The sequence below is a fragment of the Poeciliopsis prolifica genome, unplaced genomic scaffold, assembly GCF_027474105.1.
Source record: "Poeciliopsis prolifica strain line A6 unplaced genomic scaffold, Auburn_PproV2 SCAFFOLD061, whole genome shotgun sequence".
In the NCBI taxonomy this organism is placed as follows: Eukaryota; Metazoa; Chordata; class Actinopteri; order Cyprinodontiformes; family Poeciliidae; genus Poeciliopsis; species Poeciliopsis prolifica.
The window spans coordinates 2,005,400-2,074,720 of record NW_026562436.1 but is presented as its reverse complement, the minus strand read 5'-3'; the positions used below and the strand labels follow the sequence as shown (position 1 = coordinate 2,074,720).

General features: G+C 41.0%; 6 protein-coding genes across 10 annotated transcripts in view; 3 read left to right on the top strand and 3 right to left on the bottom strand.

Annotated features, from left to right (window-relative positions):
- The window catches only part of LOC129379742 (metal transporter CNNM4), an 18,670-nt gene extending 7,343 nt beyond the window's left edge, over nucleotides 1-11,327 (top strand). Inside the window, exons 3-8 of one of the 2 annotated variants that reach the window (XM_055060574.1) lie at nucleotides 22-156; nucleotides 575-744; nucleotides 2,858-2,954; nucleotides 5,831-5,920; nucleotides 8,805-8,980; nucleotides 9,310-11,327. In XM_055060574.1, coding sequence (XP_054916549.1) covers nucleotides 22-156; nucleotides 575-744; nucleotides 2,858-2,954; nucleotides 5,831-5,920; nucleotides 8,805-8,980; nucleotides 9,310-9,846 — 1,205 coding nt within the window. In that variant the 3' untranslated portion in view covers nucleotides 9,847-11,327. The remainder of the gene's footprint in view (nucleotides 1-21; nucleotides 157-574; nucleotides 745-2,857; nucleotides 2,955-5,830; nucleotides 5,921-8,804; nucleotides 8,981-9,309) is intronic. The other variant, XM_055060575.1, reaches the window with a different exon arrangement.
- A 6,190-nt stretch (nucleotides 11,328-17,517) lies between these two features.
- Nucleotides 17,518-21,411, bottom strand: LOC129379812 (sialidase-4-like). Of its 2 annotated transcripts, none has more exons than XM_055060699.1 (3): nucleotides 21,354-21,411; nucleotides 19,861-20,095; nucleotides 17,518-19,367 (listed from the first exon to the last, which is right to left on the bottom strand). In XM_055060699.1, exons 2-3 carry the CDS (start codon nucleotides 20,083-20,085, stop codon nucleotides 18,423-18,425), a joined length of 1,170 nt encoding a protein of 389 aa, XP_054916674.1. In that variant the 5' UTR covers nucleotides 20,086-20,095; nucleotides 21,354-21,411; the 3' UTR covers nucleotides 17,518-18,422. The 2 variants fall into 2 exon arrangements, with proteins under 2 accessions (XP_054916674.1, XP_054916673.1); XM_055060698.1 differs by lacking the exon at nucleotides 21,354-21,411 and adding an exon at nucleotides 20,560-20,926.
- A 3,872-nt stretch (nucleotides 21,412-25,283) lies between these two features.
- On the top strand, nucleotides 25,284-41,111 carry LOC129379808 (metal transporter CNNM3). Of its 2 annotated transcripts, none has more exons than XM_055060689.1 (11): nucleotides 25,284-26,060; nucleotides 26,564-26,898; nucleotides 29,256-29,432; nucleotides 30,913-31,070; nucleotides 33,351-33,494; nucleotides 33,571-33,729; nucleotides 34,167-34,336; nucleotides 35,193-35,289; nucleotides 35,996-36,126; nucleotides 36,324-36,450; nucleotides 36,674-41,111. In XM_055060689.1, exons 1-11 carry the CDS (start codon nucleotides 25,314-25,316, stop codon nucleotides 36,721-36,723), a joined length of 2,295 nt encoding a protein of 764 aa, XP_054916664.1. In that variant the 5' UTR covers nucleotides 25,284-25,313; the 3' UTR covers nucleotides 36,724-41,111. The 2 variants fall into 2 exon arrangements, with proteins under 2 accessions (XP_054916664.1, XP_054916663.1); XM_055060688.1 differs by having other exon boundaries at nucleotides 25,302-26,060; nucleotides 37,555-41,111.
- Nucleotides 41,112-44,488: 3,377 nt separating this feature from the next.
- On the top strand, nucleotides 44,489-48,336 carry il1b (interleukin 1, beta). Of its 2 annotated transcripts, none has more exons than XM_055060735.1 (6): nucleotides 44,489-44,564; nucleotides 45,337-45,373; nucleotides 45,750-45,936; nucleotides 46,673-46,855; nucleotides 47,119-47,246; nucleotides 47,768-48,336. In XM_055060735.1, the coding sequence occupies exons 1-6, from the start codon at nucleotides 44,530-44,532 to the stop codon at nucleotides 47,996-47,998; spliced, it is 801 nt and encodes a 266-aa protein (XP_054916710.1). In that variant the 5' UTR covers nucleotides 44,489-44,529; the 3' UTR covers nucleotides 47,999-48,336. The 2 variants fall into 2 exon arrangements, with proteins under 2 accessions (XP_054916710.1, XP_054916709.1); XM_055060734.1 differs by having other exon boundaries at nucleotides 45,747-45,936.
- A 10,257-nt stretch (nucleotides 48,337-58,593) lies between these two features.
- Nucleotides 58,594-60,841, bottom strand: purbb (purine-rich element binding protein Bb). The gene has a single exon (XM_055060754.1). The coding sequence runs from the start codon at nucleotides 60,813-60,815 to the stop codon at nucleotides 59,907-59,909; it is 909 nt and encodes a 302-aa protein (XP_054916729.1). The 5' UTR covers nucleotides 60,816-60,841; the 3' UTR covers nucleotides 58,594-59,906.
- A 92-nt stretch (nucleotides 60,842-60,933) lies between these two features.
- On the bottom strand, nucleotides 60,934-67,745 carry ved (ventrally expressed dharma/bozozok antagonist). The gene is made up of 4 exons (XM_055060755.1): nucleotides 67,588-67,745; nucleotides 65,451-66,123; nucleotides 64,218-64,480; nucleotides 60,934-63,330 (listed from the first exon to the last, which is right to left on the bottom strand). Exons 2-4 carry the CDS (start codon nucleotides 65,662-65,664, stop codon nucleotides 62,971-62,973), a joined length of 837 nt encoding a protein of 278 aa, XP_054916730.1. The 5' UTR covers nucleotides 65,665-66,123; nucleotides 67,588-67,745; the 3' UTR covers nucleotides 60,934-62,970.
- Nucleotides 67,746-69,321: the final 1,576 nt, after the last annotated feature.

The window sequence follows — 69,321 nt, the reverse complement described above, 5'->3', positions numbered from 1 at the left end:
TCCTTCTTACTTTACTCTCAGCTGACAACAGGAACAAGAAGAAGGTGGATCCTCACAAGAACAAGCCGGACTTCTCTGCCTTCAAGCAGGATGGCGACAGCAAAGTGAAGATCACTCCCCAGCTCATGCTGGCTGCTCATCGTTTCTTAGCCACAGGTGATTCAAACTTTTCACTTTTCCTCTGAAATGGCCAGGCTGCAGAGCTGTTTTAGGTTTGAGATCTAAAATGGTTTACACGTCCCCTTTCTCACTAAAACAAGATTACTTTATCTGTCACTGAAATAGCAAATGTGTAGTTGAGCGGGTCCATAAAATAAATTAATAAAGATTCAGAACTTGTTTTCTTTTGCATTTTTAATTAAAAAACAAATAGTAAACACACATCAGACATTTTATGTTTCAACTTTATATGTACAGAATGTAAAGATGTGTTGACTCAACTGACACTCTTTATGAAAGTTGAGTAAAATGATAGCTTCCATACCTTTGTTCTCATTGATCCTAAATAAATAAGCTCATTAACCTGCATTTGTCTCATTATGACAACGTTGTTTTTTTGTTGTGGTTCTCTCAGAGGTGAACTTGTTCAGCCCGTTCCAGGTCACAGAGCGGGTCCTGCTGAGGATCCTCAGGCACCCAGAAGTCATCCAGGAGCTCAAGTTCAACGAAAACGACAAGCGGTCGCCTCTGCACTTCCTCTACCAGAAGGGAAAACCTGTTGACTACTTTGTACTCATCCTGCAGGTGAACACACACACGCACGCGCAAAAACTGGAGAAACATTTACAGCTGGCTGGTGTGAACGGACGTTAAAAAAGTAGTTTGATGGAAACACATTTTTCTGAGATGTGCGGTCCATGCTAGCTTCCAGGTTCTACTTCCTGTTCATGACAGCCACGTGCAGCGTCAACATGTGACAAAATTGAAATTTGCCGATGGCTAATTTCACATTTTAAAGTTTGCTCAAAATTTGTATGACAGTTTGATAAAACTCCTCGTAACCTTTTATAGATTGAAACCTCTGGACGAAGAGACGAACGGCAGAAAGGAATAATATCCTGAAAACCTCTGCAGCATTTTAGTGAACTTTAATAAAAACATTTCCAAATCTATATATTATAATAGTACAGTGTTAATAATAGATTTTATTTTATATTAGTTGTTTTTTTCTTGATAAATAATTTAGATTATGTTAGACATTTATATGAGAAAGAATGTGAATCTTTTATTCATTTTTTTTTCACATACACAGTGAGAATCTTACACCAGCCCTAGATTGTGATACTATCTGATTTGACCTACTTGTATTTCAGGGGGTAAAGGTCAACAGAAAGAAAGTCATTCAGAAGAACAGAGGTGGAAAAATAAGTTTGATTCACAAAAACCTGTTCAGAATTATTGTCCTAAAAGCGACTTGAAGCAGAACAATATTTTATATAAAGGATCAAACCATAAATATTGTCTAAATGCTCTGACTGAGATGGAGGTGTGTGTGCCTGTGTGTGATTCAAAGGCTTGGTTGTTGACACCTAAGGTGTGGATAAAGTGGCTGTAGACACTGACTGTGCAATCTGAGCATACCTGTTCCTGTTTCACCAATCTGGTAAATGTGTGTGTGTGTGTGTGTGTGTGTGTGTGTGTCTGTGTGTGTGTGTGTGTGTGCGTGCGTACGTGTGTGTGTGTGTGCGTGCGTGTGTGTGCAGATTTATTTCCATCTTTGTGAGACTGAGTTGAAGCTCCAGGTCTTGGAATGTGAGAATTTTTTTAGTTTTTGCTCAGATTAAAATGGATGTTAAGGTCAGAAATGTAGTATTGATGTCCAATAGGTGAAATGACAACATGATGTTAGTTGACCTGACTAAGATGGCAGCATACATGTTGGAGGTAAATAGACACTGCAGCGGAGAACCTGTGCTGGGATGTAATATTTATAAGTGTCTGTGTTACATGGCACAGGACTCGACTCTGGGATTTTACATGAAAGAGCCACTGAGTTGGGTCTGCTACTCAAGCACTCTGTTGGGTAACAATAGGAAGGATAAAAAACAGCTTTATTTTTGTTTTTAGATATCACTGGATGGTTAAAGAAAAAATTTCCAGAAAAGACCCTGAAAAAGTGAAATACATAACTTGTTCAATTTGACTGTTTTTTTTGCTTTTTTTTTTTTTTTTTTGCTACGTTGATCACAGCTCTTAGATGTTGTCGTGCCAGAACTATTTCATCTTGTACATTCTGTTGAGTTCTTTTCATGTCAGGCGACAGTTTGAGTCGTGTGCAGACGTCTTCATTATGTTCTGTAACTCGAAGCTGTCGCTAACTAGCTGCTAATATACCCGTGCTAGCAAGCTAACTAGCTTTTCCCATATATTGTGGGTAAATGCAAATTTGTCCCTAGTTGTCTGGACGACATTTGGCTGACTTCTGTTCTGTATTTAGCAAGTTTTCAGACAAAGATATAGATCTTGGCCAAGATCGACGATCAGTCAAAAAACTACAATCGGTGCACTCCTGTTTATGTTCCTTTTTAGGATTACTTTACAGTATTTGTTGCATGTTATCTAAGCCACACTGGTTCAAAATTATACATACGGGCTCAGTTAAAGAGCCGCTGCGTTCTAGCAACAGAACCCAGCAAAGTGTTCATAAAACACCAAAAGCCTTTAGCTTGGTCACAACAAACTAGGTCAGATAGGTCATAAAGACAGACTGGACAGTCACAGAACAGGACAAATGTGTGTACCTAAAGGGTTTCCGTGACAACGACGAAGGTCTCATCATTGCGTTTAATTGTCTTAGAGAATAATGTCTCCGATAAATGAATTAAAACCATTAAATCAGATTTTGTGTGTTCATCAGGGACGGGTGGAGGTGGAAGCTGGAAACGAGAACATGAAGTTTGAAACCGGCCCGTTCTCTTACTATGGAGTCATGGCTCTGAGCACACCATCACTGGGTGAGACCACACACACACCCACACACACCACACACACACACACACACACACACACACACACACACACACACACACACACACACACACACACACACACACACACACTCATAAATATGCGCCCGGAGACACATGCATGACATTGATGTAATATGTCTTCTGTCCGTTAGGCTTGTTTGGCCTAACGGACAGAAGAATTGTTCTTTTTTTATATGCAGAGTTTCTGTTTTCTTCACAAAAATCTGAACTAAAAGGTGTGTGTTGGGCCTTGGTCACATTTTTACTGACCGCACAGTCACACAGAAAAGCACTTCATGTTTGAAACAAACCAAAATCTATAAAGTATGATGTTCAGTGAACTTTCTATGGGCATTGTTTTGTTTAGCACTTTATTTTAATGGTGAAAAAAGAGCAGAGGGGAAGGAAGATTAAAAAATTAACACTTATTCCTGAAGACTGGGGGGTGAAAACTGTCTTTGAACCATTTGGTCTCACATTTAACACCAACTGACAGCAAGAGTGTGAAAACAAGGTGATAAATCCTGTAAATGCCTTGCTGAGATAAGGAAGGCAGATCCCAGTTTGAAAGTACATTTGTTAACATAAAATATAAATCATAAACTGCATAGCTGTCATAATATTTTCATAAAGCACTTGAAAAACCTACGGTGAATCTTTATGTATGTCATCAAATATAAGTATATGCACAAAAACAGAACAAATCTGCAGGTTGTGAAAAGAGGGAATGTGTTTGCTCCATGTTGGAAAAGTCTCATGGGGAAAACGCATGAAAGTCGAGCTGAGTTCTCCTTCACTCGCTGATGCTCTTTGATAAAGTGCAGCGTCATTGAGCTGACAGTGAAGCCATCTGTTTGTACAGAGTGGAAGGAAAGCCAATAGGCTTAGTCCTAATAGGGAAGCACTTAGTTTGTGTCCTTGTTCAAGTCGACAGGCGACCCAAACAAAACTGACCTCAGACTGAACAGATATTGACTGGTTTGTTTTCCTCCCAGACATCAAAAAGAACCTTTTAATGGATCCGGGGCCTTTTGTTGATGGGACAAAGAGCCAAATGGAGCACTGATGTCTCAGCATGGACATCTATTTATGCGTTTACCAGTAAGATCATTCAAAGTGATCAAGCTGGACAGAGACATTTTTATTGTGTTTGTTTCTGAGCGGTTTGGTTTTGGTTAGCTGACAGACTTCTGCGTCAGAGTTCAGATAGTTTCCAGTGGGGGTGGCGGGGTTGCAGATTAGCTGACTGTTTCCCCTTAGATGGCCTGCCAGGTTCTTGAGAGGATTTGAGACTGTAGCATTAGCCGCACCCGACCCGTTACTCACCGTGCCCCAGAACCACGAAGAAGAGTCTTTGGACCAGGAAGTTGGACTTTACTAGAACAAACCAGCACTTTGTCATCAACGTCGCACTGCACCCAAATGAAAGGTGATGGGCAAAAAGAAACTGACGTGTGAGGGGATTTTTTTTTTTAATTGGTGCTGTCGCCAAGTCTCTGGCTGAACAGTGGGAACATTTTCTTTAGAACGTGTTAAGAATGCAACAATAAATCAATCCAGATTTCTTTAATTTTAAGTGATCAGCCGATAATTAGATGAGAAACTGATCTTATCAGCCTTGCAAAGGAAACATATATGTTGGAGGAAAATCAGCGACTGTCTTCTTTTGCTCTGCCATAAGAGAGGTCTGACTGACAGGCCCCGCCCACAAGGTCACGTGATAACGTGCACATTTAACAATAGTCGCCTCACTGTTGCCAACTTAGTGACGTATTTGTTGTGTTTTGCAACTTTTCAGACAAAATGATTGTAATCGGCCAAAATCAGAATCGGCAGATGGGACTGGCTAGAAAACGGCAATTGGTGCCCCTCTAGGATGTGTCTTTGTCCCACTCGATTGTTTCGAATGATCAAGCTAATTTAAAAGTTGAGGAAATAAAAAATTGCTATTTTTGAAGCATTATTTTATCTATTAACGGGAAAAAATATTTATGTCATACTAGCCTTGTGTAGAAAACTAATCATTTCCTAAACCCAACAATGATCATTATGGATTTACAATAACAGGTGGACAAATTTGGGCCCACTGTTCCTTGCAGAAGTGTTTTAATCCAACCAAAATTTAAATTTGATAGTTTTTTTTTAGCATGAAGACCAAGGGACATCTAATCTACGTCGGGACTTTGACTAACAAAAACCTATTTAGAACTGGATCTGTCTCTCTCTCTCTCTCTGTTGAGGAGTAACTACACGTGGATACACACACACACACACACACACACACACACACACACACACACACACACACACACACACACACACACACACACACACACACACACGGTAGAGGTCAGTGGGTGTCATAGCTGGTTTTAAGCTGAAGTTCAGCGTGTCATAATGCAGCTCAAGCCTGCCCCCTTCTGGTTCGCCGTTGCACTGCTCATGAAATCTGAGCTGTGCTACTCCAAACTGAGGCTGGGTCTCTCCCTCTGTTTTGTGAGCGATCTTTACTTCTGCCAAATGTCTGGAGACGCAATAACATGAAGAGTCATTGCCATTTTCTCCCGGTTAAACGTGAATGAAAACACAGACCTGATGGGAACTTGAGTGTTCTTCTCTTCTTCCTGTCGCTCGCTTTTCTCTCTGCTGTTTGCTCTTCTCGTGAACATTATGCAGCTCTATCAGCGCTTGTCTTAAAGCAAATTTAAATACATGTGATTTTTATAAACAGGTCGGCTCAGCTCCTGTCTTTTCCAATAAAAAGAAAACAAACAAATCAACCATATCAATTCTCTTTCTGTGCCTCTTTCCTCCCTTCCTCCCTCTCTTTCTGTCTCTCTCTCTCCCCCTCTGTCTCTCAGCTGTCACCCCTCCTGTCTCCCCATCAGTGGCGTCCCCCCCTCCACGACGCCTCTCTCTTAAGAGGTTTTCTGTGTTCTCTCGTTTCCCAGGTAAACATTTGCATGGGACGGAGGGGAGGGGTCTTTGTTTATGAACACACTTTTTCTTCACGAGTCTCATTGATTGTTTTTAAGTCATCTTTAGAGTCCACATCCAGCCGGTTTTATGACGATGCAGAATATAAGTATTTTCAACAAAGAATGCTTCTTGATGTTTCTTTTTCTTGAACGGCTGAAAAGACAAAAATCGTTTCTTGAAGAGCAACAGTTGGAAAGATGATCGTTTGAAACTGTTTAAAACCTCCAGATTCATAAAGCCATCTAAGACAGCTGACAGCCAACCAACATTGTTGATATTTAACAAAGAAAAACTTAAATTTCGCTTCCAGTCTTTTCCTGAGAATTTCACATTCTCTTTTTAAACATTTTTAGAAAAGAACAAGGACTTAATTAAACTTCAGTCAGTAAGAAAAGTTCAGAGTGCATGTCATTTTGAGAGACCAGAGCAAAAGGCGGAAAAATCCGACAAAATTTAGAAGGTGTTCTTAAATAAATGTGTTTATTGTTCAGAACATTATCACTTCTTGTCAGTTTTCCCTTTGTGGAGTAAAGCTGTCGACTCTGGTCATGTTTCTATCAGCATGTCTTTGACACATCGCATTAGAAAAGGTTGACAGGACTGGCAAAAGTTATAAAAACTCATTTTCTGGTTAGGTTCCGGCTCAGCAAACGCTCCCACCCACTAGTGGGTCTGTGTCGTTCGAGAGGCACAAAACTCTCACATGGAGCAACTTTGGCTCCATGTGACATGTGTGGTCCATTGCAACCTCTACTTCCTGTTTGTTTCAGCCCTTTGTTTCGCCAACATCTGACAAAACCTGGTTGATTTGCTGGGCTATTTGTTAGCATGAGATCATCTCTTGTCAAATTTTTAACAGGACATGCATTGGCTATCTAAATGAAAACACAAATATGGTTCTTTGAAACTACAAAATGCTTGCAGGTTTCCACACAGCAAAGGTTCCTGTGTGAATGGCAGCTGTCAGTGGATGTATTTTCAAATAATCACAGGTCTCCTAGGCAAGAAAGAGACGTAAACATGTTCTGAATTGTCACTAAAGTGCAGTTTAGTCGTAATGGATGACTTGCTGGATGGGACTCTAGATGATGCACCCTCTAACTTCCTACCCTAACAAAACCAACACCTTGTTTAACCACTTGGTCCTGGTCAGACGTTCTCCGTCACTCCTTCTGCACAGAAGGGGGTGGTGAATCTGACTGCAGAGCTCTGGTTAATTCAAAAGTTTCACACTTTAACAAATTTGTTTATTTGCTCTCTGTGCCTGAGAATTTATGGACAAGATATTTTTTGAGAAACTCCCTACCTCAATGAGGATATATATTAGCAGAGCGTAATATTTATGATACCAAAATACTTTCTATTTTAAGGTAAAGTGTGAAGTAACCAAAGCTGCTGTGTTGTTTGTTCTGGTTGGCCTGTTGGGCTACACGTGTAGTGGTTGTAATCTTTGCCATCTGGTCTAGACCAATCAAAGCCAACCACTGAATAATAAAACTCTAACCATGAAAACACCTAAACCAGGTCCAGAAGCAGAGTTCTGGTTGTGTTTTTCCCCAGAAAACCATCAGCTAAAGGGCTTAAAGTGAGGTTTTATCTTTGGTGTCTCACTTTGTATGCAGGACATTTTCAACTTTAACAAGACCTCAGGAGTAAACATTGCTTCATATTTCATAAATTTGCTTGCTGTTGCTGGAAGGGTTCCATTTTGACCTTCTGTTCAGTAATAAGATTCAAAACCATCTCTGTCTGGTGCTTGATCAGATTTTTTCTTTTTTAACATTTGGCAAATTATTTGACAGTTAGCTCATTCACAGACACCGTTCCTTACAAAAGTATTCATATCCCATAAACCTTTTTATATTTTCTCATATTACAACCACAAGCTTCAGTGTATTTATTGGGGCTTATACAAAGTAGTGAATAATCTGGAAGTAGAAAGAAAAGGACGGAATAAAACTTTTGAAGGTTGTATGGCTGCATGTTTGTTGCAGAGCAGTAAAAAAAAAAAAAGTTTTGCATGTAGCCTAAAAGATTTTGCCTTCGTCCACGTTTGCAGTGGTTCCTCAGTGGCTTGTTGCTAAATTCAAATAGGACTTGAGACCCGTAGACTGCTCGTTTTATTTATAATCTTTCTGCCGAATATGTCAGACCGTCTTTACAAATAAATAAGGAAAGTCTTTTATGTATTTGCAACTCCTTTATGCAGTGATTTGTGTTGGCCTGTCCAATAAAACTCCTATAAAATATATTGACCGATGTGGTTATGAAAAGGTTCAAGGTGTGAATACTTTTCCGACTGCTTCCTGTCTGTCACAGGCTAAGCTACCGTTATCATTAGCATACAAAAGCATATATTCTTATTAAGGTGAACTATTCCTTTAAGCCCAGACGTTTCCCTGAACCTCCCCACATCATGTCTACACTCTCAAACTCAACTCTTATCATTACATTTGCTGTTTAGTCACTGAGCCCAGAGCAGCCTCTCCATCACTTGGACCATGAACCAGCCAGTGAGAGAAGTCCGTCCACACGGACAGACCGTCCTGTTGCGGCCATGCAGACTTCAATCTGGGCACTTTCTCTCATCGCATGGCATGTTTGTTGCATTCTCTGCAAAACAAACAGTCTCATCTCTGCATCAGTTGCTCATCGACAATGCTTTGGATGTTTTTTGTGATGTGTTACTTTGTGTTCATCACTTCTCTCTGCATTCCGTATGTTTCACTTTTTCCTGTTTCGTTTGAGTCATCCGTTCAAATTGTGTTTTTTCACCATGCTGTCTCGCATCTCCGCTCATTTCCGTTTGTTTTCTTGCGGTGCCACCGATGACCTCTCCTTTGTGTTCGTCCCCAGAGTTTCGTTCTCCGTCGCATGCGGGCCACCTGAACCGCTCGGCCTCTCTGAGCTGCACTGAGCGTGCTCACGAGGGCGGCTCCATCGGCGGAAGCAACACTCAGATCCCAGGAACCCCTTTCCAGTACATCCCAGACTTCAGCGTTCGAGCTCTGGCCGATCTTCAGTACGTCAAGGTAAGGCAGACTCACAAACACGCAATGCTGCCACATAAGCAGAAAACAAAGAGTCTTCAGATGGACACAGGCATCTTAAAAGGTTTTGCACACCTGATTGTCTGGTAGACTCATTTGTTACCTTCTTAGTTGGTGTGGTTCACGTTCATGTCTGTGTCAAGCACTGTGTCAAACAAACAGAACTCTTTTATCAGCACCTCAAATTATTATTGAAGTCACTGTATTGATCCTGTAAGAAATATATACTCTCATAGAAAAGGTTGAATGTGGAGATGAACTGGTAGTAAAGCTGAAGTAAAAATAGTTTAGCATTCCTTTATCCTCCTCAGGTCACCCGCGCTCAATACCAGAACGCTCTGCTGGCATCCCACTTGGACAGCACGCCTCAATCTCCGGAGGGCAGCCACGCCCGCTTGGACATCTCCATCTCTCTGCCGCCGCTGACGCCTCCGGAAACCAAAACGCCGCTAGCGTTGGCCACGCCTCCTGTGAAACACCTGCCGTCCAACACTCAACCCGCTTCCCAGAGCGCTCGCACCACCTTCAACATAGGCTCTGCCGGCCGCCGGCCCAGCCAGGTGTTACCCCAGGCCACGCCCCCACCCAGTAACCACGCCCCACTCTCCCAAACCCCTCCCTCTTGTGTGAGCACGGTGCCATGTGCTCTGAATCCTGCAACGAGCTTGTCACTTTTCTCCAAAGCGCAGCACCCGCCGCCCTCCGACGGCCTGGACAACGGGCCCGGAGAGACCACCACTCTGCTCAGTGAGCAGCCAAACTGCGTGGGCCCCCGCCGGCCCAGTTACACCCAGCCCTCCCAGCATATTCACACCATCAGTCACGCACACACTGAAAGCACCATTTAACTCCAGTCCTCTTAGAGAGCCGTCGGTTCAACCTCCTTGCACTACTTCCTTCTCCTGTTGGTTGTTTCGGTCCTAAGCAACATTGTTTCTATGGGAACCAACAAAGGATCAGCACATCTCTACTCGCTGCCATCTCCTGCTGCATGTTCCTATCCCAACACTGAACCCTTTACAGAGTGGGAACCAGAGGATGGACCAGTCCTACCAAAAAAACAAAAAAAGAAATCTACCTTTGCATTTCGCTTTATCTGCACAGGTGACGGCATGTCTGCCTCAGCCTGGGTAAGGTGGAGGTAACTGGAAGAGAAAGTTTACACTGCCCCCCTGTGGTGGCATGTTAGATTGCGTTTCTTACATACAATCATAAATCATGCATCCAGTTGTTCAGTTTGAGCCCCCTCGCTTTCGACAAGTAGACACAAAAAACCCCCAGCACCATCAACCAGAGTTTTAAGGTGACAGAGATGCTTTTAACAAACAGTTTATGAATCAAAAACTGCAGGGCTGCCTCCTGTGTGGGTTTGTTTTTATCCACTAGGGGGCAGATTACGAGTATATATTTATTTCAATGATGTTTTAATAATTTATAAATAAATGATTAAATGTGAAGTAACTGATAAAAAATTTATGAAAAGGGTATTATCATTTTATACCATAACCAGGTAATTATGTAATGACTCTCAGTTTTAAAAATGCTCTATATATCAAATTTAAAAGAAATGTGACTTTATGTTTCTTTAAAAAAAACTCCTGCTGTTTCTGAAACTCTGCCTTCAGGAAGTCATCACAACATGGCTCCTCTTTTAACTGGAAGAAATTTATTCAGTTGTTTCATAGTCTCTGGTTTTGCGGCACATTATTAATTATTAATTTTCCATTAATAATTAATGATAAATGTTTAATTTATCATTATTTATATCAGGAGGCAGAGCTAACCTTGCTATAAATGAGCTTATTGGGGTGTGGCTGAGTTGGTGTAAAGGTTAGCCAATCAGATGTTAGGACCCTGTTAAAGAAGTAAACACTAAATATTTATGTTATTTTAACTCTTATTAAATGAACGTTTTATTTAATTGTTTCTACAAGATTGCAGTTTCCTGGCCAACTTTAATATTTGAAAAAACAGACCTGCCAATTCCGATTTTGGCCGATATCCTTTTTTTTTTTGGTCTCAAAAGCTGTTAAGTATATTTAAATATTGGCCAATCATCAATCTCCCAAAATTGCATTTCTAATTTCAACATGTAATTGCATTTTTTAGATAAATTACTCACACATTAATGCAGTTATAGATCACTGTTTACGTTAAATAGTAACATATAGAAAAGTTTTGAACAAACAATTTAATTTCAATTATTTAGATTTTTGCCTAATGAGATTCAACAGGGTTTCAAATAATCCCAGTTACCTTCACTGTACTTTGGTCACTCACTCACACACACACACACACACACACACACACACACACACACACACACACACATATATATATATATATATATATATATATATATATATATATAATACCCATTGGAGATTTGTTCATTTTCTGTGTAATTATTGCAGACTGACCTTTAACCTGTCCACTGGGAGAATTCATGACTGCTGTGTTGCTGCCAGAGATGTTTCCAGTTAGTTGTATTTGTTTATTTCATTTACTTTTTTTTTTCCTTTTTCCCTCTTTGGTCCAAAGATGGAAGCTTCCAAAGTTAAAGGCTTTAACGATGGCGGTTTCATTCACAATATGCATGATTTCATGCTGGTCTCTTTTCGCAGCTCGTCTGTTCATCTCAATTTTCTGGTGTGAATCTGGTCTTGAGTCGGGAAGGAGTTGCAAAAACCGATGCCTGTGTCAATTCAGCTACCAGCAAAGTGACCAGATTCACTGTAGCTGACAGCTCCTGCAGCAGGAAGTGAGATCTAAAGCGGCACACCACCAGGCTGCTTGTTTGAACCCATAGGAAGCCTGATGAGTATGCACACTGTTGGTTTTATTACTTCTGTTTAAGTATTCAGAAAGACATTCAGTGTGAAGCTTTTAACTTGAAAATGACTATTCAAATTAGGGTTAGAGTATGTGTATTCTATAGTGAAAAAATATATAATTTTGCATACAATAATGCACCTTTGAGAGCTATATTCAAGATTATTATTAAATTCTATTTTAGTAGAAATATGGGTACAATGCCGGCCACATTAATTTGCTACCCCTGATAAAAATGTGGAGGAAAAAAAGAAACGTTATTCTTGGAAAAAATGTCAAAAAATAAACAACCTTTCATTGGAGAAAATGACTGTTGTTTTCCAGCAAAGCTCCAGGTGGGGCCTTTCTGGAAACTCCAACTTCCTCAAAGATACAAAAAAAAATAAAATAAACCAGCAAGACTAAAATGTGTTTTAAGTTTATGATTCTTTCTCCCTGCAATATACTGGTAACCAGTAGAGGGCGTACTTAGCATGTTTACTTCTGGAGCTACATCCTGCTTGGCTATGCTGCAGCAGGATAGGGAATATGACCCATAGCTGCCATAAATAATCGTGTTATTTGAAGGATTTGTATTTATCTTCAACCTGCTGTAAATGTGGCCGGTACTGTACCTACCTGAAAATGTGAAACATCTGTAAAAGTCTGCCCAATAGTTTTAGATTTCTTTCTGCAAAGTGCAATAAAAAGTAAAAGCAGGTTATGTTGAAGGGGTTGGAACCTGCAGGAACAGTGGTGTGTTGCCGCATCAGCAGACACAATGTTCTCAACGATTTCCTTTCAGAGAGTTGTATGCAAGTATTTATTTGTGTGATGTTAGGTTTCTTCATGCGTTGAACTTTATTTGAAAGTGGACTTATTGTTTGCTTTCTAACCGAGGGACAGCTTATTTTACGTCTTCCACTGGACGTCCCTCACTGTGAATGGTTTGGTGGAGCTTTGGTTCAAACCCGACCCAGCCTGTTGCACCTCGTCGTGTTTTAAATGATTTGCTGGAATAGTCGCGGTTACAGATTACACTCACTCGGCTTCTGTCTTTATTCATTTCCGCCGGGTTAGCCTGGGTTGCGGCTGTGCAATGATCAACAGCTCACCTGGAGACCAAATGAGGGGGGAACTGGCCCTGCTCCCAGTTTTCTGTGCGCTCATAACACAGCTGGCTGCTCTGCAGAAACGAACTGATTCAAACCTGACCAAACTTTTGCCAGAATAAGCTAAACATGGTTGGTGTCCAACAAAAAGCTCCTTACCAAATAAACAGGGTTTTTTTTGTTACAGTGTGGCGTTTGGGGACCTGCCCCTTTCCTCAGTGAGAGTTCATGTGAAGGGGTTTTACTGTCATAAAGCTGCTGCAGTAGCTTATCTAAAAAGATGGGAGTCTTTTCTGTTGCAGCGTACAGTTACTCCCTAGAAAAACTGATGTTTTGTCATTCATTTTTATGCATTTGTGAAAATCAAATCATTTATTCCATGGTTGTTTGTGGGGAATTTTTGTGGTTTGCATTGTGAAAATATCCTTAATTTGATCTGATGTGTTCCGTTTCTACTCAGCAGTTGTCATTTCTGAGTTTTAAGCAGTAAAAACAGAAATAACTGGAGCACCTGAAATCAGAGCTTCGTCTTAAGATAACGTAAAAAATTTCATCATGGCTGCGATGCGTAGAAAACAACTTTAAAAAAGTGTAACTATTTGCATGTCTCAAGGTCTGTACAATCTTTAACGCTGTTATACACATGTAGTGTGGTCATTGACGTCCAAGGCTCCGGTTTGGGAGGTGGCAGTAAAAACAGCTACTGCCAATAAAATAACTTAAATAATAGGAAGAAGAAGAAGAAGCGCCCTCGCTCTTACAAGGTAACCAAACGAGATGAAACAGATGAGCTAAAAACAATGCCTGGTTGCTTCGTTGTTCCAGCATTTCTTACTGGAGCCTCAAGCTGGTGGTGCGTTGCACTGAAAATCTGAAGTAGGATTTTTGCATCACACTCAACAGTTTTCCAGTTGCAGGTTGGGAAATTGGGGAGATTTGTTAACTGTGACTTTGCAAAGCGATCTGCGGTTACCAGGACAACCATAAAATGTTTTCCAACACCATACATTAAACTGCACCATTTGTTTAAATGAGATTTAAAATGACGGGTTTTAGTGATTGGCAGCCATATTGGATTCTAAGACTGAGTTTGATTTTCCGAGTCAGAATTCTTTTACAGTGTTTTTTTTTTCTGGCTTGCAACTCAGAAACTCTGACTTCCGAGTGCAAATTGAATGCACCACAAATCTCCCACACTTATATTTAGGTCCAGCATATTTTGGTTCCATCCAGGATCTTATCAAACGACAATCTGCGCTTGCTTCTTGACAGAACTGGGTCCAGATCAGGAATTCTGAACTAGTTTGAATAAATGTGAACAGTCAAATGAAACCCAGCGAATAACAGGCACCAGGTCAAATCAGCATTTGAAAAGCCATTAACAGAACAGATGGAGCTGAGTTTTACAGAGAAATGTATTGTTTAATGCTTGAAAGAGGTTTGATCTGTGAACATGTTAAAGCGATATAAAGGAGCAGAGGTCAGTGGGGTCTTGTTTCCACACAACCTTTAGGATTCTGACTGATCTGATATGCTGTTAAAATGTTCACCCTCTGTTTGCCTCCAAATCATTTTGACTTTATTATATGTTAGTGAAGCAAGTTTTTCATTTTCCTTTTCTTTTTCAACCACAAGATGTGCCTAACTACTGAGTTCCCAAATTGAATGAAATGGGTTTTATAATCATTCTTCACAAACCGCCAAACAAGTGGGCAAGAATTTCTGTCTTGCATGTTTGGCTCAGTTCCGTAAAAATGGCCCATTTGTGTGGAAACAAGCCGGACCGCTGGCCGGACCCAGATCCGCCTCCACCTCACAGCAAACGGCAAGACGCTGACCTGAACGTCAGGTCATGCTAAGCTAGCACATGTGAGCTGACATACTCTAGCTCAGATGTAGCTGTAGGTAGAACTGGCTAACTGGAGGTCAAAAGACGAGCCATTCTCACGTTCATCCTGTTCGAGGCTCCGCCCCCTGTCCTCAGAGAACCTTCCAGAACTGGGTCTGACCTCCTGGTCTGGCCTCCTGGTCTGACCTCCTGGTCTGACCTCCTGGTCTGGCCTCCTGGTCTGACCTCCTGGTCTGACCTCCTGGTCTGGCCTCCTGGTCTGACCTCCTGGTCTGACCTCCTGGTCTGACCTCCTGGTCTTTGCACTGCGGGAAGTGCGTTTGAACCTGTCTGTAAATGATGCCGACTGCTTGTCATGGAGAATTTATCTGTGACTGAAACGAATGGAGCCACTCAGTGTGTTTCTGAAGCTGCTGGTGTTTATTCAATAGGCTCGGGTCATCTTACCAGTTGGTACTCTTGGAGTTTTGTTTGTTTTGTGCACTACTTGTTTAGCTAAGGAAAGGAGCCGTTAGCCGGTACCAAACACAAAAAGTCGGTACCTGCCTCGGGGAGTTGCTATGACAACCGATCATTTAAAGATCTTGTCTTTGATCTACTTTTGTTGTACTTGAAGAAAATTGAGTTTTGAGACTTGAGTGCAGCCAGACAGGAGCTAACTTAGAGCCACTGTAGCTTGAAGAAGTGTCAAAATGTTACATCCCTTCCTACACTAATTTAACCTAATCCTGAATTACGAATCCATCTCTGGGAAAGTTCTCGTAAAAACCGCATGCGCTTTCGATGTCATGTTAAAATCACAGTGCCATCTAGTGGCCTGTCATGACAGCTACAGATGACTCCATGTGTCTAAACATGGGACTTTTTCCCAATCAATGTCCGAAAATACAGTATTTCCAGGCAGCGTAGCCTGAAAGTGGGACGGGGGGAACAAACAAAAAAACACTTTTCATTGTTGTTCTCCTGCATCCTCCAGACCGGAAGTGTGAAACCTGCACAATAAATGCAACAGAATTAGCCTTACTTTGTGTTTTAGGTAGACCTCCCTGTTGGTTGGTAGCTCAGATGTAGCTGTAGGTAGATCTGATATCTGGTGAAAGTCACTGGTTGGCTGCAGGAGTACCAGTTTGTGTGCTGGGAAATGTGAAGACTTCCTTAGTAAAGATGTATTTATTATGAACATGATATTTATGTATTTATTTTTTTGTGATTATGGATCTGTGAAACGGGCTTCCAGCTGTAACCACAGCTTTTATTGGGTTACTTTGCCCAGAAACACTGTGTTCATTTCCCTCAGTTATGTTTGGGTTGTATTAATGTAAATACTATGTATATGAAAAGATGCTGAGAAACATGTAGGAAAAAAAATAGATCTATTTATTCTGAAATGAAGTTTTATTTCCAATGTTGGAAGACATTACATAGCAATAAACATTGCACAGAGTTGACCTCAACTAATGAGTTGTGCTGATCGATCGTCTTTTGTTTGTTCTTTACGGTCGTACAAAAACTTACTTCCTCTCCTTATAATCCTTCCTTTTCGGTTGCTTTTTTTCTTCCCACGCCTCTTCATCAGCCAGTCACCTTGTCCTGACCTTGACCCTTCTCCTGCGGTGCAGAAGGATTGAAATTCCTCGCTCCCGCTCTGATCTTGAGCCGCTTTCAGAGCTGCAACCCCCTGCCGTGTTTTTTTTTTTTTTTTTTTTTCGGTCTTGCAGCGGTGTGATGATTAGACTTCTCGTGAAGTTTAAATATTTTCCAGCACAGAGGGAAGTTTTTTCCACATCACAGATGGAACCGTTTGAACTTTCCAAAAAATTTATGCAATCCATAAAAAGAGAAAAAGATGTAGATGACATGGAATCTGAAGCGTTTGTCTCTAGTTCCCCCAACTCTCTTAAAATGTCAAGTTTTTGTAGTGTTAAAAAAAATGAGTCAGTAATAATCTTTTTTGTGTGAAATTTATCGTCCATCATTCAACTGGAAACACTAAAACTGACATACTCTTGCTGTGGACCATTTTTGTAGCCTTAAACTGACTGATACCTTTATATAATGAAATCCTTTCTTTCTTTCTTTTTTACCCTTTATGACATCTCTACAAAATTTGGCTTCTGGCAAGAGTCAGAACGGTCCAACTTCATCGACAGTAACTCAGATCCTCAGCTATTAAAATGGACTCGTGAATTAAAAACAACAAATAGACTAAAACTGGATCAAAGGATTCATACGCAAAGTGTTTGAGTGCACACGCAATTTTGCAACCTGGTTGTTGCAACTTTTTCCAATTTACAAATTTTCTGTTCTTAACTTTCCATTGAGCTGCTCAGAATAAATGTCATATTATAGATGGAAAGTTTTAACGTTTATTTATTTATCATCTCTTTTTTTTTTACATCACAAAACCTTGATGAAGTGAAGTCTTTTATATTTTGTATGGGTGCGACGCAATATGAAATAAATTGTGGACAGAGGACTCATAAAAATAAAACCTTATATTCTAGTCTATAATTTATTTATTTTTTATTTTTTTCCATTTCCAAGGTGCCGAAATAAACTGAGATTGGGAGGTGCTTCATGTGGATCACTTTACTGAAAGTCTGTCTAAATACTTTTGAAAGATTTGTAGGCACTATTGGCCTTTATTCAAAGTCACCAGAAAGAAAAGCCTGAGGTTGGGATTGGAACCTCAGACCTCAACACCACAAGCTGCCCTGACTTAAAGAATGATGAAAAAACTAGGAGAAAGAAAAACAACACTTTATTCATCAGTTAAATATCACATATGCTTGAATGCATCATATTTGGATATTTATTTTAACATCAAAGTTTGATCAAAGGTAAAAGTTCAATAGATGACCAAAGATATATCAAAAAAAAAAAAACAGGAAACCTGACTAATTTAAACATGATCACAGCTATAGCCCTGTTCTCCCTCTGTTCACTGATCTATAACACAACATGTGAAAAACACCATTTAAATCATATTTTCCAAAGCGAGATTCTGAATAGTGATCAGTAATAGTTGAGTTGTAGTCAAAGATCTCATTGTGTGTGAGTTGTGTTTTTGTAGTGAGAGGATGAAATCCAGCCATTTTTTTTTCTTCTTTTTCCGTTTTAGTCTGTCAGGATTGCAGCATGTTAATTTTTGACTTCAGAATTTGCGTGATAAACGTGACCCAGTTATTCCTGGGATCGGTGGGTTCTTTCCAATAGACAAAGAATCAAGACAAAGAGCTTCTCAATTTGAAGAGATCACTAAAATTCCAGTGTGTTAACAAAAAGCCCATGGAGGAAACTCCTTCCGCTGAGCGTCTACCAAAGATCAGGTATGATTTTAGGGTTAGAACATAATGAGTAAAATACTTGTGTTGTTTTACTGCAAGTTATTTCACTAGTAGTTAACACGTTTATTTATCTGTAGTTGACAAGCAGTTGGAAGTATAGAAAATGTCAGGTGAATATCTAACAAAAACAAAAAAAGATTTTCACCTTCATCAATTCTTTGCCAAAGCATCTGTAAAATCTTAGCTTGTGCAATCAGAGAGTATGTCTTCATGTCATCAGCATATGATTTAATGATGTGTTTATGTTAATCCTTTTAATGAGTAAAAATTGATGTTTGCAAACTATGTTTGCAAACATCAATGTTTTAGTTTTCAATACCTTTTTTCACCTGAATGTAGCTGAAGACTTTGCAGGCTATCTGTTCAATTTCAGACGCTTCTCCACGCTCCATCAGACATGCAAACCAGCCGCCTCCAATGTAAGCCAGGTCAGAGTAACCGCTGGGCCCCTCGTTGAGGATCCAAGGGTGGCTCCACGCACTTGGATCCTGCGGGGATTTGTTCAGATAGACCCCCAGGTCCACTCTTTTGGACTGACTGGTTGGATGGGAGTACAGCAGCCACCCCGGCTCCAGATTCACACCAGCCGCTCCAGGTTGAGCGGGAAAGGAGACCACACTCCCCTGACATCCTCCGCCTGTTTCCACGAGCTTCTCAGCAGGAGGGAGGGTGAGGAAATCCTCTCCCCCGTTCTCGCTGAGCGCCTCCACTCGGTAGCCTCCCTCATTGCGGGCATTGCAGTAAACGTACCTGGTGCCATTGCCGTCTGAAACCTCGGCCATTTCGCATTCGACCGATTTGTCGTCGAGCGTGTCGCCCAGCTGCCACGTGGCGCCGTTGTCGTCGCTGTAAAAGCAGAACGCGCGCGAGACGGCGAAAAAACACGACACGCAGAAGCACGAGGGGAAGCGGGAGACATAAGCGTAGGCTGGAACGATCAGTCTGCCGCTTTCTGTTTGGAGGCCGTGACCCGGACCAACGGCAAACGTTGCCCACTGTTTGGTCTGAGGAAAATTTACTGTCAAATCAGTGACCGAGCTCCAGGTCTCACCGGCGTCTCTGGTCGTCATGTAGCAGAGATGGGCCTTGTTGACGCCCCAGAACCTCTGCCATGGTTCCGAAACGTTGCCTTCGACGCAGATGAAAAACAGAAAGAGTGTCTTGGTCGTCTTTTCGTAGACCGGGCACGGATTCATGGGACGGTATCCACTAAGATGGACCTTCTCCACCACGTTTCTGGAGACTGACCACTGCAAAGGGACATGATGTCTCTGAGTTAGAGCCATGCTGAAATTAATGGCATCGCAAGAAACCAGTTGGTTTAGACCAGAAAATGTTTCTCCAACATTTTCAGGCTGAGGACCTCTTAACCCATTTAACAAACACTCTCGGACCACCTAACTTGAAATGATGTTGCGATAACCCAACATCTTAATATCAGCAACCTGAAATGAAAATATTAACTTTTAACTGACTTATTGTTGTCTTTCTTCATCCTAAAGAGAATGATGATGATGACAAAACCATGAACAAGTCTACCGGAGGCATTTTGAGCAAGTAACAGATTCTAACCTGTGTATTCTAAGCCCAACATAAATAATTCTTTTATCTCAGGTGCTACACATGCAGTTAGTCAGCGTGAGACACAACGCTGCTCAAAAACAAAACTTCGGCAAATAAAATGGTGGTTTACATGCAGTACCTTGCGGCCCACAGCCTGAGAGATTGGTTTAGACGATTTACCTCAACACTCATTTCAAGAGTTGCTTCGTCTTTGACCAGCGTTCCTGTTTTCATGACCAGAACCTCTGCACTGGCATCGTTTGAGGTTCTCCGCTTCTCTGCGAAGGCCAGCAGGATCTTTTGCTCTTGGTCATAGTGCAGGGCAGGAATCCTGTAAACCTCCTCTTTGTTGGACAGAAAGACGGTACTCTGCTGTCCGGAGGTAAGCAAGGCTTTTTTTTCCATAGTTTCTCCTCTGTGGAAAAAACAATCAATTAGTGTTTAATTGTGAGGGAGGAGACTTTATTGCAAGGAAGAGGGAGCCATGGGAAATCAAGCGTCTTGATTACAGGTAAACAAGGGTGAAGAACTGAAGTTAGTTTTATCTGAGGTCATTTGGAATAAAGGTTCCAGCGGAGGGTTAGGAAGATAAGACAAGAGTTTATTGTGTCATTAATAGATATAGAATACCAACCCAAATGATAAAATGCTAAATGAGACCAAACAAATCAATACAGTTTATGAATGTTAGCTGCGCGTTTTGTTTTCACGGTTCCTGCAACAACTCAAAGTTCCTGTTGGTGGATCGTTGTCAGTGTTGAACTTTTTGCTCATTCTATCTTGCTAAATAGTTCAAGTTCATTCAGATTGGACAGAGAGTGTGACTATCTTTTTTTTTTTTTTTGTACACCAAGTCTTGCCATTGGGTTCAGCTCTGACCTTTGACTGGACCGTTCTGGCACCTGTTTTGATCTGAACAATTCTGGTAGATCTCTGGCTGTGTGTTTGATGTCATTGTCCTTCAGCTTCCTGGTCCCTGTTGAAGAAAAGCATCCCCACTGCATGATGCAGCCACCACCGTGCTTTACTGTGGGAATGTTAATTCAGTTTTGCTCTTCATGGGCAGAAAGTTCATCAAATTGGCAGCTGAGTTATAAAAACCATCAAAAAAATGAGTCATAATCTTCCTCCCACTTCAGCATTAAATCTTTGTAAAGTCCCAATAAATACATCAAAGTTTGCAGCTGTTGGAGTCCAAGGGGTTTGAATACTTCTGAGAGGGATTGCAGAAAAGCAGATAGAAATTGTGGAAATGTTTTCCTGACTCTAATGATCCAAAAAATGCCAACGGTGGATTTTTTAAAAAAAGATTTTGAGAGTTTAGAGAACAGTCTGTGTGATTTAGGTTATTTCCAAACTAATATCTGCACTGCTCCTACGAGGGAAGGATGATGTCTCATAATATATGACATCATTTGTCCTTCTACAAAAGCAGCAATCCTCCTCAACTCAGCTGGACAACATGAGGCTGCAAAATATCAGAGGCTCTGAACTAATTTCACCAGCCTAAACAAAGACACAGAAAAACCTTCAGCTTCTGCAGATGACGTGACATGAAAATGTTATTTATTTATTCTGTTGTTGAGGTATACATCTGACACTGGAGCAATTATTGCAAAAATGATTTGTAAAAATATATTTAAAAAAATTAAAGGAAAAAAAACTGAACTCACCAACTGCAGTGACTCGCTGCCCAGAGGAATCCTGAAGGATGTGATGACTGTAGAAGGGCGGCCCCTTGTTATAGTCTGCTGGTTTATTGCTCCATGTTTATCATGTTGTTCTCTCTAATTATGGTAAAAAAAAAAAAAAGAAGCAGAGTTAGCGATTGTCATTTGAATCCTAACCAATCAGTTAGGCGGTGTCTTCGTCGGGCAGCCGCCGCCTGATTGGTTTGTTCAGTGTGAAATGCAAAGCGTCCACTCGGTTTATCTGCAGGCTCCTGTGGAAATATTTGTTTGTTCCCCACACTCTGCTCCCTCACTGGTTGACCTCTACAGACTCACCTCCTCCCCCCTGCCCTCTGCTGCACTACAACTCGCAATCTTAGGATAAACTAGTTTGTCTTTATGAGCTTATGTCTTCCATTGCATACAGTCTGTAACCCCTTCACAGGGGTTACAGACTCCAGGATTTGTCTAAAATCTGAAAACACTTCTGCCTATTTTAATAGTTGCCTCATTCACCTCAGTGTGTGGTAATACGCACAATGGAAAATATCTTGGCAGTAGTAGATGATGTGTAGAATTGGTCATGTGTCTTGGCAACATTATGGTGGCTAAACGAGTCTCAAAAAGTGACACCTCCGATTCTGATCGATAGAAAATTGAAGAGCTAAGAACAAATTCATTGGAATCTGTTGGTGTGGATTTCTTTGGTTTTGGGACTCCAGTGAATCAGAGTGAAAACTATGATCTGCAAATGGAGAAAACATGAAGCAGTGGGGAGTCTTCCAAAAGTTGACCAGCCAACTAATATTACCAAAAAGCACATCAACAATTCATACAGGAGCTCATAAAAAATAAACAACTAACATCTGAAAATCGGTTGAGGTCGCCGTGTTTGATTCAACATGAATCTGGGCAAAAATGTCCTCAGTCAGAGAGTTGAAGGCACAAAGTCATTGCACAGCAAAGCAAACTGTACGGCTGTTCAATTTATACCAAAAACAGAACAGCGTGATGCACTGGACTGCTTTACTGCTTCATTACCCGGACAATGTGCTGCAAATTGATGTAACCATGAATTCTGCTCTCTGAGCTCAAGCCAGCAGAGCCAAGATGAAGGTTTTCAAATGGACACAGTGTTGAAAACTGATAGATCTGAATCTGACTGTTCATGGAACTTCTTTTGACATGTGAACTGTGGATGCCTGACGTTGGAGTTGGGATGTCGGTGCTTCTGCTACATGGTTAGCATTCACATGCTACTTCAGGTCTGAACAGCTTCACTGATAGGCTGAGTACTATTAGCACAACTTGAACGCAATAACAGTCTTGTCCAGTGTCACATCAGGTTATGTTTTAAAGTAAAACCCTTTGCTGTTGATGACATGCAAACCCGGTTTGCATGTAATCAGTAATGACCTGGTTCTCCATCAAGATTGCAGACCATTTGAGCTGCCACCAGCCTGACACAAAACCCTGCTCTGTTAAAAGTTAATAGAAAATTCAAATGTTGCTCATGGAAATGCCTAACCTTGTACTGAGCACTGGGCAGAACACTGATAATTTTTAACCACTGTTTAAAACACTTTTCTTCTCATTGTCTTGTGTCCTATTTCAGTAAAATATAAAGAAAGTTTATTACCTTTTATTGTTTTTGTTTCCTGCTATCTTTGATTCTGTTTTATCGTTTAATTGCAGTTTGTATTTATTGCGGAGGAGCTGATTATTGACATCATACTCTGTGATTATACCAGGTGGATAAATAGACTCTTGGTCAAACAACTGGCATAAACACTCATATCAGGTTCAGATGATTTCACAGTGAACTATAAAGTTAGAAATTTCCAACAGTGGAAAAATGTCGGATGTCAACATTAGCCTAAATTTTTAAATTTGTGCGTTCCTACTATTTTTAAAATTATTTCTCAAACATTCACCCCTCTGAATAGATTTTATTCAGCTTGACTGGACTGAATGGGCGGAAGAAAGGTCATAATTTTGTCACTGCAAAAAACGTTTAGCCAGAAAAAAAAAAAAAAAGATTAGGACATGTATGTATAAAAAAGACAAAACAAAACAAAAACACGAATGCATCCTTCTTATTAACAGCTGTGTAATATTGATTTAAAGAACTATAAAGAAAATAACAGTTTTTTTTTTAAATCGTTTTGGACACTTTTCTGTAAAACTGAATGAGGAAAAGTTTGAATTTTCTCATTCTCACTGAAGAAGCGACTCTGTTCAGGTTTTCCCAGGAATCCAGATCTACAGAATGATTTCTAGCAATAATGAATAACTTCTGCTGAAAAATGTTTTTTTTTTTTTTTTTTTTTTTAATGAGCGACTTCTCATGGAAATATTACAGGACCCCGGTGAGACGGGTCGCTATTGGTCGCATCTCAACGCTCTGAAAGCATTTTCAAGTCCGTCACTTTCGTGCACTAAAATTTTGTTTCATCTGCTGTTTTTCAAAGTTATTTTGTGAAAAGGAGCTAATTTATTCCATTTTGATAAGAATTGTCTTTCCAAAATCTCTCTTATATTTAGCTTAATTATGACAAAATATGAAAATATACTCTGCAGGTATCTGTTTAAATGCAGATATGTTCAGGAAGTTTCAAATCACTGAGGGTGTGTAGATTGTAGAACATGTGGTGTTACCATTAGGGTGCAGCGATTGCAGTTTTTTAGTCAATTCCGTCTTTTGACCATGTTTTTTGTCTGAAAAGTCCATTTTTATTCTTCTTTTCCTCACATATTGACTGATTTTCCAAATTTAAGGAAGTCTAGATCAAGTCGTCGACTCTCTCCTACTGTAGAAGTAGGACAGTGTGAGGAAGTTCCCTAATGTTTAAGACTGCACTGACTTACAGTGGAGAGCACGTCGCCATCTTGGTGAATCAACATAGATGTGTTCAGCTAAATCAGGTAAAAGCAGGACTGAAGCTTACAAAAACCAGGAGGTTTGAATTTTTGAAAGCTGGTACAGATTTCAGTTTAGCCAGAAAAGAAAAAAAAAGATTAGGACATGTATGTATAAAATATTAACCCGTGTGTTAAAAAAGACAAAACAAAACAAAAACACGAATGCATCCTTCTTTCTCATAACCACAACTTTGATGTTAATATTTTTTGCAGTGGATTGCTCTGTATTACAGTTAAAAAAATAAATAAAAAGAATACCCTTATGCTGCTGAGAGAGCTAAATCTATGATATAAAGAAAATAGCTAAAGATATAAGATGCATTTGGTGTTGAGGTGTGATCTATTGCCAGACAGACCCCAGATTTTATATTAGTGCTATGAATTCTGTAAGGCGTTTTTTTATTATTATTATTTGTTTCTTAAATGTTCTCGTTTCCCTTCTAGTTGTCAGAGGAAATGATCAAAATCAGGTATCCTGAGGGGGTCAAATGGAGGCTCGATGGATGGTCTGCCCTGAGGCCCACAGGATGTTGCTCAGGCCCTGCTGAAGTCAACCAGCTATCAGAGGAAGAGAACTTTGTCCTTTTGGAGACTTTAAATGATAACAAGTCGATTAACACAAATCAATCAGACCTGCACTGATAAATCCTTTGTGGTTGGAAAGAAGAAATTCTAACATTTGCAGACAAACTTATGAAATATGAATCGTTTTTATGAGCGCGTGTGGTGGAAGGTGTTCATCTGACATTAGAGTGTAAAAAGGGACGCGTGTTCAGCAGATTCATGGTTGAGCCCTGAATGTTTTCAAGAAACCCAACAAAGATGGGCGTGAGCTGCGAGGGGGCGGGGCTTAAAAACAAAAACAGCCCAGAGTCCAGCGCCAACATGGCCGCCACGCCGACTGGCCCACCCTCGTGTGGAAGATCACGAGTGGAGCCTCAATGGCCGCCGAAGCGGCTCGGTGGCAGCGCTCCGGTGGGCGGGGCCAACGGCAGACCGGAGTCACGTGACCCGCGCAGATCCAGGCTGAGCAATTCCAATATGGTGGCCAGCTTGGCAGCTCTACGGTTCCTGTTGATGATATTGTTGTTCTGCGGGATCAGATTCGGCGCGTGCAGCCGGGAAGCCCCGCAGGTCGTGGGGCTGCGGCTGGAAGACCCCGGGGGTCCGGCGCGCATGAAGGACCGGATCATCTCGGCGCCAGAAGGAGCCACGTTCCAGCTCCGGCTCTTCGGGGCCAATCTGAATGGGAGCTGGCCGTGGCCGTGGCTCGCGTTCGCTGGGGCGGCTGTGGGAGCCGGAGGGGCCGCCGGCGATGCCGACCCGTGCAGAGAGGAGTCCAGTCGGCAGGAGTCCGCCTTCAATCCCACGGAGCCGTTCAGAGCGGACGAGCCGAACAGCGGGCTGCTGACCGTGGAGGTGAAGAAGCGTGGGAGCATCTCCGCGGATTTCTACCACCTGTGTGTGCAGGGAGGCGGGATGTGGGCATCGGTGGGCCCGGACAGGCTGCAGGTCAGTCCGGGAGAACCTTCAGCCTCCCCACGGCCGGATGTGACCCCGACGACAGCCCCTCCTCCGCTCAGTCTGACCCCCACGGCGCTCCCCCCGTGGGCTCTGGCTCTGCTGGTGGTGCTGATGCTGCTGATCTGCGGGCTGCTGAGGACGGTCAACCTGAGCCTGCTGTGGCTCGACCCCGTGGAGCTCTATGTCCTCCACAGCTGCGGGTCCGAGGAGGAGAAGCGAGCCGCCAAGCGCCTGGAGCCCATCAGGAGGAGAGGGAACTTCTTGGTGAGTTTGTGAGGCAGAGCGAGTAGGAAACGTATCGCGATACGAGGGTTTTACTCGATATCACTTTCTGTTTTGAATATCAAACCGGCGGGTTTATCCACAAGTTTCTCTTGTCTTTGTTCATATTCACTGGTGAAATCTCAAACTGTTGATGTGCGTTTTGATATTTAACGTTGTTTTGACACTAGATATTTATACAACAAACACACTGGACTCAACCCAGTTCCTTTAGATTGCTAGTTGACCGCTTAACGATGTAGATAACTAGTGACTGTAGTTGGTTTGCTGTCCGTGAGAAGTTGAGCTGTGTAAGACTTTCCTCTGCCTACATCTCCCAGAATGCTGTGCGGCTCTGGATCGGAGTTCAGTGGAATTATTGAGCATTGCATCGGACTTACTGTGTCTTGATATTGATATTATCTCACGATGTATCTTTATCAATTCATTCCTAGTCGGGGGGCTGTTTGGTTTCCTTCTTGCCAACAAAGCTCTCTCCCACCCAGACATGCTCGCTGCTCTTCCTCTGCGTCCTGGGACACTCTGTCCTCGGGGTTCTCCTCTACCGGGCCCTGGGCTCCATAGTCTCGGCGGTTTTCACCAGCGGCTTTCTGATCTTCTTCCTGGCTGAGCTGATTCCTCACATCTTGTGCTCCGGCTACGGCTTCCAGCTGGCGCCCGGGCTGACCTGGCTGGCCCAGGTCAGCATGGTGCTCACCTGCCCCCTGTCCTGTCCGCTGGGGTTGATTCTGGACCTGGGCCTGGGGAGAGACATCAGCACCTGTGGGATACGGGAGAGAGCCATGGAGATGATCCGGGCCAGTGTCAATGACCCTTACAGGTACTATGAAAAAAAAAACTAAAATAATAATAATAATAATAATAATAATAATACATATATAGATGCTAAATTTAGCACATATTTGATATAAAAAAAACTGATTTACATTTATTTAGAAACATTACATCCCTGCTTACTGCTGACAGTAACGTAAATACAGATTTATTAAAATGTGGTGTCGTGTTGAAATTCATCCAGGTTATTAACATTATTATAGTTTTGCTAAAATACGTCGGAAAAAATTATCAACTTTTCAGACAAGAAAACCGATATCAGCCAAAACAATATCACATATTGAAATCTACCCAAATTTTTAAGCCCTAAAATTTTTTTTATAGCATATTGATTAAAAAATGTGCAGAGAATGGATTTTATTTATAGTAGTTATGTTTTTGCTTGCTTATTTTTATTATATGACCAACAAACACACAGACGTTAGTTCTTTGTTACTTTATATTTATAGAAGTTTTATGTAAGAATGGTGAGATTGTTTAAAAAATTAAACTTTTCTAAACAATTAGTTTTATTGTGAAGGTTTGAAGGAAGTTGCGTTTGAAGTTCCTCTGCTGTGTTGACAGTCCAGACAAACATGTGGCTAAATGGTGGCAGACTAACAGTAGCTGCAGGCTGAGGACTTCAGTCTCCTTGTTGTTCTTCTTTCTTGACAGAAAATCCTCCATGTTGGTCGACCAGCACCAATAGGAGAGGAAACGGCTGCAATCGGCCAGATTACTAGTCACATGTTTGGCTTTACTCTGGAGAGGTCTTTGTGTTTTCTGCTTCCTTGAAGCAGATAAAAATGCTCTCACACCAAGTATGTGGATCAGAAGCTGAAACGTTTGGATTAATCATATTCATATTTAGGCTCATTGCTCATCCTGGTCTTTATGTGTTCAGATTGTGATCAGGATGGGAGATTTAGTAGAAGGAACAGCCAAGAAGCAGGAAGGAACCTTTAGTTCTCAAATAAACATTGATCCATTCACGGATGATACCTTTACTTCAAACATATTAGAAATTTAATAGTTCAACTGGTCGATTCACACTGTGTCTTAAAGGGACAGTGCATTTCAACGGTGGGATACCTGACCCAGATTGGAAAGAAAAAGATACACAAGACGATACTAAGCAGACTTCAAGCGTGTTAAAGTTTAACAACAGAACCGAGGACATGTCTGCTGAAGACTTTAGCTAGGACGGCCTGCCGGGTCAGAAGGATTCGCAGTGCCGGGTAGAGAATGTTTGACTTGTTCCAGTAGAGCTGAGACATGTTTGAACTAGACACCCGCAGACTGAAGACGACGCGTCTTCCCCAGGCAGGAACATTTTCCAGGAATCGGTGTGGATTTCTTGGAGGCCGTCTCCACCTTCCTCCATTTCCAGAGCATCCGTCACCATAGAAACAGATTGCCAGAGTAGATAAAATGGTGTGAAGTGTTTGCCCTTCGTCTTGATTTCCTTCTATTTTTTTTTATGTTTCTCACACTTAAGTGTTTCAGAACCTCAGACCAGTTCTATTTAAATACAACACAAGTAAACTCAAAATGCAGTTTTTGAGTGAAGATGTTTATTATTAACGGCGAAAAAAAAGCCCAGACCTACACAGTCTTGTGTGAAAAGTTAAGATCCGATCCGATGTTATCTGCATCGGTCTTGATTATTGAAAAAAATTCTAGATTGGGTGTTGGTGACAAAGTGCCCAATTCATAAGGCAGATCAATTCAGTCTAATTCTAAGCTTAATTTATTTTACGTTATAATTAGAATTCCTAATTGCACTTTCTAACCCATTTGAAAAAAGATTTATTGCAGTTAATTTTTTACCTCTTCGACCAAAATACTCAACCGATTGTTTTTGTTATTTTCCATCGGCTGTTCTAATCGCTGAGACTGAAATAAAGATTTGTTTCCACGTTTGAACAGGCTTGTGAAGTTATTGATGATTTTAAGTGTGTTATGCTGGTGCGGAATTATCAAATAAATTTGTAATTCAGTGCATTTATGCCTTTGTTTAAAAAAAAAGAAGAAATGTTTTAAGTCTGTTCAGCCCTTTCTTGATGTATCGGATCGGCATCAGCCGATACTAAACCTCAGATATTGGTATTGGTTTCGGAAATGAAAAAAGTGAATTGGTGCATCCATAGAAATGGTAATCTGGGACGTGACATTAGAAAACATCTTCACGTTTCAGCTGATGATCTTCCAGAAACCTGGTGTCAAAGACCAGTGAGACGTTTGGACTTTGATTTTGAAGACTAGAATGGTCGAGAAGAGGTCTGATTGACTTCATTGAGAAGATCATATGTTTGCTGTTACTGACCCGTGTGTGTGTGTGTGTGTGTGTGTGTGTTTGCACAGCGAGTTTGTGAAAGAGGAGTTCAGCCGTGGGATGCTGCGCACCAAGACGGTGGAGGACATCCTGACTCCCCTGAAGGACTGCTTCATGCTGCCCAGCTCGGCCGTCCTGGACTTCTCCACCATGTCGGAGATCATGCAGAGCGGATACACCAGGGTGCCTATTTACGAGGAGGAGAGGTGTGTGTTTAATTTCAGATTTTTTTGTTGTTTTTTTTTTTACGTAAATTCCATCTTTTCTTTTTCTTTGTTCATCATCTTTATCCAAGGAGAAAAGATGTTATTTGTTGCGTCTTTGTCTATTTCAGATGTTGAATCAAATAGTTTAGAGTTATTGCTTAGATTTTTTTTCTGTAGATTACCAGAATATCATCCAGCAGAAGCGTTTAGATATTTTTGTGCCAGTATTTGTGCGACTTGCAGCCATTTTTACTCGCAAGAAGTTTCTTCCACACATAAACAACTTGCAGATGCTGCTTTTTAAACACCAGAGGGCGCCATAAACAACTAATATACCCAACATAATTCCCCGCTTTCATTTTTTTATTGTAAAAAAAAAAAAACAGCTGTGTAATATTGATTTAAAGAACTATAAAGAAAATAACAGTTTTTTTTATTGTTTTGGACACTTCTGTAAAACTGAATGAGGAAAAGTTAGAATTTTCTCATTCTCACTGAAGAAGCTGATCTAGTAATTCTGTTCAGGTTTTCCCAGGAATCCGGCAATACAGAATGATTTCTAGCAGTAATGAATAACTTCTGCTGGAAAATGTTTTTTTTTTTTAATGAGCGACTTCTCATGGAAACATTACAGGACCCTGTAATGTTTCCATCTCAACGCTCTGAAAGCATTTTCAAGTCCGTCACTTTCGTGCACTAAAATTTAGTTTCATCTGCTGCTTTTCCAGGTTATTTTGTGAAAACGAGCTAATTTATTCCATTTTGATAAGAATTGTCTTTCCCAAATCTCTCTTATATTTAGCTTAATTATGACAAAATATGAAAATATTCTCTGCAGGTATCTGTTTAAACGCAGCTACATGTTCAGAAAGTTTCAAATCATTGAGGGTGTGTAGATTGTAGAACACGTGGTGTTACCATTAGGGTGCAGCGATTGCAGTTTTTAAGTCAATTCCGTCTTTTGAGCATGTTTTTTGCCTGAAAACTTGATTTTTATTCTTCTTTTCCTCACATATTGACTGATTTTCCAAATTTAAGGAAGTCTAGATCAATTCATCGACTCTCTCCTACTGTAGTGTGTGTGAGGAAGTTCCCTCAAGAACTTCCTCACCTTCCCTAATGTTTAAGACTGCAGTGAGTTACAGTGGAGAGCACGTCGCCATCTTGGTGAATCAACATAGATGTGTTCAGGTAAAGCAGGACTGAAGCTTACAAAAACCAGGAGGTTTGAATTTTTGAAAGCTGGTGCAGATTTCAGTCTGTTCCATTTTCTCTGTAAGGTCGATAAGAGCCACAAAATGGGTTAATTCAGACTTTCTTGTGAAAATAAAAACTGCAATGTGAAGCAGATGGTTGTTTCTAGCCTGGCAAATTCTAAGCTGACTTTCTGTCATGTCACAATAAATGTGATTCTAGGAATCAGACCTTCATCTAGAAGGTCTGATGTTTTTGTTTATGTTTTTTTGTTTTTTTTTTGCAGGTCCAACATTGTGGAGATCCTTTACGTGAAGGATTTGGCGCTGGTGGACCCGGAGGACTGCACCCCCATGACGACCATCACCAAGTTCTACAACCACCCGCTGCACTTCGTCTTCAACGACACCAAGCTGGACGCCATGCTGGAGGAGTTCAAGAAAGGTGAGCTAACATCCGAATGGCCAATCAGAGACCTTCCTGTTCTCACTTCACCCTCTGCTCTCTGCTTTTGTTCTCCACCAGTTTATCATTTAGAAAATCACATACTTCAGTTTTGTTTTTGTTGTTGGTTTTTGTTTGTTGATAACTCTAAACGTTAAGCTACAAAATGTTATTAGTCATAAAAACTAAAGCTTGGTTTATTTTTCTCATGAGAATTCGAATTGTTTTTTTCTTTCTTTTAGTGTTTATAAAAGGATGTTGAAAATTCCCAGAAATGTGGATTCAGAGAACATTCAATATTTTATTCAAAATTGTTTGGAAATAAATTGCCCCACATCTGCTCTATGATAGGTTGCTAAAGGAATATTATGTATAAATCTGCTTTTCCAATTTCTTTTTATAGATACAAAAATGAAAATTCTTTTTAATTTCATTTGCATTTATTTGGAAAACAAACACGAGACTGAATAAAAAATTAAGATTTAACTACAACAAAAAAACAAACCCTAATCCTTAACATGTTATCTATTTTTAATAGATAGAATAACTATATTTAATAAATTAATTCAATTTTTTGTTAATTTTTTCTTAGTAATAACAAAAAAAATTTAAAAAAAATGCAAAAATGTGTTTTTAGCTAGCGACTAAAATGGTCCACAGTATTAAAACACCAAAAAATGTATCCGTCTATCACAGATATCTCTGTAATATCCCATTGATCTGGTATATCAGAAAATATAACTACATAATCGAAAACAATAAAAACAGTCAAGTTTGATCAGATTTCAACTTGAATTTGATGAAATAAATGAACCAAACAGAAATCAGATTGTTACAGCACAAAAAATGCCAAAGGGACACAGATCCCTCTATGCAGTTAATGTGTATGAAAGACTTGAAGAAATAAAATGAATCACCAAAACACTTTGACATTTAAATTCCCGTCACAGCTCACAGCGTGTGGCATCTGCATCAACATCCCTGAGATCCAGCTGGGTCATTAGAAACGTTTCCTAGCTGCTCTCTAATGCAGCATGACGGCCGCACTCAGCATGTGCAGAAAGCTGGGCGCTGACTCAGCAGCTGCTGCAGCTGCAGCTGACTGAGCATGCTGGAAACACTGAGAGCTTTCTGCTGCAGGAGGGAGGGAGAGACAGAGAGAGAGAGAGAGAGAGAGCGCCCCACAGGCCGTCGCTTCTGATTGGTCGCTGCTTAGGAAAAACCAAAAACTCGTCTTGGAAGCAGCTGAACTTATCCACAGACCTGCTTAGTTTGGGAAATTTGCTCAGCCTTTGTTTTTCTGATGATGTGATTTTTCTAGCGGTGGAAAATTCAAACTGTTAACTTAGAGAGGAAAATATCCAGAACAGGGTTAAAATGTCCAGCATTTTGTTTCAGAATCGGGCTCCGAGTTTTAATCCTGGATCAGATCTCAAAAACAAAAAGGAGAAAACGGATTAAAAGAAATGAACATAATGAATCATTTATTTTATGTGATGTAAAAAAATAAGATGCAGGGCTTTATAAACTTCACTACTGAATTGGAAATTCTGCCTATTAAAGGAAGATATGCAGGTCTGTCATGATAACAGATTTTGCTTGAGGATAAATTGTTCCAGAATTTATTGCAATAAACGATGATGACGCTTTGAAACCTTTATAAAGTAATATAATTGTAATGAAGACACATTCCTAATGACCAATAAACTTTAACTTCTAATAAACATTCAACACTGGAAATGGGAGACATTCTAAATATACAAAATAAATTTAAAAATATGACAGAAACGACAAATAAAATGAATCATGAAGTCTATGTAAACAAAATTATTCTTCAAATTAAGGTCCAGTTGAGACCAAAACACCAGACTGAAGACTTTTATCACCCAGGTTTTTGTTAGAAAAAGAGAAAAATGATAAATCATGCACATAGAAATGGTTGAATTTTCTAATTTATCATGTGACTTCGTTGATTTGTCACATTCACATAACCATGTACAAAAGTCTAGCAGTTGTCATGGAGACAAGGGGACTCCCAGTGTGTGACTGCTCTGGTTCTGTGAGCTTTTGTTGTTTAAGTTTAATATTAAAAAGATGCTTCAGTTACAAAGCAGGAATGGTTCCAGTTAGTCTTTACCAAGTGAATTACATTTTTTATGCTTATTATTTTTGCTTCATTTCCGAGGCCTTTTACACACTTTATGAGGGATGAAAGAAAACTGGTGGCCATCGTGTGTGTGTGTGTGTGAAGGTCCATCTCTGTGTCTGGTCTTCATCTAGGCAACTCTCACATGGCCATCGTCCAGAAGGTGAACAACGAGGGCGAGGGCGACCCGTTCTACGAGGTTCTGGGTCTGGTCACCCTGGAGGACGTCATCGAGGAGGTCATCAAGTCTGAGATCCTGGACGAGTCCGACGGCTACTGTGAGTGTCTGGGAGAACTTTTCCCACTGCTGCGGCCGTTTGTTTCCGTGTTAAAACTCCGTCCTGACCTCCGCAGTGGACAGGAAGGTGAAGCGTCCGCTGACTCCTATGGAGATCCCTCTGGAGCCTCGCGGCTCCCACGAGGAGTTCTCCCTTTTCAAGCCTCCAGAGGGAGAGCCGAAGATCCGCACATCACCTCAGCTCCTGCTGGCCACGCACCGCTTCCTGTCCAGAGGTGTGTGCAAAATGACAAAAGGGTTATGCAAACAAAAGGAAAAGTCAGAAGTTGTATTGATGGGTTATAAACCTGGCTTTCCAGTTCAAACTTTTACTTGGGGTTTGCAAATTCTAGTGTATAGCTAGCTAGTAGATTAGCTAGTTATATTGTTCATAATAGGGGCAAAAATAAAAAGCCCTGCTACTTAGTTTTATAGCTAGTTTTTTATTTGACCAATTATGGAGGCAAAAAAAAAAAACTAGCAAGACTATATTAGCAGATAGTTATATGTGAATAAAACAACTAGGCAATGTCCAAAAATCAATTAAAAAGAGAGAATAAAGCAATCTGCTGGAGTTCCACTTGAGTAAGTGTAGGAACGGGTTGTGAACACTCTTGACGATGATGTTGTGGTAACAATAAAGACGCTGAAGTTCTGTCATATCCACCTTCAGAAGTGGAGCACTTCAGCCCAGCTCGCGTGTCTGAGAAGGTGCTGTTCCACCTGCTCCGCCACCCCAGCGTCAACCAGGAGATCCACTTCGACCACAACAACCGGCTGAGCCCGAGCCACTACCTGTACACCCGCAACCACCCAGTGGACTACTTCATCCTCCTGCTGCAGGTACGAAGTGCCAGATCAGCACGACTGCCGGGTCCCAATGGCATAAAGTCTGGGCACCACCACCGTAGGGCTGCACATACTTCATCTGGATCCCAACAGTCAACGTTAGGTCACGTGGTTTTAGGTTTGTTCATTTTTGCAGACACCCCTGCATCCCCCCCTGCATCCTCTATTGTGCTTTTACAGAATGGTCACAGAGAGATGTGGTGAGCAGCCATGTTCACCACATCTGGCCACAAATGTCTGACCAATCACACAACACCTCTCATTGACGTAGACGCATGACAAAAATTGGCTGTAATGTGGAGCAGATGTTTCACTTCAACGTGTCCGCTTCCTGTATCTGGCCTTTGAATCCACAGGAGACATAAATACTTTTAAAGATCGTTCATCAGACTCCGTGGGGGGTGATGTATTTTCACTACATAGCTACACAAACTGTGAAATGGCTAAAAACTCTTGGATGGAAATTGTGACGTTGTTGACGGAGGAGGCCGTTCGCAGAAAGGCGTGGCGCTCTGTCTGACTGTTAAGCAAAAGCAAAACAGAGGATGCAGGAAGAGAGTGGGAACCCCGGCGGGCAGAGAGGTGATGTGCACCGACGTGGGACGGTTGTTCCCCAGGTGGTCTGCGCTGTGGTGTTGAACGCAAACGTCCAGAAACCACATGACCGCGCGCTGACTGTTCGGCTTCGATTGAAACAGGACAACCGAAGCATGGTCAGGGTCGTTTGTAAATGTCACATTTTCATATGAACATTTTCAACAATTAGAAAAAAACAAAACCAAATCAGTTCCCTGCGTTATTGAGGCAGTTACAGCAGAGGCTGTTCTGATTGATCCCTGTCTGGTTTCAGGGTCGTGTGGAGGTGGAAATCGGCAAAGAGGGCCTGAAGTTTGAGAACGGAGCCTTCACCTACTACGGCGTGTCTGCTCTGACGCTGCCCTCTTCAGGTGAGATGATAGACTGCACTCTGTTTTCACTGGAACACCTTCGAGGAACAGTAGCTCATATTTTGATGACTAAGTGTTCAATTTTAATTTATTAATAGGAGTTATGTGTGATGATAATGTCTGCAACAAAAAAGGTTTCGATAAGTTACCTGAAGTCATTTGATATCGTTCCTAAGAGGAAATCTACTTGAATACAAGCTGAAAGAATTTCTTCCTGTCCTTTTTGTGTCCTTGCTTTTGTCCATGTTTCTGTCTCTTCCTCTGATCTTCTGTCCATTCCTTGAGTCTCCTGTAGAAACCGTCAAGTTTAGTATTTTCTGAAGGCGTTAGACGGTGATTCTGGAACAGTAAGGAAGTTTATAAATTGGAATATTCTTAGGTTTATAATTTGTCACGCTGGTTGCCATGTGAATTAGCTGCTTCATCAAAATCTAAAGTCTTCCTTTGTTGCTTTATTCATGTCCTCAGTGATAGTTTTGTTGCCCAGTAATGTGTGTGAATGAGGCTTCAGCAGACGGCCTGATTCTGATGGAGTCACATCTAGAATCCTGTGGTTTGGTGAAGGATCTCTGTGCAGTTTCAGACTGTGTGTGTGTGTGTGTGTGTGTGTGTGTGTGTGTGTGTGTGTGTGTGTGTGTGTGTGTGTGTGTGTGTGTGTGTGTGTGTGTGTGTGTGTGTGTGTGTGTGTGTGCGCGTGTGTGCGCAGTTCACCAGTCTCCGGTGTTGACCCAGCGGCACTCTCCCAGGGATCCCTTCGAGTCAGCAGACGCCACCAGCCCGTCCAGCTACTGTCCCGACTACACAGTGCGAGCCCTCACTGACCTGCAGCTCATACGGGTGAGTGGGCATGTCCACTGGGACACCTGGGGGACACCTGTGAAGTTCAAAGTTTTCACAGCTGCTTTTCACTCTTTCACATTTCGATTGTTGACTTCAAACCAACATCTCTCCTTCGCTACATGAACATCTCTGAGGTAAGCATCGCGATCTAATGTCCGTGACATTGAGCGCGCGGCCGTCTCGTTGTGCTGCAGGTGACCCGTCTGCAGTACCTGAACGCCCTCGTGGCGTCGCGGACGGGCCAGAGTCCAGATCCTCCAGAGATCAAGATCCTGCCCAACAGTCAGACCAAGCTGCTCAACGACAGAAACGCCACACCAGGTAGCTTTGCTCAGAACGCCGTCTGACCTGCCGGGTCTGCTGCCTCGCCACACCTGCAAACACCCCCACCCCTCTTTCTGATGCCTTCGTAGTGTTTTCCTTTTTTGTTTTTTTCTTAGGAATGTGCTTTCCTGTTTTTATTCCTCAAGCTGAACTGAATTAATTTTCTCTTTCTCTTTCTTTTCCCTCCTTGCGTGCCTCCTCTTGTCTCTGGCCCGCTCAGAGTTTCCTGTAAACTTTTCGTTCTTTGATACCATTGAGAACTTCTGTTAGAGGGCTTTGTATGCATGAGGTAAATCCAACCTGAGCCCCAGTCACTGACTTACTCACAGACCCCAATCCTGTCCTGCTGCAGGCTGACACATTTACCTCCTCATAGCGTTCTGTTTGTACTCTAATCATGTCCGGACCTTTGTGGAGGCATGAAGGTAAACGTGTCTTTGCTTTTCTACTCCTTGTTCTTTGCTTTGTCTTTAAATAACTTCCCCACTTTCCTGTCCTGCTGCAGCAGCAGCTCTGCATTCTGTTCAACCTCCGTTTCCACAAAACAAAGAGACAGCAATGTGTGATTTAATTAGGCCGCGGACGGTGATGAACTGCGTCTCTCTGGCGTCCATATTGGAGGTTCAACGTGTTAAAAGGAAACACCTTAAGCTTGTTGAAGAAAAGCTCGTGCTTTCTGTCTTCATGAGGTAAATCCTCATCAAAGTGCATCAGATTCAGCTCCATGTAAATTCTGATCGTCATGTGAAGGAGGCGGCTGCTCCATCATGAGGCGTCTGCATTATAGGGAGACGAGGAGAAATACTTTTACATGAATATCATACTGGCTCTAAATGCTTGAATTATGATCTGAGCAGCAAGAAACTCCTCCAGTGCTTTGAAAACTTCAGCCTATTTAAAAATCATCAGGAATGAGACGAAGCCGATGACCTCCAATATGTCCGCCCGGGGGAAGCCGAGACGTCGCCTTAGAAACGGTAGAAACAAACAGAATAGATGGCTCCATCTTTGTCGTCCCTGGCCTGTATGTGTGAGTGCTGCCGTCCCTGTTCTGACCTCACGCCTCACCCCAGCTCTCCTTTGATTGGTCGGGTTCCACAGGTAGCAGCAGAGCCCAGGAGAGCTCCACAGAAGAGGAGGCTCATGGGTAACACAGGAAACATTTCTGGTTGGACCAGACTGGAGAGAGAGAGAGAGAGAGAGAATGATTTTTTATTTTTTATTTAACCAGACCCACTAACTCACACGCCGCCTTTTTTTCATGTGATCTCTAGTGATTATTTTATACATGTATGTACATATGTCTGTATAAATATAAATATAGAGTGGAGAGAGAAGATATGTTACCTTAATATGATTATTTACTTTTCTGCGTTGATTGGTCCTAAATGTGATCTGAGCGTTTCCTGCTGCGTACCGGAGACTGAACCCTTTGATTCCATAAAGTTCCAGAGAACGGCTCCAAGACGATTCCACGAACCTAAGCCAGGGAGTGCCATCACAATCAGACCGATAAAAAAGAGACGCGAGAGGCAAACGCTGCTTTTAAACGCATTCGAATGAGAGGAAACCAAGTCAGAATGTCTGAGGTGGAGCCTTTTGAAAATAGTTGTTTCTGTCATTGTAAAATGTGGAAAAGTATCAGAATTATGTTATTTTTGTTTTTTCTATTAGCATCCAAAGATTCGTCATTGTCTTTGTTCCTTTACTTCCACAGAGGGAACAACTAAACTCTGTTTTTTCAAAGCCATTTTGGGGGTTAATAAGGAATATTCTGAATATTCAGGTGGTTGTGAATTCTGTCTTCCTGCAAACTGGATTCAACCAGGTTCTGCTGCTAAACTGGGCAAAGTGTGCTAAACAGGAATTAGCTTAGCTTAGCTCGGCGATTTGTGAGTGATGCGGGTAGAAAATGCAAAGAGGAAATGGTAGAGAAAATAAATCAATGTATAATTAACAAATAAAATATATCTATAATATTCCAGAAGAGGATCAGAGCAACAGGGAAAAAAGAATTCTGACTTTTCTTCTCAGAAATTCTAAGAAAATAAAGTCTGAAGGCAGGATCAGACATTTTCTGCATTTAGTAATTCCCAGCTTAGCAGCAGAACCGCTTTGGTGGATGTGATCTCTTGGTGCCATTTTTATTTGATTTGATTTGATTTTTCTGACCTTGGCCACGCCCATCGTTCTTTGTGAACTTTGAATCCTCTGAACTGGACATCACATTAAATAATGTCATTTCAAAGTATTGTTTGAATGAATTAGAATTTTCCCTGAACATAGTTGTTTTTTAATTTCATGTGTTTTTGGTCAGTCGCAGCTCAGAGACACATTTCTATCACTGACTCCTTTTTAAAAAAATAATCAACTCCCAACTGGTTTCTGCTCATGTCTTGATGTCATGGTTCACTTCCATCCTGATTGTTCAAAGACTTCGTGTGTGTGTGTGTGTGTGTGTGTGTGCGTGTGTGTGTGTGTGTGTGCGTGCGTGCGTGCGTGTGTGTGTAAAATGTTCTTGGCTGTTTTTGGAAGTGCAGCTCATTTTAGAGAAACATATTTTATGTTATGGAGGCGGTGCCTTTTTCTTTTTCTTATGTCTTCCAGGTTTAGTTCATTGCACTAAACTGTTGCATTATCATTTCTTGTACATATCTGGGTGCCAAAGTTACATGTGTGTATGTATCCGTTCTGTCTCAGTGGAGATATTAGTAATGATTTTAATCCAGTGTTCTGCATTTTATGACATGTGAGGAGAATCCTGATTGTTTTTATTTTTTGGGCTGATTGTGAAGTTAAACAGATCATGCACGTGGTCCACATTTCAAGGTCTGATCAGAACTGTAAGGCCTAAATAACAACATGAGCTCTCCATTTGTGGAAAACTGTCTTCATTCAAAAATTAACATGTTTTTGGGCGGGGGGCCGGATGTTTTTCAGAATTAATTTAAATAAAAGTTAGTTTCGAATGTAATGTGTTGATTCCAAACGAAAACTAAACTAAATCAGGTTTTTGCAGCCTGCGGTTCTGGAGCGGTTCTGGAGCGGCTCCTCTGATCGATCGTCCACCGTCACTCTTTCAAAAAGAGTTGAATGTTCCTAAAAATGGATCCAACAACAACATTCTGCTGCATTTGTAAAAACAAACAAACAAAAAAAGCTCGTTTTCTTATGTTGAAAATGATGCTTTTTTTAAAACCATAATTATTTAGCCATATCAACATCCTAAACATTTAGCCAATTTTTATAAATGGGCTCTTTAAAAATTCTGTTTTTTTTTTTTGTTTTTTTTACAGTAGATATTAATAATAAAATGAGAATCAGTCTTGTTTTAAAATGTCATGTAAATCGTGTGGCTCTATGTTTCTACCTGCACTGAGACTGAAGGTTGCAGATCCATGAAGTGAACGTTTGACCCAACCATCAGAACAATCACACCTGACTGAAGAAACCACTCTGTATTATCACAACGCATTGAGAAATCAGTGCAGATCAAACGCTGGCCATAAATCATTCAGTTTCGTTATGTTGGAGGAAATGAGGTAAAAGTGAAACCTGGAAAGGTTTATGCTGAACAACTTATTTTGAAATAATTAAAAAAAAAAATTCTTTAAAAATCAACATTAAAAACTAAAAAATAACTTGAATCCTCGAAATATTCGGCAACTTGAGGGTCCAGCAGTCCGAACCGAACAGAGCACCAACCGAAAGGTGAACCAGAATCTTGAAGTTCTGGTGAAACATTTGTTTTTGTGTCCCGTTTGTCACGTCGTCCACATCCAGGTTCGTCCTTCAGTCGTCAACATTCCACCAAACTTTGAATGTTTATGTGCCAACAGCTTTTAATGGTTGTGTCAGTCATTGCTGCACATGCATAAACAATACATATCAGAAATAATTCCTAAATAAGGAGTTTAGTTATTTTAATGCATTAATGAAAAGGAGGATATTTTTGAAATGAGTGTTTTAAGCAGAAGGTTTGGATGTTTGCAAGTCTCTTATTATTTGAACGGCATAAAGAAAAGCAGTGGGAAATGTATTATTATATAATGTTAAGAGGGGGGAAAACATGTTTTCGTGTTTTGTTCATTTTGGGGATTAAAAACATAAGAGGCGGCAGATCGAAAGTATCCGTGTCACTTTGAATTCTGTCCTGCTCTGAATAGGGCAGGAGTGACGGGATTAAGACTGGATCTCATAAAACCAGTTTAACATCGAAATATTCAAATCACTTCTATCTGCTAATTCCACTGGCTGGGATCACATGGGCCAAAAGTTCAATTAGTTTGAAAGTTGTAGAAGTTTGAGAAAATATATGAAATCTACACAACCATGGCAACTGCTTCAAATGAGTTGGCAATTAAAAGGATAGTTCAAATCTCCCAACAGTCGTATTGGGGGGGATCCAAACCTCTGAGTGTGTGTGTGTGTGTGTGTGTGTTGATGTGTGTTTTAGGAACCTACATGTCCAGGATGTCGTCATTCGGTTCTCAGTCTCTGCGTTTAGATTCGACACAGAAGAGAAGCTCCAGTTCTCCGGCTCTTGTTTGTCTTAAAGATTTGTTCGATTTGGTTCTTTTTGAGAATTCTGTTGGATTTGGTTTTTGTTGAATCCTTTCAATACTTTCTTAGGAAATAAAAGCAATCGTATTCTGTAAGTGTCTGTGTTTTTCTTTCTTTCTTCTTCTTCTCTTTGCTCACACAGATGGAAAGTCGGCGCACATCAAAGTTTTTTTTTTTTTACATACTCTGAGTAACAATGTGAAGGTGTGCTTTGTTTGTGCACAAACTTTTCTTTTTTCACTTTTCACTTCATGTCTGCTGAATGAATCAAACTGGAAACCTTGTGGGTTTTTTTTGTACAGTTGAGGTTCCAGTGGTGCAAACATCTCTGTAGGACGATGATGATGATGATGATGATGATGATGAGACCTTAAATAGGTCACCTTGACATTCAGCCTGTGCAGTTAGAAGGGAATGTATTTGCTACAGTCACACACTAAGCTGAAGATCTGGATGGTCTCACAAACCGCGTCGTCTTCCTGCTGAGAAAGTTTAGAGAATCGAGTTTTTTACAGGCGTTCAATTAGAAAGTCAAATTTCCTTTAAGACATATTTGATATATACAGAGTTTTTAAAGTAAATATATTTACTTGATTATGCTATGAAATGGCTCCCTGTGGCTGGACGACATGGAACGCTGTCCTGTGTTAGTTTTTAACACATGACTGGTTGATGTGGATAGAAAATCATCATTTGCTTTTTTTTATTATTTTAAGATGAGGTTTTTCTCATCTTAAGTTCTGCTGACATGTTGAGGACAGAAACAGTTTTCTGTCTCTGCCCACAAAGCCTGTGTGTAAACAGGGGAGTTCAGATCTATGCAAGCCTTTTGTGGGATTTTCCCTTATTGCCACTGGTTCCCACAGCATGCTTGACTTGTTTCTGCAGAATAAAGGTTATAGTTCCTGCAGCAGGAAGGAACCTCAGTGAGGAACTTTCTGTCTGGGTTTTACCCAGGTTCTCTGGCGCACTGTGGAGACGTGCAACAGCAAACCTTTAGGAAAGTAAATGACGAATATTTATTTTATAGAATTTAAAGAATATTTACTTTTCTTTAAATTCTCTGCTGGAAATGATCCGTGCATATTAGACGGTGTTGCATTTCTTCTATAGACCAGTAGCAGAAACTTGTGTGCCACAAGTGTTACGTGAACCGCAGTTTGAGAACTACAGGTTTGTTACCAAGCAAGCGCAACATTTTGCCTGCGTTTAGAGATGCTTGTCTTGTTGTGCATGTTTTCATATCGGGGTAATCTTTACCACTTCCTGCCACAGGCAACCAGATCAGGTGAGTGTGTGTGTGTGTGTAGTCTTTTTTTAGCTATAGTCAGGTGAGTGTGTTATAGTACTTTCCACCAGGCTGTTTGCAAAGTAAAAAGCAACAACTTTAATGTGCAGCACTACTTTTTAGTGAAAATCCTTCTGTACCTCTGGCTCTATTCTTGGTCCGTTTCTCTTGTTCTCACTTGGTGGGACAAACAGAAAAACTTTCCCCTCGGAGTTCAGAGTTGTTAAATAAAGATGTGGATTTTTATGCCTCTGATTTCCCAGGAAGTTGTTTTCTTTCAGACTTCAACTCTCACACCCCCTGGAATGGGTTTGGATATTTTTATGAGCTCAAATCAAATAAAAAAAAAAAAAAGGGATTTGCCTCTCATTAGTTTCTTGTGGACCAATACGCTGCAAAATCACAAAATCTTAGCAAGTATTTTTGGTGTAGTTTTCAGTGGATGAGTCTTAGTAGATTGGAAAGAACACAAAACAAACTGAAAAAGAACTTTTAAGCAAGAAATAGTATATATCTATAAACTTTTTTTCCCATTCTGCTTTCCATATACGTCAGCAGCAGAATACTGGAAATTTAGCGATGCAGCATCAGAGGATGTGGCTTTGCAAGGTGGGGGATTTAATGTAGGTCATAAACCTTCATCACTCTGAAGAGGAACCACATCACAACATTCACTGTTCATTACCTGACTTCAGGTTGAGCTATGAATCATTTCCAATCGATCCTGCTTGAAGCTTTAGTCAGGAGCCTGAAAGAAAAGAACCAAAGTTCATTTGAGATCACTTCAGAGAAAACCATGTTTAATCTGTTAGAAACCATCACTTGGCTTATTTCCAGACTTCTTACTGTCAGATATATGCTGGACTGTGCAATACGAGAAGAAATAAATTGAATTACAAACATCAATAATCTCCGTCCAAAAAATGTTCACGGCGTTTTACACTTTTGTGAACCACCTGCCTGCAGCCGTAGTGAAGATGATCAGCTGCATGATGTTCCTGATTTCTGTTCATTTGCTTCTGCTGGATCCGTGCAGATTTTCTTTCTTCTAAATGGAAACACAGAAATAAACGTCACTTTATTTAACAAAAAGACAAAGGGAAGCAGAGCTTTGCTACTAATTGTCCACACTGAGAAAAAATTAATTTAAATCCATTTTAAATCAAAACAAAATTAATTTAATTTAAAAATTAAGTTAATTTAGTCTTTAAAAATTAAAAAAGTTTAATTTAAAAAAGTAGCAAAGGAGAGAGAAGATGCTCAGTTATGCTAGCTTGACTTTGACAATCTTCACATGTAGATGTGCTGTGGAATTCAGTGAGCCAAAAAACCCAAAAACAAACACAAAAAAAACTGTATAATGTAACTTTCACCACATAAAATGTTTTCAGTTAAAATTGATGAAACAAAATGAACTAAAATCTGGATTATTAGACTAGGAGGTTTTTTTCTTTCAGTATTCATAACACAAAAACAATTTGGCTCAGGATGGATAATGCCCACAATGAAACACGGTGGTGGCAGAACAATGCTAAGAGCTCAGCTCTCTTCAGATGGAATTTAAGGCTTTGTCAAGTTATGAACAGACAAAGCATTAAAATATAATCACCAACAGAAATACCTCATGAGGGGAAAATCAAAGTTTTGAAATGGCCTAGCCAAAGCCCAAGTCTGACAGGCAACAGAAAGAAGGGGTGCTCTCAGTCAACGACCTGGAGGTGTTTAGCAGATGAATATTACCAATGCATGCAGACGGGCTCCAAGCAAAGAAATCTGAATGTTGAAATTAAATCATGAGATTCTTCAACAAAAGCTGCCACATCTAATAACCAGCTTATTGGATCTTCTTCACTTTGGATGGATTTCCTCTAACTGGTGTCATTTGTTCAGGATTTATGACAAATTAAGGTTTGAAAATGATTATTCAGTTCTGATCTTAACATCACAACATGATGTTTTAACTTGATCTGACATTTATCAGATTTTTTTTTCTCACATTCAGTGACTTGTTTTTTCCACTGGACAAAGAGGCAGCAGTGGTTTCCATAGCCACGAGAGAGACAGGCAGAGAGAGAGACAGAGAGACAGAGAGAGAGAGAGACAGAGAGAGAGAGAGAGAGAGAACCACCAACTTTCTAAAAGGAAGTCAGCTGCATTTATAAATTCTCAGAAAGAGACAGTGAGCCTGAACATCACCATCATCTGCAGGACTAAACTGAGGCACAATGTCGGACTTTGATTTGTCGGATGCACTGGACTGGTGAGAGGAAGAACATTTTCTACACAACTTGTAACTACAGAACGGAAGGATGTGATGAAAATTAATATGGAAATTTAATGTTGTGTTTGGAGATTTTATTTTATTCAGGGGTCTTGCTGCAGGATATCCATTGATTCACTTTTTCTTTAGCATTTTGCTATTTTGATCAGTTGGTTACACACCTGTGGTCTTGACCTTTAGGGTCCACTGGGACCCTGTGAGCTTTTTTAGGCAGGTTGCATTGGCCCTGTGTTTGTATCTGTGTGTTAGGAGCCGTGTGTATGTGTGTGTGTGTGTGTGTCTGTTTGTGTGTTTGTGTGTGTGTGTGTGTGTGTGTTTGCGTGTGTGTGTGTGTGTGTGTGTTTGTGTGTGTGGTTTTGAGAGCTAGGGCTCTCACGTGGCGACCTCCCACTTTCCCCGCTGACGGCCCGTGACATGTGCGCCGAGTCGGCGCGTGCAGGTCACGCTTCAGGGCGACGGGTCACAGTCTCGCCGGTTTTGTGATTATCTGGAGGAAACAGGAACATTCATTTCAAACCGGAGAGTTTGTTGGTTTTTGCAGTTCTCTGAAACAAAATCAACATAATGGTGTTACAGATTTCCAAAAGTTTTTATTTGATTTGGTTTGATTGATTGATTTATTTTTTATTATCATATTATTGAAAAACGTTTTCTCATTTACGGCTTTTGATAATATAGCAATATAATATAGCAAGACCGACCTGAGGTAGAAAAATAAAACAAACTAACATTTGTTTTATTTTCCCATCAGCCCACCTGACAGCAGGCGTCCCCCCAGCGACACAGAGGTAAGTTTATCATTAGGATAACCATCATGCATTGCAGCGACGTTCCTGCTGGAGAGGATTTGCATATTGAAAACAGCCTCAGCTTACTTTCTTCATGAAGCTGCATGAAGCTGCTTGAAGGTTCATTGGTCTTTCACATACACGGCCTGAGCGTATCTTCAATAAATGATTAATTAATCACTTATTTTCGCCATTTTACTTCCTCTATTACATACCAAAGACATTTAGTGGCGTGCCTTTCAGGAAAGATGAAGCATTATTCAGTCAGCTGCCAAGTTTTATGAAAAACATAGAACACCGAACACACATTCAAATTCAGTAAAACCCTCAAATTGGCACCAGGTGTACTTTCTGTTGTTCTTGCTCTCTCCAGCAGGATGTGGAGCATGAAGTGAAGCTCAGCGATGACCTGGACCTGATGGTCACTCGCAACAGGACGACCATGAAGAGAGTGGCCAACCTGGTGCTGGCCGTCAACAAGCTGAGCAGGCCCCTGTCTCTGTGCGGCAGAGAGCTCAGCGACGTGGAGCTCTGCGGCGCCATCCTGGAGTGCGTGGTGGAAGGTTGGTAGTGAAATATTTTAGGGGAATAAAAACAAACTTCCTGGTGATTTCGACAAAAACAATTGGCCTGTGTGTGGAAGGAAAAACACTAATCCTGAGTTTGCTTGCGTCCTTTTCCAATATCTAAGGTTTAGTATCGGACGAACACAATCTGATACAGAAAAATGCTGAACAGACTTACAACGTTTTTTGTTTTTATTTTGAAACATAGAAATGGGCAGAAATGAAAATGTATTTGACCACAATCTTGGTCAAACATGTAAACACAACAAATGTTAGCCTGTTCAGTCTCAGTTTCATCAGGAGAAGAAGAAACTGAAACTGAACAAATCAGTGGGTTGACTATTTTTGTCAAACATGTAAAAATAAACAGCAACAAACTTTCTTCCAAATGATTCAGAAGGTGCAACTATGAACTCTAAATATAATGTCAAATAATATTTGACATTATATTTAGAATTAGACTGACTAGATCTGCCCTTATGAATCAGACACATTGTCACAAATATTCTGTTGTTTTTTTTTTCAATGTCTGGACTGGTCAAGACATTAATATTGGATCGGTATATCTCTAATATTTAACACTGCATTTATCTAAAATGTTACGGTCAATAGGACCGTTGTGGAAAAAAAAACTGATCTGTGTCAACATTTAAAAATCTGTCCAAATGGTTCTTTTTTTTTTTTGGTAGTGTTTTTGAAAGGCACCAACATCTTGTCGTCTTTCTCTCCACAGAAACGATATTCAAGGAAGAATGGAATTCCTTCCCCAGACAACTGAAGCCTCTCTTCCGGCGGTGCAGCAGCAGTGTGTGTGAGGTCACGGTGTGCGACGAGTTCCACAAAGATTTAATCTTGACAACTCAAGAGATGAGACTGCAGGCCATCACCCTGAGAGCCGGAAACGAGGATCGCGAAGGTAACAGAGGAATGCAGGCAGTAGCGTTTTGGTTTTTACAAACTGATAAACACAGTAAAAAAAAAGTTAAAAAATACAATAAATGTGCTGCATTTACTTCTAGTACTTTGATTGTTACATATTTCCATAAGTTGCTGTTTTCCACCAAAATTCTACACCCATTGTCCCAAAAAAGTCAGAAATCATGAACCAAAAAAGTTCCAACATGAAAATATCTTTTTGATTCTATGTAATATAACCTTCAGCTTGTTTTCCGCACTCAGTGAACTTTGTGATGTGCTACTACAATCCGCCTCCCAGCATACCTTGTTTGACGGTTCTGCTGTCTGTCTCCAAGAACCTGCACATTTCTTGCTCCATGGAAGAAGGGAAAGTTTCGCTGAAATTGGAGGTAAACATATTTTTATCCCTGAAAGGATTTTTGCAATCTCTTACTGTACAGTTATAGCTTTGATTTTACTATATTTAAATTTGCACTTTATTAAACATGTTTTTAGATACTGGTTCACTTTTATGCAATTATTTTTGGCTAAAAGTAACATTTTAGGGTAAATAGAATCAACGTTCAACATGTGGACAGTGGCGATCATAAAAGGGGGACAAGGCGGGGCCAAAACTCCAGCTTAAAATATAATGATTATTGATTTGTCTTTTGAAAGATTCCTATCTTGTTTTGTATCAGGAAAGAAAAATTATCAGTTTAGTAAAAATAATTTAATATCTAAAGCAGGCGATGCGTGAAGAATTTTGGACTTAGCTGCGCACACACTGACCAGTCTGAGCATTCCTGTTCCTCAACTTGACCTTTGTTCTTGATGTTGACTCATCAGCCTGGGGGGAAATAATTACAGGGGTGAACAATATCAATTTGTACAATGACTGTATGTACTGTATGCCCTCTGTGTCTGTTAGCAATACAGCCAGGAGTCTCTGAAGGAGATCAGCCAGGCTGACGGCTTGGACCGCTTTCTCTTCTACAAGAACCCCCCACCCGGTGGCTCCATGTACAGATTTGAGTCGGTGAAGTTCCGCGGCTGGTTCATCAGCACTTCCTCTGTGGAGGTCGACAACTCAGTGGAGATGTGCCAGGAGACCGCCCACAGGGTCACCTGCTTCAGAGTCATGGAGCAGGGGAAGAAATAGACATTTAAGCTGTTTGCATTTCTTTGCTTCACCAGTGGATGGAGAAACGTATTTATTTCCTCAGGTTGCGGTAAAGCACCGTTCTGAGTTTTAAGGTATAAAACAAAAATATCTGTTTTTCAAGCAACAAAAACTGACTTGCTTTGCTACTTTGCTTAGTGGGAAGTAATGTAAGAGGATATTCCTAAAAATAATTGATGTAATGCTTTTTTTTTTTTAGCATATGATCTAACGTTATGAATGTGTTTCGTTATCTACTTATTGTATGACTATGTTTATGTATTTTGTTAAATTTGTCAAGTTTTTTTGGGAAATGTGTGAAATGTGTGTACGTACATAACAATAATTATCTAAGTACAATTCTGAATATTAATTTTATGCTATCGTTTCAGATAAATTACATAGAGAAGCTTTATTTATATATATAAATATAGGTTGGACTTTTTTCTTTTCAAATATTTGCATTTCAAATCTTTCTTCTGTCCTATTTCAAGTTTTGTTAAACCAATATTTCCATACTCATATTCAATAAATCAGAATGTGCTTTCTGACTAGGCTCATTTGTCAAACTTTTAGCAAAAATGACATATGCCATTTTAGGACAGTGACAGCATAAACTGTCACAATAAGTAGAAACAAAGCCAGGAAAACAACAGTCTGAGTGTAATTGATCTATGTGATCTATGTGTTTCACGGAGCGGTAATGATATCCTAATTTATTGAGTGGGTCTGCATCAGAGAGCACGATGGGCTCGAATTGGAGAAAACAGGATATCTTTGATGTTGCAGTGACCCCTGGTGGTGACACGTTATCCTGGGACACAGGGGTCAAACTGCCCTGAGACAGAGGCACCACACCAGTAGAGTCAGGTGTGGTGCCTCTGCTGCACCACCTGATAGAATAATTAGATCATTAAGACTCTGTCCTAGAATCAGTTTTACATTTATTGAACGGTTGGATATTCACAACAAGAAGGCGGCGTTTTGTTGCTGGCGCCATGGATTCTCCGCTACAAACACAACTAAGAGCAGAGGATTTTGATTCATTGTTGTCTTGATCAATTGCAATTAATGATGTTAAATAGAACAACAAAACTGATAATATTATCATAAATGTTATTTTGGATTTTTTTTTCTCATCGATATCAGTAAATTCAAAAACAATTGAATGCAGTTGCTGATATAAATCACAGTTTAGCTTGTTGACGGCCAGTTTAGGTAAATTGTCCTGTTTGGAACTTTTGAACAATATTTGTGTTTGTGGTGATATGAATGCTGCACCAGGCGACCACAGCTGAACAGCTATATGAAGACGAAGGAATGAAAAGTTCCTACCGTCTCTTTTATCATTGTTATGATAGTGACACAAAATGCTGCAACACAATTCTTAAGACCTTATCACCCACCATCAAGCGCCGTTGAGTGACCTGGTGACCTCGCTTCAGGATTACTTTCATGAAAGTAGATCAACAATGATTGAATGATCCCTGAATTGTATTTTTCCTAATGATTGTGGTTCCATCAATGCACTTTGTTGATTCCTTCCTCTGCTTCCTCCACAATGCGTTTAACCTAAAGCCCTCTCTCCAAATAAAGAGTGTGCCTTCCTGTCATCCTACTCGTCTCTTCGAGTTGCAATTTTATTCTGCCGGAAAAAAAATAAACCCAAAACGATTTAGTGACTCTGAAGCTTTTGCTGCATCCATCGCCCGTGGAAACGCGCTCGACAGCCAGTAATCTCGATTTCAGCGTTCTGCAAATTAAACGTCAACCTGTCCACATGCTGTACAATGGTGGACTTAAAGGGCCCCGGCCAATCAGAGGCGGCCTGGAGGACGCTAGGGGTCTCCTTATTGGCGGAGCCTTGGTGGGTCTGCATGGGGACACCTCAGGCTGCTTCTGAGAGAAACACTGCCGCTCCACATTCACATGGACGGCATGAAGCAGAATCTACAGAGATTTGCATTTCCTGTTAGAAATGCAAAAGAGCGGGGGAAAAAGAAACTCCATCAGATTGTGGAATCCTACATGTCAAATGTTTAATTCTGAAAGCCTTGTGTTTCACTTTGACTTCCTCAGGAAACAATTGTTAACTTTGCCTCATCTCACTGAAACACACACACAGATTCTCCTTCCTAATGATTGCACAAAGCCATTTTTTTCCATCAAGCGACTGTAAAGACACAAAAAGCACAGAAAAAAAATTATTAAACCTTAGAACTGATTGTCCATTTCAGCAAGTAAGGTTGTATGGAAGTTCGGGATAAGAGATCAAATCCCATCTCTGAATCTGACCACACATGATGTGGAGTCAGAAGAGGGAGACCAGCAGTGAACCTGCTGTCCAGGGTTACCACTCTGTGTGTGTGTGTGTGTGTGTGTGTGTGTGTGTGTGTGTGTGTGTGTGCGTACGTGTGTGTGCGTGCGTGCGCGTGCGTGTGTGTGTGTGTGCGCGTGCGTACGTGCGCGTGCGTGCGTGTGTGTGTGTGCGCGCGTGCGCGTGTGTGTGTGTGTGCGTGCGTGCGCGTGCGTGTGTGTGTGTGTGCGCGTGCGTACGTGCGCGTGCGTGCGTGTGTGTGTGGGTGTGTGTGTGTGTGTGTGTGTGTGTGTGTGTGTGTGTGTGTGTGGGTGTGTGTGTGTGTGTGGGTGTGTGTGTGTGCGTGTGGGTGTGTGTGTGTGTGTGGTGTGTGTGTGTGTGCGTGTGTGGGTGTGTGTGGGGGTGTGTGTGTGTGTGTGTGTGGGTGTGTGTGTGTGTGCGTGTGTGGGTGTGTGTGGGGTGTGTGTGGGTGTGTGTGTGTGTCCCTCTGCCATGAACATTCCCAGCACATGGCAACAGGAGCTAAATATAGCCCTGGTAGCGTGGCTTCACAGCAGGATCATGCTTCCTCTCGCTATAACGGAGGATCTCTCTCTGCCGCTGTCTCCCTGCTGCCTGCAAACATGGTGCTCCTCCCTCTGCTCCCTCATCCACTTTACTCCATCTTTGAAGTTACTCCCATCCTGTCACCTTGGGTGTGTACGAAGTGTGACCCTATGCATCGTAGCTACAACTCAGCTATTGTTTTCCAATGAGTTTCATTCATTTAAGCTACCGTTAGCTTTTGAGCTAATTTGGATTTAAAAGCCAAAACTAACATGCTGACTGACTTAAAGGGCCAAAATCAACGTTTTTGAGCTTTACATGATGTTATAATGTTATTCCCTCATCAAAACATAACTGGAGTGTTGCCATGATTCTTTCATACATGTGTGAGAAATGATTTCCATAGCAACCATTCAACTGTGTAAAACGCCTGGGTGGACCTAGCACCGCCCTCCAGACCAAGCTCCTCCTCAGAGCTGCAGTTTCCAAGCTGCAGCCTCACAGAGCTGCCCTCCAATCAGCTCCTTCAGACTAACCAGCAGCAATTAGCCACACCTGGTGGAGCGGTGCAGCTATAGTATACCAGCTACTTCTCAGTGTGACGCTGATAAACTCGTCAGAACCACTGATCGATAAAATGTCAGACATTTATCACAGGAAGTGGCATTAAAAATAAAAAAACAGACAATTATGAAGGTGAGCACTGAACTTGGTTTCACCTAAGAAACTCTTTACTAATCTGTTGATGTGCAGCAGAGGATTAACAAGATGATCTTAGAATATGATAAATAATATATACTTGTGGAGTGACCATGATCATGATCATGTGTTACACAGGCTTTAGAGCAGCTCATGACAGCGAGGGGAGTAAGTTCCTTTGGCCAGATTCCAGAAACTCAAGCTTTAATTAAACACTCGAATGCTTCCAGCAGATTTGCAGAGACGCAAAAAGAACCCAAGCGCAGAACTGTAAAATCGGAGCGGTTAAATGTGACTGACTCTTGCGTGATGGCGCTGAACTGCTGGGAGCGTGTGGAATAATCCTGGCTTCATTTGGCACAGCGCCTGGCGAGGTGTTACGTTGCTCACGGCCTGCATAAGTTCCGCTGTTGACGTGTGCGAGCCTGCACTCACAGCACCGAGGGGGCAGCGGGGAACATAAACGCAGCAACAGGGGGTCCAGAACTCCCAGTTTGGAAATTAAACGAGCCGGAGAAAGAAAATGAAAACGGCATCCGTTGAGATGCTGTAGTGACTTCAGTAGAAAAACTTCTACTGTTACTCCAGTGGCATCTCTGGATATTGGATGAATGTTTTCTAAGGTGTTATGAGTAGAAGCTGAAATGCCCTTGAGTACATGAAAAATAGCTTTTATTTTTATTTTGTACAGTAGAAATTCACCAGCATCAGTAAAGTCTTGGAAGAACGGAGATGGAAGAGAACATTTATTCCTAGGGATGCACAATATTATCGGCACAGTATTGTTATCGGCCTGTAAAATTTAACATCGGACATTAGCTATTCCGTCAAAATAACTCTGTAAAAGGTAAAAGTTGCTGTTTTCATATGACAAACCAGTGACAACGATGCCTGCAGCACCGCACAACGTCATGACGTCACCAAGCAGGACCAAGTGAAAGTGTCAGCAGCGTGGATGTTTTGTTAAAGTGTTGGAAACGGTTAGCAGAACCGCTGTTTGCAATGACTGCACAGCATCTGTAATGCAAGGAGGAGCGGCGACCAAGTCCTTCAACACTTTGAACCTAATCAACCATCTCAAGAACCACCATTACCATAAATTCATGGTGGCCAAAAGGGAAAGCGAGAGGGCGGTTAACCATGGAGGAAAAAATAAATCATCACAAGCAGTGCATTCTACAAGCTTGAGAGAAATATTGATATTCTTTTATCAGTTATCAGCCAAATGAGTTTTAGCATATCGACATATCAGATATCAACCAAAAATCAAATATTGTTCATCAATATTCATTACCAACGTCGCCACTATCATCCAAAGCCTGCTTTACAATGTCTAAAGTTGTCTTGTGTGAAAAGTCAAAACTCCCAATTACAAGTCAAGTACAATGAAATACAACTGTACAATACAAACAGTGTCAATTATACAGCAATTAGACGTAACTAAATATCAGTTAGTTTGAATTCTGCCAGCGACAGTGAAACTGGTCTTAACAGCAGCTTCATTCAGACTCTGATTCCAGTGAATGTGTTTGATAACGAAGTCTCAGAAAACGATCCTGCATCTGGGAAATGCTTTAGCCGTGAAATCATCTGGGATTGTCTCTGTTTCATTTTAGACGAATTACCAAAGACCAGGAGTAAAAACATGGCTGCTGTACAACTTTCTCTGGAAATATCCCAAAGCCCAAGTGGTCTTAAAAAAAAAAGCACTCAGCATGCCTGTGCAGGTCAGAGTGAGTCACTGTACGGCTCTGTAATTCACCTTAAAACTCAAACAGATCGATTCCATCCATACAGTGCAGCGAAAGCCGGAGTATTTTTAAATCCTGTGGATGTGTAATCTTAGTCACAGCAGCAAACAGAGCTGGATGTTCCAAGTTGTGTTTCTGCTATGTTTTTCTATTTACATTCTTCATTACATTTTTGAACAACTCTGGAAAAATGGAGAGAACCTCATTGTAAACCTAGTGGTTATTCCACCAAATATTGATTTCTGAACTCATCCTGAGTTAAAACATTAGTTTTGTTGTTTCTGAATGTGACTGGGCAGTCTGACATTTTAAAGATTGGGAGTCGGCGATCGGCCAGAAAACTGTAATTGGTGCTCTCATTAAAGTTCATGTTGAAATTCTATAAGGAAGTCAGATGTGTATTATTACACAACCCAAGGCTTTGAGAAGTTTAACTGAGCTTCTTTAAGGCACAGCCACACAAGAATGTTTTTTTTTTTTTTTTTGCAACAGGAAACTTTTAAACCATTTGTACTTCTCCATGCCCCCACTAGCTAACCCTCTATAGTTTTTGAAACGGGAGGTCCGTGTGTTTGAAACTGACATCCCATTAAAAATGAAAGAAAGACAAAAAATCCCATGTTGCTTTAGAAATGCAGTTTGAAATGCACACTGTTTTATCTGATTCCTGCATCTCTGCATGTTTTTAGTCAGCCAGCCCCTACCTGGTGTCACTTTCAAAAGTCTTGGAATTGATATGAACTATAACACAGCAGGGCATGCTGTGGTGACGTAGGAGATAGCGTGACCCGCATTTGGAGGCTTTGAGTCCTCGATGCAACCTTTGCAGGTTTGATTCCCAGACCTGACAACACTTGCCACATGTCTGGCCCCCTTTCCTGTCAGCCTACCCTCATTTAAGGGACACTAGAGCCCACCAAAACCCCCTGGTGGGAAAAAAAAAAAAATCAAAGCTATAGCACAGTACTGGTACTGTGCTATAGCACCCTAACACTAACCCTATCCATTTTCTAACACCCTTGTCCCTAGTGGGGTGGGGAGGTGCTGGTACCTCTAAAGCTAACGTTCTGGGTGAAAGGCAGGGTCACCCTGAACAGGTCGCCAGTCAGTCGCAGGGCAACACAGAGACAGACAGGACGAGCAACCCTACTCACACACTCACACCTAGGGAGAATTTAGAGAGACCAATTTACCTGCCAGTCATGTTTTTGGACTGTGGGAGGAAGCCAGAGAACCTGGAGAGAACCCAGCATGCACAGGGAGAACATGCAAACTCCATGCAGAAAGACCCCGGGCCGGGAATCGAACCCAGAACCTTCTTGCTGCAAGGAAACAGTGCTACCAAATGACGAAGTACGTGTAATTTATCTGATTGAAGAAATCCATCATATTTTTGATAAAGTTTCAAAAGTTTTTTATTTTATTTTTTCCGTTCTTTATATTTGTAATGCAAGTCAATTCAGGTACATGTCAATAATTAATCTAGTAGGGGGCGCTGTGTGGTGCAGCAGTAGAGCGGGTGGCTATGGCCTCCGATGCGGTCTGGGGTTCAATTCCTGACCTTGAGAGACTTGCTGCATGTCTCTCTCCCTTCTTTCTCTCTCTGTGACCATTTCCTGTCAATGAAGCCAATAAAACCTCTGGTGCCAAAATAAATAAAAACAAAATGAAGTCTTCCTGCAGAACAAAATTTAGATGTTGGCAGACTATGACACTGATTCTTTATTCAACACATTATAATACGCATTCTGAGACTCATTTATCAGATCAAAAGTATTTTTTGACCAGAGCTGTCCAAAGTGTGGTTCAGGGGCCATTTGTTGCGTTTGAAATTATTTTGTTCGGCCCCATATGACCACAAGTCAAGAATGGTAAAAGTTTGGCCAACAAAGTAGAAAACAATTGATGTCCCCTAAAATTTGGAAATGATCTTTTATCAGCTATTAAACATAGATTTTATTAAGACACATTTCTATTGAAAATTATTTTTGTTTGTTTTTTGTCTGACATAATATTCTAATCCCATGAATGTTGTGTTTTAATTAGCTGGAAGCAAAAAATAAATTAAAACATTTTTAAAAAATTAAAGAAAAAATTAAAGAAATACGATCTTGAAAACATCAGCCATCAGTTGATGGCTTTTTAAATAAACTTTCCAGTGTCATTCAAAAAGCTCTTGAACAACTCTGGATGAAAAACGTGGCTAAAATGCAAGACTCTGGTTTTGTGGCTTTGAGCTCTAAAGGTTTGTCTTCCACACCAGTCTGTGTTTGTGAACCTTCGTGTGGTGAAGCCATGGCTGGGATGGATCAGCTGACCTGCTTGTGAAGCTGAAACACAATGTTTCCTGGAACTGCCTCTCTCTACCTGTCTGCACAGAGCTGAGTGTGTTTCAGCTGGAGCAGAGCTCAGCACAATCAGACTCTTGTACGACTCTGTTCCCCCTCCTCTCCCCTCCCGCCCAGCCCTCCAGGCGGTGTGGATTCTTATGGCACAGCTGACTCTAGGAATCAGGAATGTTAAGTCAGTGGAGGCTCTCTCACATTTAAACTCCCAGCATGCCCTGTCAGCACACGTACACATGGGTTTCTGGCAGCTGCCAAAACTCACCCAGCAGAACAACCGGCAAACCGGCTCTGACAACAGGATCACCAGGAGAGGAGGGAGTCGAATTACCCCTAACTACCCCCCCACTGACCCTCCAACTCACACCCCCTGTTTCCCCCTCACATGTTGAGCTGTCCACTTTTTCGGCTGTGTGCACAGAGAGATGAGGCACTGGAGAGTCATGGACGGCAGAACAAGCTCTTGTTGTGCAGAGCTTCAACAGTCCTGATTAACTCTGGTGGCAGCAGAGTTCATGTTCTCCTCGCAGGTCACAAGTTCTACGTTAAAGGAACCTGGAATTGGTCACAAGTACCAACTGGATCCAAATTTAAAATGCAAACTTTGTTCTTAAAAAAACAAACAAAACAAAAAAACTTTAAAAAAAAACCTTTAAAAAACAAAAAGGGATTGCATCAGTCTATACCAGAGCTGTCCAAAGTGTGGTTCAGGGGCCATTTGTTGCGTATGAAATTATTTTGTCCGGCCCCAAATGACCACAAGTTAAGAATGGTAAACGTTTGGCCAACAAAATAGAAAACTATTGACGACCCCTAAAATTTGGAAATTGTCTGTTTTTCCTCTAATACAGCAACAGCCTGCAGGACTTTTTATGATTTGGATCCTTAATGATATACAGATTTCCATAAATATTTATATTTTATTGTTGAGCAGATTAAGCAAAAAGAAAAAGTTTCAATCAAAAATAATCACAATAAACTTTTTTTTTGGTTCATTTTTATTTGTATAATTTATGGCCCACTAGCAGCTTAAATTTTCCAGATTTGGCCCTTGGGGCAAAAAAAAAGTGTGCAAAGACTGCAGCGCAAGTTCTGCTTTTATCTCCTCGTTCTGCAGCCTGTCTAACAGGCGTTGGTCTGCTTGGTCAGTTTGTGTTTTGTGCAACACAGAAGACTTTCGTCAGTTTTGTGTGTTGTGGTTATGTAAGCGTGCAGCTGTGTGAATATGAGGGGAAACTGAAGAACGACAGAATCATTTTATCCAGATCAGTTTGGACGCCCCGGACTCAGTTCAGACCAGGATTGTCCAAACTGTTGACTGTTTCTCTGTTTGCGTCATCTCATTTTTCAATAATTACACGTAAGGCTTTGGCCTTGCTCATGTAAAACACCTCTGCTGCGTTCGTGTCCAGGAACTTAAGGAAAAGCTTGAAGACTCATCATTTACTACACTGTACTCTCCATCGATGTTATTGCTGTTATTATAATATATGCAGCTGTTTGTTGTGGTTTCTTGTTTTTCTCTTTCTGCAGGTTTAGAGGCAGACTTCTAACTTCTCTCTGCTTCTCTCTCTCTCCTTTCCTCTCTGCAAACCTTTTCTCCCTTTCGCTTCTTTTTTTTTTCATGGCGAAAGTCGTAATGCTCCACTTGTGAAAGTAAACCTGTTGGTCTTCAACACTCAAATGGGTGACCCTGATCCTCGATTGGGCTCGCGTGACGGGGTTATGAAGCGGCCATCCAGTTTCATTTTATGTGTGTTACAGGCACAATCATAAGCTGCATCCTGAATTCTCTTATTCATATTCCACAAATTTCCACAGTGCGAAAAACGTTAGCAGTTGTTTGAGACGGCGAGCACGACACAGGAAACCTGGATGTTCTCGAATATTTTAAAGTCGCAGGAGAAAAAAAAAAAGTTCAGCATTCCAGCAAATAGTCGGGTTGTTTCACAAAGTTTTCACCCTGTGAGGAGATTGGAATAGCTGCAGCAAAAAAGTGACAAAATTGTTTACAGAAAAACTGTTCATGAAAATTTGAAGCAGGTAATTCAAAAAAAAACAAAAAACCTTTCGTGAAGAGATCCAACTGAATCAAATACTAATATCTACTTATTTAAGCTACAAATCATAAATTCTCCACAATGTAGGAGCAGAAAAATGTATCTGTTTTCATTGACTGGGCAAAAAACATCTGAAAAAATATCCTAAAAATCCTGTATTTATTCGGGTCGTGTTGTTCTGATATTAAATGTTATTTGATGAACGTAAAACTTTAAGTTTGACATATAAAAATCTATTACAGTAAAAAGTATTTCCCAATATATTTTGGCGCTCTGATAAGCAAAATATCCTGGAAAACAAACGGTTTATATTTTCACTGTAATCTATGCATTTAATGATGAATGCAATCAGTATATTTTACAAGCAGTAAACATAATTAGATCTAGATGTGGGCGGATTGATTCAAAATATCGATACCACGTCTGTATCAGGTATCGGATTGGCGTTAAGGTAAGCCTTCCATTTCACATTCCTTCTTGAAATTGCTTTTTTGTGTTGTTGTTTCTCAACTCTACTTAGAAAGATGTTTTTTCTCTAAATTTTTTTTTTCATTTGAATGAATTAGGGGGGAAATGCACGCAGGTTTTGACCTTTCTATTGTTTCTGTTAAAAGCATTTTGTATATGTTTATCAACTTTGTACAAATTATGTCCAAGGCTTCAACAGAATAAAGCAAAGAAAAAAAAATACAGAAAAATAGTTAAAAGTCAGAAGTTTGATGATACAAGTATTAGTATCAGTATCGACATCAACTCTGTGTTTACTTGATATGAGATTGATACCAAAATATGTGGAACTGCACATTAATCCATTTTGGAAAAAGTGAAATAAAATAACACAGGACTTTAATAACATAAAAATCACAACACTGAACGGTAAATTTAAACTCGTTTTAATCAAGGAAATCTTTATACTTTCACTCTGGGGAAAAAAAACTCTGGAATTTTAAAATCACATCTTTGCTTTATGAAAATTAACTTTTTATTATTTTTTTCTTTAGTCATGAAATTTCTTTAGATAATACATTTTCTTTTATACGTATTTGAAAATATCTTTTGCTGGCTTTGCTTTAGAATATATGTAAGCACAAAATTATTATTATTTTTTTATGTCAATATACTTCTCATTTGGGGAAAAAACAAAATCCATCAATGCATATCAGTCCAAACATCGGATACAGCAGCTGTACCAGACATCCATCATCGTTCCGGCCCCCTGGACCACCACAAAGAGCCTGGTGGTGGGGGGGAGAAGGGGGAAGAAAAACTCCTCGCCGTTTCTGATGTAGCGCTAGAAAGTTGGACCCTAGTGACCGTGTTGTTGTTGTGTGTTGTCCATCGTGAGGCCCGCTCCCCGCGTGTTTAAAGCAGCGACCACCAGGGATGCTCTGGTGCTCGCCCCACTGAAAACACTGTGAATTTTGCTTCGCTAAAACAATTATATGTATAACATAAAACCCAGCTGATCTGCACTGCAACTGACTGCTGGAGTCAAAGCTTTAATTTATTCCATGAACCCCCCACCCCATCCCACCCACCCTCAGACCCCCCTGTGGTGTGCGGATAATCCTCCCCCTGACATTTTGGGTAATCTTTTCAACGAAGAGCCTCCAGATCTCAAACTGTACGTCCCTCTGTGGTTCTCTCTGGACCAGAACAGGATGAATGCTCACCTTCTCCGTTCTCCATAAACTCAAGCACAGAGGGGGGGAGAAAAAAATCATCCTAAGCAGGTCCTCACGCTTTAAATAAGAACTATATGTTCCAAACTGGATGGTGGTCATTGGTTTCAGTCCTAGTTATTAAAAACCAATCAGCTGGTTTTAGTAGCACCTCTCTCTCTCTCCCATTTTTTTCCTTTAAACATAAAAGCATAATTCTTCCTTTTTTTCTTTAAAACCAAAGAGACATGTCTCATTTGCACATTTATATTTTCCACTTTCAGAGAATCACACAACCACTCCAACCCTTAACCCTACTAACTTTTTTTTTTTAGATAATACACCAATAAGTCCCTGCACATGTACTTTTTACGCCACAATACTTTTTAGTAGGCTATTACAGCACGATTTGTCATGCACTTTTATCTGTCGCTTCTGCTTTTTTTTTCTTCTTCTTTAATGAAAAATACCCCCTAATGTCGCACATCTGTCGTGTGGCTTGGACTAACAGCTGCTGTAATTCTCCTGCTCAGTCGTCATCCACGTCGTCCCCCTCGGACTCCTCTCTCCTCTCGTACATCTTGTCCCTCTGCCGCTCCTGGATCTCCTTCATCTCCTCGGCGTACCTGCAGAAGGCTCCTCCGAACTTGCCCCAGGCTTTGAACGGGATGGTGATAGAGTTCCTGTAGCTGGGCTTCACCTCGCTCACTCGCAGGAACACTCCGTATTTGTTGGAGCCGACGTCGAAAAAGAACCGCTTAGAGTCCACCATGATGGAGGTGCCCTCCGGGAGCTCGCTGTAGCCCCCCGCGGCCGAGCCCCCCGTCAGCTCCTCGTCGTCTCCCCCGTAATCATCTATGAGCTTAGCCAGGGCGTCTCTGAACTCTATTAGCCCTTGCGCCGGAAGGGCAATGGTCTGGCCGGCCAGCATGCCACCCACGGGCCCCCCGACCCCAAAGCCAGGTCCGCGGTTTACGGTCTGCCGGATCCGCAGGAACCGACCCCGCTGGTTCTCCTTCAAGTCCAGGTAGTACTTGCGGTTTTCCCGGACAAGGAACTCGCTCTTGAGAGCTCGCCTCGGCCCACCATCTTCACCCGCGGTGGCCTGGGCTATTTGCTCCGGAGTGCTAGGCCCCAGCTGGGCGTAGTGCTCGATGAAATCCCCGAGGTAGTCACGGAACTCCGCCGCAACTGACAGCGAGAGGGTCAAGCGACTTTTGGAGCCTCCGGCCCCTACCTCGGCAATTTTAATGAACCTGCCTTTACTGTTCTGTTTGACATCCAAATAGAAGCGCTTGTTCTGAATGTCGAGGCGCTTAGACGCCAGCTCCTGGGTCTCCTGGTCCCGCTGAAAGTGCTGGAAGCCACCTCCTCCTCCTCCGCTACTTCCACCGCGCTCACTCCCACTGTCGCCATCCGCCATCTTCAGCTCCACCATTCGGCTTCTGCCCCCCTCTTTCTGAGCAGCAGCTCGCTGCGTGCAGTCGTCAGCCAGTGTCGCGCGCCCTCCCCTCACGTTCTCCACCGAAGCGCTGTGATTGGCCAAAACGCTTGCCTCTTCGACAACTTCGCGAGTTTATGGCGTGTTTTTATTGGTCAATAAATTTGCCTGCTATCGTTCATCTTTAACATGGCTGGTCAGCCATTGGTCCACAAAACAGTCGAAGTTATGTCAGTGAATAGGTACTTTTTTCAAAACTTTTTATTTTATTTTATTATAGTTATAAAATCACAATAATTGTGAAACATATTTTTTTAACTTTTAAAACACTTTTTTGAATAATAGGAGAAATAGTTTCTTCTTCAATAATAACATGACGTGACTATCCAGTTCTTTAACTAATGCTTGTAATATTAACTATTGCAAATATAAGTAACCATCAAATGGGAAGATTTTTTTTACACTTGTTTTCTAAGCCATGGTGTTGCTACATTGTTGTTGCATTACCCGATTCTGCCAGTGGATGTCGGTATTGTATACTCTTTATCCACCAGACCCTCCACTTCTTCCCAGTGAAGTGTGACAGCATCCTCTGTAAGACTAAATGACAACTAAAATGTGGTTTAGTAAAATGCAGAAAGTCAAATTGACAAGAGCTCTCACAGTAGAAACACTGAATTTAAGTCTAGCTCAAGTCACGTTTATTTGTAAAGCACATTTCAGCAACAGGGCAGTTCAAAGTGCTTTACATAATGAAAACATTATAATGATGAATTATGAAACAAGCAATAAACATTACATTTTGTCAAATATCAACAAAATTATCAGGCAAATATACATCAAATATATTGGTCAATGTTTCACTTTCTACTAATCAAAGGTAACTAACAAAACAGGTGGGTGTTTTCAGCCTTGTTTTTAAATAAACTGTTTTGGTGGTTTTAGATTATTACGTTGTTTTTTGTTCAGTTATAAAAAAAATAGAAGATTTGAAGTTGATATGGCGGGCCATGTAAAAATCTATTAGGGCCCCAAAAAGGCTTGGACCGGCCCTGGCATCAGTGCTACCAACTGATGCCTTCTGTTCTCAGTGCAAACAAAGCGAAAACAAGCAAACATCACAATTTGACATTTTCAGATGACTTTATTTCTTCTGGACAAATGTGATCATATGTTTAAAAAGTATCTGTCCTGGTTGTGCCTCTTTTACGGCTCAGTTTTCAGAGACATTTTTGGCCATGAAACTCATATAAAAGGAACTTGATTTCCCCACCCCACGCAACACATACCACGCTGTTACGACAAAGTGATAGTTTTAACAACTGTGTAAAGAATGTATGCCTTTTTTAAAAATAAAAGTTACGTACCGTAGCTTTAACATAAATCACAGCATAATAAAGAAACACACCTGCACAATAGAGCCTACCTTCACTCTGCTGAGGAACTCTATCAGGAGCTGCTCACACCGAACACAAGCGAGAATTTTTCTTTATTTAAATGTATTTTCACAGTCAGAATAACACTCCACTCTAAACAAACAGCTTCGTCGGTCCAGTTTTAAATAGATCCAAACTGTAGACACAGACACACACACACACACACACACTGTTCACATTATTGCACGCCACCCAGTTCAGGTTGGAGCTTTAGGTTATTAAAAGTCTATGATTAACTAGAGATGCACTGACCTAACATTAATATCGATAGTAGTCGCAAAATAGAAACCATTTGAAAGAAAGTTTATTTCAGTTTATTTTTTACATGTTTGACCAAGATGGTCTGCCTAGTGTCCAGTTTCTTTATTATTTATGTTAAATTGGCTGTTATACTCACAACTGCACTGACTGAACAGATTAAAAGTTGTTTTTACGTGTTTGTTGGTGTGTTTTTGTGTACTGTACTGGTGCTGAGTTATCAAGTAAGTTTGTAATTCACTACAATTATGTCTGAGTTCAAAAAAATAAAAAATAAAATGTTTAAAGTCGATATCAGCTGCACTGGATCGGTATCGGCCCATACTTAACTTCAGATATCGGTATCAGAAGTGAAAAAAGTGGATCGGTGCATCCATATGATTAACAGGATGACTTCAGTAGTTTTGCTAAAAAATTACAAAATCTGATGGTTCTAAATTTGGTTCCAGCCTCACTGATCAGTAGTACTGGGGGTACGGTGGGTAGGTTCCTCTGAGGTGAGAGGGCAGCATGACTCCCGGGAGGCTGCTGTACTCGTAGACGGAGTCCAGGGGCAGAGCGGAGGTGCTGGACAGAGGCGAGCTGTACTGAAGGCTGTGAGGGTGAACGTAGGTGGCCGGGGCGTCGGGGTCCGGCACCACCACGGCGGCGGCGGCGGCGGCAGCCGGGTGGTGCCTGGGGTACGGGCCGGGCCTGTAGGCCTGCAGCTCGGGGTAATGCAGGAAGTGAGATGTAACGTTGGCCTGGCAGGCGTGGGCCAGGGCGTCCTGCACCGTCCTCTTCAGCTTCATCCGCCGGTTCTGGAACCAGTTCCTGATCTGAGACAAACACCACAGAGGGAACGTATGAGGCTGGAGAAAACATGACAGATGATGAATAACGTTTCATAGAAAAATCTGAGTGAAGATGAAACATTTTACAAAAAAAAGTAATAAAAAGTTAAATAAAATTGTTGTTTTTAAAATCAATTTGTACATTCAGATTTGTTTGGTACCAAGGATTAATAAATCCCTTTCTGTCCAGGTACAAGAGGGACAGAAGAGGATGTTGAACTTAATTCAAAGTAAGTAGTACTTTCAGCAACTTACAAGATATTTTCACTCTGATTTATTATGAAGTTACTTGTAATCTGGTTAATATCTTGTTGTTGTTTTTTTTTCAGTTTTGCCACCCTACAATTTTTATTGGCCAGCCTGGCCGAAACTGGTGATGAAAGTTTTCTGGAGACATCAGTGCCAAAGATAACCGGTAATATATAAAGTGCAAGTTTAAAGTGAGAAAATTAAGATAACATTTAAGCTTTGGAATGGCTTAAAAAGTGACATATGAATTCCAGACAGTGACTGCTTTACTAAAAACAACCCAAATATCTACTAAGGTCAAAGTAATTAATTTTTTATGGTTCTGAAAGTGACATGAAAACATTAAAGTTCTTAGCTCTTTTGTTAAATGTTAAAAATGAAAAACAAACAAAATGCAAAACACCAAGAATAAATCATGTTGCATTAAACACATCTTCCAAATGGTCATTAAAACAAAACAAAAAAATATGAATTGAACAAAGTATTAATCACTTCTAATTACAGTGCATAGATAGTGAAGACATTTCAAATTGATGTGTGTTAAAGGTTAAAGGTCAGAACAAAAAATGATCTGGGTTTTTTCCTCAAGCTGTCTGCAGTGGCAGTCAGTGGAGGACAGTCACCTGCTTGTCAGAGAGGTTGAGCTTCTTGCAGAGCTCCGCCTTGTCCTGCGTTCCCAGGTACGCGTTCCTCTTGAACGCCCCCTCCAGGCTGCTGATCTGCTCCGCTGTGAAGGCCGTGCGGGGCCTCCTGCCCACCGGGGGCGACGCTGGAGACTTGCAGGAGGCGCTGTCAGCGTGGGGAGAGGGGGAATGAGGCTGACCGCCTTCGCTCTCATAGCCAGAGGTCTCCTCCTCGGTGCTGCTGCTGAAACCGGCCTCACTTCCTGCTCACGGCCAGAGACAAGCGGGACAGGACTTTAAGGGAACTTTAACAATGAGCGGACACAGTGCTGAGCGCCACTGGTACTGTTACATGAAGGGAAACGCATGGGCCACTGTTTCTGTGAAGGTTCACAGGAATGCTCAGTGGCGACCACAAGGGGGGGGCCAGAGGGTGGCCATTGCCCCCCAGAGAGCCATGTTCAGTTCATACAAAGACAGTCATCCTGCTCAATCAAAATAAAAATGTGAAACCCAATAAATGCATTCTAAATATTTTTTTTTTATTTTCACCTGCCACCTGCCACGTTTTTACCTGGACTTGGACTTGCAACCCCAAAGAAAAATGTAGAAATTATGAAGCAAATGTTGACATATTTGTGTAGTTCCATGAGAAAGACATATAACTATATCATAGTTGTTGCTTTGCAGATAAATATGGAGAATAGTGTTATCTTATAAAACTAAATACCAGTGAAAACCAACATGTTTTAATTCTAATTTGTAATAGTCCAGCTGATACCAAAAAACATGTTATACCAGTTCACCAAAGACACACTAAACTAAGTTAAAAGTTGTTGAATATTTTTGCAAAAGTGAAAAGCAAAAATAAATGTATTACTATTAGAGTAGTAGACACATAAATAAGCCTAAAAATGAATAAATAATAAATAAAAAATTGTAAATTCAATTAGTAGTAAGAAGTATTTTAACTGTGCTATTATTTATTAAAGTTAAGTGAAAAAATATAAAATTTAAGTCGTTAAACAGAAATTTGATTAATAAAATAAAGCACAGAGTTTAACTATAGTGATGTTGACATTTAAAATTTGAAATCCAATATTTATTAGAACTTTTAGGACAAGAGTCGTTGGAATATTTAGGGTTATTTTCCCCCCATAAAGTGCATTAAAAAGCAGCAGAAAGCAGTTCTGAACCCGCCGCCTTTAACTGCTTACAGAGTGAAACTCTCACCCTGATTCCTGGGAGACTTTCGGAGCTGAGGAGCTTCTTGACTGATGGTGTCCATGTGCTGCTGCTGCTCCGGTTCTGGAATCTTCTCAGGTTTTGGTTTGCAGTAAAAACCCGGCAGACTCTCCGAATGCGTCCCCCAAGCTGCGGGCCCGGATGCTGGCCCCGCCGGCTTGCTGCTCTGGGCCAGCCACTCGATGGAGAAATGACCCTTCATGCTTGATGAAGGTTAAAGTTTCTCAGTAAGAAAGAACAAAAACCTTTTTGATTCATAAAAATGAAAAAAAAAAAAAAAGAATGAAAAGTGAAGCTCAGCTCAGAGTCCAGGTCAGAGGAAGGTTCTCCTCAGGTTGGTCCCTTGTAAAGGTCAGAGAGTTATGATTGTGTCTCAAAGCAGGGGCCGCATTTATAGCAGCCTTCCCCAACCTGAAGATCAAAGCGTGCTGCATCCCCTCCTTCAGTTTTCACAACTGGAGTAATTAAGACGTCCCATTCAGTCTCAATGAGGCTGTTAGAGCCAGGCTCCAGTGAGTCTGGGAAGGACCCCCGCCTGTCCTCCAGCACCCTCCTCCTTCCTGCCTGCAACAGATAATAGACTCACCTCACCCCAGACCGTCTGCAGCTCCTCCACAGCCACAGCCGCGAGGCCGTAAAAACAACGCAGAGCGGCGATTCTCTGCAGGGGAGACATTTCCGCTCAGGACCGGTGTGGAAGCATGTAAAGGTACAGCACTGAATTCGTCTGAATTAGTCTGGAGCCAGGATTCAGCACTCTGGTTTTATTGCAAAGCAACCTGAAATGGAATTAATGTTACATCTGTTTTGAGAATATGTGCTTTTTGTCGCTGATTTGGCTCTTTAAGTATATATATAACATACTTTTAAAATAGTACACAAGGAGAAAAGCAGTTTAAATAAAGTCAAAAACTTCCATAATCTAATAATAGTTAATAAAACAAAACCGGGAGAGGATTAGACAGTGTGACAGCTAATATTTCCACTTTCTTTGTTTTCATAGGACAGTAGAATTATCCACTGTTTATTTGAACTCTTAAGAGCTTGTTAGTCAGTTTAAAAGAAAAAAAGAACAATCTCATTTTAATTGGCGCCCATCAGAATTTCCTGCTGATTAATCCCAGGGAAAATAATGACCCTTAGATGATCCATGGGTGTCAAGTGGCTGGACATCATGGCCAGTAAATCAGGATCAGCTGCTTCAGAATGATGCTTCCTGCATCTCCAAGTGAGAAGGAGTCATCGGGTTAATAAGCAACATAATGAGCAGTGAGTGGTTTAACATACAGACAACAGTTAATCCTGAGATCATCCTGAGATTAAAGGCAGGCTTTGTAAAGACTGATATTACTCATGCAAACACACCACCCACACCCCTTCACACACACACACACACACACACACACACACACACACACACACACACACACACACACACACACACACACACACACACACACGCGCGCGCAAACACACACTTATATAAGATGCTGGTTGTGTGATCAAATTTAGCTGCTTCCATATTGTACTCATACTTAAAGTATAACTAATCCCCAAACCAACTTTTTTTTTTTTTTTTGCTATTAAACTAGTTAACTAGACAAAAAACTGCAAATGTCCAAAACAACAATGGGGTGAAATGACCAGCAACTAGAACCACAACAGCATCATGGGCCCATCGTAGATAGAAAGAAGAAAGAAAAAGCACATTTTCACCAAGAAGCTCAGAAAGTTTGAGATTAATGCCAGAAATTTCCTAGAAAAATCTCAACGTGTCAAAGGTCGAAGGATTTTTCTAGCAAATTTTCAGAAACCGGCAAAATAAAAAAAGGAATGAAAACAGTGAGCTCTGTCACCACTTGCTAGTTTAACGTGACACATTTTCCTGTGTTCTGTGTTCATATGAGTCCGTTTTATGCACAATGCAACAGAAAAGGGGAAAATTGTAAACTAAAGCTCCATTACTGCCTCTAGTAGAGCAACATTGTAGAGATAATATACTGTCTTTGAAAAGACAGTAGAATTTGCACATAGATATCTTAAAATATGGTCAATTGACTCTGTTTAGTTTTTTAGTATTCCAATTGACGGAATTACTGAAGCTGTGGATTAACTCTTAACTCACCGCCATTGACGGACCAGAGTTCATTGCGGGGGGAAAGCTCGCTTGCCTGGCGACGCTGTGTTGTTCGCAAATGCTGAGTGGTTTTAACATGTTCGATTTTAGAGGAATATTAAAGTCAAACAACAAACTCCGCCGCCATTGATAAGATACCGAGCGAGGCCGGGCGCTGCGCACGGTAAGAAGTCACGTATTTTTTTGGCTCTCGAGATATTTCCTCGCGGTATTTGTGCGCGAGGAGGAAACGAGAACCGACTGGTGTTAAACAGTTATTACCGGGACACTTCAAAGGCAGCGGCGCTTTGATATCGACAGGCGGGGTGAGAGGGAGGGGGGAGGTGTGTGTGTGTGTGGGTGTGTGTGTGTGTGTGTGTGTGGGGTGGGGGTACGGCTCGCCTCGAGGCCTGGTAGAGAAAGTCAGTCCGACCAATCACGTTCAGTTATTTCATATTTCCCGCTCTAGGAAATAAAACCGTGAAATAATCAAGCAAATAACGCAGGAAGTTAAATAAATAATGTCAATGACACAATTGTGCATATATTTCTTTATTTACAGTTTTACTTTCATTATAATTGTTTTGTGAATGCATGTTTTGTTTATTCTTTTGGGACAAAACAGTCAGACTTGTGCATCATTTATTTTGTAAAATGCATTAAATGTAATTAGGTTAAAACATTCTGATGGTGTAATCTGTAGGGTCTTTTAGGACTTAAGTAACTGAAAATGCTGGGGGGATTTTTACATTGTTTCCAGATTGATTCAAATACAGTATATTGTTTCATTTTTGCTTTTCCGTTATTAACGAGTAAAAATAATGTAAAAAATCAAATCAAATTACCAGAAATAATAATGTTTCTGGACGAATGTCATGACGTAAAATTGGTTGATTGTTGTGAGGTGTCTGACCACGGATTATTTAGAGAGCTGCGTCCGAAGTTTTTCTATAAAACTGGAAGCAGAAATATGATTTATTCGCCACTTTTTCCTCCCTATTCACTAAAAGAGCCGAATTTATGGGCTTCCACCTGATAACAAACAAGAAGACCCTGTCGGTCATTGGTCATTAAAAAAAAAGAACAAAAGATAGTACTAATAATATATATTCTCCACTGTATGAGGGGTCGTTGTAGGATGACTCAGAGGTCAAAGTGGCTTACAGCAGGTTACATTTTTGAATGTAAATCTAAAATTGTGGAGCTGGACCAAGTGTCCCAAAGTAATCCCTTATCTGTGTGTTTCTGTCGGTGCTTACCTTCACCATCGACCAGACATTACAAAACACAGGAAACTGCAGATTGTTGATTGGTTCAGTTCAGAGTTCAGAGGACTGCTGGTGATTGGTTTTAACTGTCACCTTCACCACTGCCTGCCTCTGTCTCTGTCTGTCTGTCTGTCTGTCTGGATAATGATGATCATGATGATGATGATGATGATGTAGTATGGTAGGGTGGATGCCTGATAATCAGACTCCTCCTCCTCTTCCTCCTCCCCCCGCTCTTTAATCTGAGGACTGCAGAGACAGACCACAGGACAGGAGACGGTCTGGATTTTCTGCTGTTTCTAAACTCAACGAAGAATCTGGAAAACCAGATGAAGCTTCAAATAAAATAAACAACAAAGAAATATCTACTAGTCATCATCACAACCATCTGGGGTTTGATTCCTGACCTTTGCTGTATTTCTCTGCACATTTCCTGACCGATTACCATAAATAATGTTCGCGAGTGCCACAAAAT

What these genes read in the sequence shown, in the direction of transcription:
- LOC129379812 (XM_055060698.1), bottom strand. Translation starts at nt 20,684, where the DNA reads ATGCAGTGGGGATGCTTTTCTTCAACAGGGACCAGGAAGCTGAAGGAC. An exon ending in CCAGAACGGTCCAGTCAAAG is followed by an intron (nt 20,096 to 20,559) that starts GTCAGAGCTGAA and finishes TTTTTTCCACAG; the next exon opens with AGGAGAAACTATGGAAAAAA. An exon ending in CTCTTGAAATGAGTGTTGAG is followed by an intron (nt 19,368 to 19,860) that starts GTAAATCGTCTA and finishes GTCCCTTTGCAG; the next exon opens with TGGTCAGTCTCCAGAAACGT.
- LOC129379808 (XM_055060689.1), top strand. Translation starts at nt 25,314, where the DNA reads ATGGTGGCCAGCTTGGCAGCTCTACGGTTCCTGTTGATGATATTGTTG. An exon ending in ACTTCATCCTCCTGCTGCAG is followed by an intron (nt 34,337 to 35,192) that starts GTACGAAGTGCC and finishes GTCTGGTTTCAG; the next exon opens with GGTCGTGTGGAGGTGGAAAT. An exon ending in TCTGACGCTGCCCTCTTCAG is followed by an intron (nt 35,290 to 35,995) that starts GTGAGATGATAG and finishes GTGTGTGCGCAG; the next exon opens with TTCACCAGTCTCCGGTGTTG.
- il1b (XM_055060734.1), top strand. Translation starts at nt 44,530, where the DNA reads ATGTCGGACTTTGATTTGTCGGATGCACTGGACTG. An exon ending in GTCCCCCCAGCGACACAGAG is followed by an intron (nt 45,374 to 45,746) that starts GTAAGTTTATCA and finishes TGCTCTCTCCAG; the next exon opens with CAGGATGTGGAGCATGAAGT. An exon ending in AAGTTTCGCTGAAATTGGAG is followed by an intron (nt 47,247 to 47,767) that starts GTAAACATATTT and finishes TGTGTCTGTTAG; the next exon opens with CAATACAGCCAGGAGTCTCT.
- purbb (XM_055060754.1), bottom strand. Translation starts at nt 60,815, where the DNA reads ATGGTGGAGCTGAAGATGGCGGATGGCGACAGTGGGAGTGAGCGCGGT.
- ved (XM_055060755.1), bottom strand. Translation starts at nt 65,664, where the DNA reads ATGAAGGGTCATTTCTCCATCGAGTGGCTGGCCCAGAGCAGCAAGCCG. An exon ending in AAAGTCTCCCAGGAATCAGG is followed by an intron (nt 64,481 to 65,450) that starts GTGAGAGTTTCA and finishes GGCCGTGAGCAG; the next exon opens with GAAGTGAGGCCGGTTTCAGC. An exon ending in TCAACCTCTCTGACAAGCAG is followed by an intron (nt 63,331 to 64,217) that starts GTGACTGTCCTC and finishes TGTTTGTCTCAG; the next exon opens with ATCAGGAACTGGTTCCAGAA.